Source organism: Photinus pyralis, unplaced genomic scaffold (genome assembly GCF_008802855.1).
Source record: "Photinus pyralis isolate 1611_PpyrPB1 unplaced genomic scaffold, Ppyr1.3 Ppyr1.4_LG2, whole genome shotgun sequence".
NCBI lineage: Eukaryota > Metazoa > Arthropoda > Insecta > Coleoptera > Lampyridae > Photinus > Photinus pyralis.
In genome coordinates this window covers 6,946,191-7,018,279 of record NW_022170403.1, presented here as the reverse complement: position 1 = coordinate 7,018,279, position 72,089 = coordinate 6,946,191, and the positions used below count along the sequence as shown (strand labels likewise).

General features: G+C 35.7%; 5 protein-coding genes across 9 annotated transcripts; 3 read left to right on the top strand and 2 right to left on the bottom strand.

Annotated features, from left to right (window-relative positions):
* Nucleotides 1-2,817: 2,817 nt before the first annotated feature.
* Nucleotides 2,818-3,786, bottom strand: LOC116163166. The gene is made up of 2 exons (XM_031477014.1): nucleotides 3,035-3,786; nucleotides 2,818-2,975 (listed from the first exon to the last, which is right to left on the bottom strand). Exons 1-2 carry the CDS (start codon nucleotides 3,672-3,674, stop codon nucleotides 2,818-2,820), a joined length of 798 nt encoding a protein of 265 aa, XP_031332874.1. The 5' UTR covers nucleotides 3,675-3,786.
* A 16,655-nt stretch (nucleotides 3,787-20,441) lies between these two features.
* On the top strand, nucleotides 20,442-21,983 carry LOC116163416 (sorting nexin-12). The gene is made up of 4 exons (XM_031477327.1): nucleotides 20,442-20,598; nucleotides 20,654-20,832; nucleotides 21,066-21,286; nucleotides 21,837-21,983. Exons 2-4 carry the CDS (start codon nucleotides 20,656-20,658, stop codon nucleotides 21,940-21,942), a joined length of 504 nt encoding a protein of 167 aa, XP_031333187.1. The 5' UTR covers nucleotides 20,442-20,598; nucleotides 20,654-20,655; the 3' UTR covers nucleotides 21,943-21,983.
* A 3,790-nt stretch (nucleotides 21,984-25,773) lies between these two features.
* On the bottom strand, nucleotides 25,774-45,484 carry LOC116163396 (DNA polymerase zeta catalytic subunit). 4 transcript variants are annotated; one of them, XM_031477294.1, is made up of 10 exons: nucleotides 45,241-45,484; nucleotides 44,998-45,184; nucleotides 43,012-43,982; nucleotides 42,062-42,089; nucleotides 35,516-37,128; nucleotides 34,050-35,458; nucleotides 28,689-28,879; nucleotides 28,415-28,642; nucleotides 28,136-28,364; nucleotides 25,774-28,093 (listed from the first exon to the last, which is right to left on the bottom strand). In XM_031477294.1, exons 1-10 carry the CDS (start codon nucleotides 45,377-45,379, stop codon nucleotides 27,941-27,943), a joined length of 5,148 nt encoding a protein of 1,715 aa, XP_031333154.1. In that variant the 5' UTR covers nucleotides 45,380-45,484; the 3' UTR covers nucleotides 25,774-27,940. The 4 variants fall into 4 exon arrangements, with proteins under 4 accessions (XP_031333154.1, XP_031333153.1, XP_031333155.1 ...); XM_031477293.1 differs by having other exon boundaries at nucleotides 34,050-37,128; XM_031477295.1 differs by having other exon boundaries at nucleotides 34,050-37,128; nucleotides 43,885-43,982.
* A 3,734-nt stretch (nucleotides 45,485-49,218) lies between these two features.
* Nucleotides 49,219-51,087, top strand: LOC116163401 (cell division cycle protein 20 homolog). Its single transcript, XM_031477302.1, has 2 exons — nucleotides 49,219-50,593; nucleotides 50,660-51,087. Exons 1-2 carry the CDS (start codon nucleotides 49,322-49,324, stop codon nucleotides 50,951-50,953), a joined length of 1,566 nt encoding a protein of 521 aa, XP_031333162.1. The 5' UTR covers nucleotides 49,219-49,321; the 3' UTR covers nucleotides 50,954-51,087.
* A 4,047-nt stretch (nucleotides 51,088-55,134) lies between these two features.
* LOC116163407 (smad nuclear-interacting protein 1) lies at nucleotides 55,135-63,388 on the top strand. Of its 2 annotated transcripts, none has more exons than XM_031477313.1 (4): nucleotides 55,135-55,524; nucleotides 62,165-62,410; nucleotides 62,460-62,881; nucleotides 63,054-63,388. In XM_031477313.1, exons 1-4 carry the CDS (start codon nucleotides 55,307-55,309, stop codon nucleotides 63,284-63,286), a joined length of 1,119 nt encoding a protein of 372 aa, XP_031333173.1. In that variant the 5' UTR covers nucleotides 55,135-55,306; the 3' UTR covers nucleotides 63,287-63,388. The 2 variants fall into 2 exon arrangements, with proteins under 2 accessions (XP_031333173.1, XP_031333174.1); XM_031477314.1 differs by having other exon boundaries at nucleotides 55,355-55,524; nucleotides 62,137-62,410.
* Nucleotides 63,389-72,089: the final 8,701 nt, after the last annotated feature.

The following is a 72,089-nucleotide window of genomic DNA, read 5'->3' as shown; positions in this document are numbered from 1 at the left end:
GCATGCCTTGTAACTATAGACAGCTGTGGTAGAATACCGATCATGCGCACTGTTGTCTGTCTAATCCGTCTAATCGACATTTTAGTGAGTGATATTTCCGACATTTATATAATATAATAACGTTTATTTACGCCTAGGGCAATTTACAATATAATATACTATAATAATAAATAATCGTAGCTAACAACTACGTGAACCTAAGTAGATGACACGAAATAATTAAATTTAAATATTGATATGATAACACGCAACGTCATTCAGTTAAAAGTATTATAGTATTGCATTTGAAAATCGGGAGAGATACACTAAATAAATCGATTTTATCATTAAAATTGTTCAATAACTCCAACAATCGATTTCGAGGACTGTTACGAAGGTAAAGAGTTCGATTTGGTCTCATGTAAAGAAGCCTCGAAGATCGAACGAATCTTTGTGGAACATTAAAGTAAATGTCAGACAAGATAGTATGACAGTTTATGTGGCCGTTTAATAACTTAAAGCCGAACTGCAGAGTAAGTAGTGTTCTTCGATTTTCTAACCGCATGATATTGAGATATAGTCTTACGTCATTGGTTCTTTCAAACACGATTCCTGCCAAAGAGAGCTTATATTTTAACAATCGAAGAAAATAGGATTGCACTCTTTCCAATCTACCGATATGTGTGGTAAGATAGGGAGACCATATTATACAGCAATAATCAAGATTCGATCGAATAATGAGTAGTATAGGGTGCGTAATGTGCATGGATTAGAAAAACTTTTGCATTGCCTGTTGATAAACCCAATCATTTTGGTAGTTTTAGATACAATGTTATCATAATGCAATCGAAATGTAAGCTTGGAATCCAAGATCACACCTAAATCACGAACAGAATCCACGCTATCAATCAGCTGACCGTACATATAGTAACTTTGCAAAGATGGAGAGTTCCTTCTGGAAAAACAGATCACGTGACACTTTTCAACATTTAATTTCATGTCATTTTCAACCACCCACTTTTCAAGTCGCACTAAATCAGATTGTAGCAAACTCATGTCTCGAAGGTCTGCAATAGGTCTATATATCTTCAGATCGTCCGCAAATAAGACATGTTTAGACACAAACACCGATGATATATCGTTTATAAAAATCAAAAATAGTACTGGACCAAGATGGGATCCTTGAGGAACACCCGAACTCACTTCAATTGGATTGGACCACGTATCACTTATCTTCACCTGTGCTTTCCGATTGCATAAGTAGTTCTGGAGCAGAATCAAAGCAGTTCCGCTAACACCATATTTTTTTAGCTTAAATATTAATAAGTCGTGGTTAACTTTTTCGAAGGCCTTAGCGAAGTCCGTGTAAACCGCGTGAACATCAAGTCCACGGTCCAGTGAGACGAAAATGTCATTGGTGTAGCTGTAGCCGAACAAGTTGGTTTCAGCTGATCTGCCTTTGCTAAATCCGTGTTGGTATTGAGTAATTATAGTCGAAAAAGCATCCGTGGTTTAACATAGATTTTACGGCGTTGTAGATCGCATTTTCGCGAGTCTAATTTATTTTGTCTTGGTAGTTGTACCATCCATGCTCTCGACCCAAATACTCTTAACGTACCTAGATCATTTCTCCCATAGCATCTTCTTGCTGGTGTAGTACCTTTATTTGCTTTAAGCTGAATTTATAGTTCCGTACCCGCAACGCCGTACCGTAACGTTTAGAATAAAACCCTACTTGTTGCGCGTGAACATTTATAGTTCGCGTTAACGTTGCGTTAGAACGGTTACGGTACGTAGGAAATGCCCAGATTTTATATCTTACGGTAAATCGTGCTAACGCGTTTGTCGTCGGCAGTATAGTAGAGTGCTCGTTGCAAAGAAAGTCGTCTAGAAATGACTTCCGTGGGGGTTTTGGTGTCACAAGCTGAAATTCACAAAAAATCAAAGGTTATCATATACTGATTCTAAATGTCAAGGCCGTCCAAAATCGGTCCATGCATTAGGGCACAAAACGCGAAAAACGAGTTAAGCACATGTACGGAAAGAAGAAAAAATAACGAATTTTTTCGTATATAAATCAAAATGTTCTTTGTACAGTGAAAGTAATAAGAAATTATCAAACGGTAACAATTACATTGGGTCTTACGGAAGAATTAAACTTCAAACGCGATTATCTCAGTTCGATATCCCTAAAAATTCGACAAATTGTGAGCAACTTTTGCGTTTACATCGTATTATTTAATAAACGGAAGCCTAAATCAAAAAGTTTTACTCTTAAAAAAAGTTTCGCTCATCGTTTATCTTTACATTGCACTGAGAATTATAATTTTATCTGCAGTAGTAACCAAAATATGTAATTAAAAGTAAAACAACGAACTTTTTACTCACTCACAAGCGACGCGGATTCACGCCGGTGAATACAATCCATCTCTACATTTCCCGTAGCTCCATTTCGCTCTTACATCATCGTAGGTACGCTTATTTGTATCAGCGGTACGCTGTCGGCGCGGGTGTCAAAGTATATAATCGTATATTAATATATTAAAATTAATTAAATAATACAGAAAATTACATAAATGTGAAACTCTAAAACAGATCAAAGTAGGTGGCAGGTGAAAAAAAATTGTAAATACAGAACATCGCTTTAATTTATAAAACGTTATACAACTCCTATAAATATAACTTTTTAATTGTATCATACCAGTAACTAAATGATATGTAACAACAAAGACAACCAAACGCTAAACTAAAACGTAAACTAAAGGAATTTAATTACTTAGGTAGGTGCATTAAAAGAAAAAGGCGCATGGAAAAAATCTGACTCAATTTTTTAATAACCTACTCGTCATCTGAGCATTCAGAATCGCCTTGCTCTGGAAGAAGTATTGATTGGGATGCGGTTAGTGGATTTTTGCATGTTTTTTGGGCCATGCATTTGCAAGAGCCTATGCAACACAATTTGTTCTTCTTACAAGAACACACCTTACTGGCACAATCTATACGAATATACATAAATATATTGTTCAAGCTGAGTGAGTAAAGTAATAGGACTTACCCTTTTTACATCCACAAGAAGTTAGAACAGCCAAATTGGTGGGGAATGGCGGCAATGTGGTAAAAACAGGCAAAAGTTCGCGTTTTGCACTAACATACCATCCGAATTCTGTTGTGGAGGGTAATTTTGGGAGTGGTACTGATGCCTGCAGCCATACTTTAGTTTGAAAACACACCCTTAAACAGTGTTGCCTCAGTGCATCTTCTGTTGGTGGCAACTTATTGATGGGCGTAGCAGCAGCCATAACTCCACGCAGTGTATTAATGGACGTGATATTTGGATTCTTGGAATAGATTTTTAATACGAAATTGTACATGCGGATGAACAATTCTTCTGAGATGTCATCCATGCCCACCCCATTTAAGTAGTGACTGTATGCCAGATATACTTTCCAACAGGTCTTCTTTCCGAATCCTCCAAATTGACTTGTAGTGTCACAACCCGTTAAAGCATGGAATGCTGGTAAATTATTGGAAAGATTTTCAGACATATTGATATCATGAATTGGAATGTACCTTAAGTTTTCCCCTTTGCCAACTTTCATCCAGAGTTCAGGAATAAGCTGCTTTTTGAAGTGCACTAACAGAACTAGCACGTCTGTATCGCTACACTCCACAATACACCGGGTGTACCCAGCCATTTTAGCAGACAACACATGCAAAATAATTCTAGTATCCGCTTCTTCATGATCAGAAGTAAGAAATTTACAAGAATCTCCTAATTCAACATTAGTTTTAAAATCGGTAACATTTTCGAACCCTCCACTTGTAGCAAATTGGATCTGTCTAGTTTTAGAAAGGGTAATTAGTTGTTCTGATAGAAAATTTGTCATTTGCCTTTTATTAAATACAGAGTTAATGAATAAGTGCCATTGTTGAGGTAACGTAGTGTTGGGATTATCGATTATTCTGCGAATACCAACTGTTTGACCTCTTTTCATCCGAGTAACATTTTTTATAGAATTTTCCCTGTAGTTATCAAAAACCACATCGACTCTTTTTGCATTGAATCTGTTAGTAAACACAATTTTGGAAAAAATTTCCGCATATTCTCCGAACGTTTTGCAATTCAATGGTTTGCCCAGGATTTGTACAATTGACATACCATCATATATGTGGCATGTCTTCGTGTTTTCTTTTTCTGGAGGTAGCATTGTACAAGACTGGGTATATTTTTCGAGTATGTTCCCCAATGCACTTTTGTGTGATGGAGTGCCTAGTTGTCCATTCGCCGTTAGAGACATAGGAAAATGTGTCAATTCATGTCGAAATATATCTTCGTAATTTATATTCCTTCCCATTTCTTTTGCAGCCAATATTTTCTGTAAAAACTGTTGCCCCAACAATTTATCTGAATTTGTCGAAGGTTGCTCTTTTCTTTTCACATATGCAGCTGTGCGTATTTTTTTAAGTGGTTTGTAAAAATCTGTGCTATCCATACTTTGAATGAAACTTTCAAGAGCTGCTTCACCTCTTAGTTTAGCACCAAGTGTTGCTGTTTGTAATTCCTCCGAATATATCTCATTTGTAGCAATAGATATCACATTTTCAGTATGCGTAGAAAAAACTCCATATTTAAGAAATTGTTCTTGTAAGGTTAAAACAGTTTGTTCATCGATAAGAATCCTTTGCTTACCTATTTCAATATTTTGGCTACTACTATCGGGATCTAATTTCAAGGATCCCCGAAATGTGTTTATCATGTCACCTATTTCATTAAAACTAAGGTACCACTCATCTAATCTGGTACTGTTTTTAGTTAAACCAATAATTCCTCCAGCATCCTTTGACGTTTTGTTCACGTGCTCTAATGCTTGGTCAACCGAAATATGATTGAATCCTCCCTTAGATTTTTTCACCACAAAATGGCCATTAAGAAATTCTTTATGCACGGCAGGTGCAATAAGGGACAAATTCTTCATATCACACAAGTACACACTACCCCACCTGGCGTAGTGTGTATGGTCATATGCAAAAAACATCGGAAGCATTTTTCTAAAACTTTGCAAATGCAGTTCCCATTTACCAGTTCTTTCACTGTACAAGAATTCTAACAAAGTTTCTACCATATTCAAGTAACTACACCAAAGTTGAAATGTAGGGGACTGGCTATCAATAAAGTCTCTAAATGCATTTTGCAACTCTTCACAACTTTTAATAATGTCAAAAAAATCAGTTAAAGGTTTTTGTTTCTTAATTTTTTTAGAAATTTCGTTAGCCTTTAATCTCGACATGTTTATAGTATGTATGAGATCGCTCTTACATTCGATTAACCATTTTTCAAACATCGGCGTAAAGATTCTCATGAGACTTTCATATGTAACTTTATGTGCGCGTATACCTTTGTTCCATTTTTTTCCTTCCATAATTCCTGAAACAGTCGCATCTCCATATAAATTTGATTCCAACCATACATGGTTAAGTCCCGAACACTCCATATGCTGCCCAATAACTTTCAGAAAATTTAACATTATATGAAATCCACCTAATCTTATTACATAATGCGAACATTCTTCAGATTTCAACCACTGTATCTCTTTCGCTTTAAAATATATAGCTTGATCGAAAGTTATGACCGTATACGGATATTTTAATTTTTTTGCAATTTGATCGCATCGTACCATCGTTGTCCAGACAGTATCGTATTCTGACGCCACATAAGGTAATAAAGGTAGGTAAGCGTATGTTGTAATATGTGTGTCATCGTGATGCAACAGTTTTCCAAATCCAGACCACTGCGGAACTACCACAGCACTGGGACCTTTATGCGTGTCGGTGGCAGCCGTCCTGCACAGTATCCACGCAAAATTATAAGCCTGAATAAAACTGTTTTGTTTTGCTTCTGTGAGGATGCTTTTTTTATTTTCTAGCCGTGGAACAGATTTTTTGCTTTTGTTATAATTTGACTTATGTAACGTGTGAAAACTTTCAGGAATGGTTAATTTTATTTTATAGGGCAGTAGTTTTAGTGGTGAAAGTTGCCTGTGTGGTGGCCCTGCCTGAAAAGCAACGATTTGGGTTCCATGAAAGGTAGGCGCTTTGTCAAGAGATTCCTCCAAAATGTCGATATTGTCTCCAGCGAATTGAACAAAACGTTTTTCAACGAGTTGCGTGGGTATGTAAGAGTTATCATTTTCTACGAATCGTGAAACTTCTTTCTGAGCGATGGTATTTCTGAGTCTTAACACATCTTTGTACGGAATAGAATGCCCGCAGGAGTGCAAGCATTCGATAATTTTTTTTGATCTAGTTTCTTGATGAATCATGATCCCTAGGCCCACGTGCTTGGGTGTTATCTTTTGCCCTTTAAAACAGCTATAAATAATGTCTTGGCAAATACTCATGGTTGAATTAAGTTCCCCGCTATCGCCAGTTATGCACTTTATTATCCAAATTAAACTCTCAGGTATGTATTGTTTGTAACATTCAATAGTAAGATCGTTAAAATCAACAAAATCTGGTATTTTATCAAGTTCAACTCGAATATCACTGCATATTTTGTCCATTTGCGCCAGTTCAGAAGGACCTATGAGTATGGATTGCGAACCAGAAGCATCATCGGCATTATCGATATATTCGTGGAGAGTTTCCGTTTTTCCAAATTTTGGTAGAAGGATAGAGGATTCGTTCACACGTCTCGATTTAACAATTTCTATTTGTTCTCCTAAATTTCTTCTCAACGCCTCAACGAAAACACGTTTTGATTTCAACCCATTTAATTGAACATACTTACTATATATCTCGGATAGAGTAAAAGCCTTCCCCTTTGCGATACCTTCATTTACTTTAGTTAGCACATTATTAAATGGCCTGTCGTCTGTTTGCTTGGCGCTTTTAATGATTAACTGTTCCGAAGAATCAGCGGATGCTTTCCTATATTTTCTTAGATATGTGTTTAAGCAAGTCACGTGATATTTAACTTCCATGGCAATTAAATCATTCGATCCTATTCTCTTTAAAACATCTACATTGACACTTGCTATATGCTTTATTTTTTGGTCAATATTTATGGACATTACCTGTGACAAGCGTTTTTCGGGTAAACGTTTCTGGCAAATTACACACCTATTAATGTTAAATGAACTTATTCCCCGCAAAGATTTGCCTATTGTAGGGGGTGGTGTTAAACCGCTTTCAAGGTATTGGTCTGGTTTGGAAAGTTTTTTACGTAAAGCTTCAATATTTTTCTTGCTTGTGTACGTTAAATAACATGACTTATGCCAATACCATAAACTTATATTTCCAAGCTTGATGTCTTTAATTATTTTGTGAATTTGTGAATCGGAAACTTTGGTTATGCCGTCTCTAATTTTTGTACATTCTATGAAAGTTAGTGCAGTTTTATTAGTAACACTTAAAGATGCACCTTCTCTTTTGCAAATAATACATATTGGACGGAGCTTACCCTTAAATTTTAACAAACATTCAAGATCACTTTCATCACTTGTACCGGTGCTATCTGTACTATCCATATTTGTATTCTGTAACTTTACAACCCCAGTTAAAAAATAATTATAAAATATTAGTGTACCTACAATTAATCAATTTCACTTCTGATTCGTTCACTATTGACCACTCTTAATTTAAAGTTGGTTTTAAAATATACATTTGTAAAAAAAACGCAATACCTACACAAAATAATACACTGGCAAAACTCTGGTATACCCGTGTCGAGAACGTACCTATGGTGTAAGAGCGAAATGGAGCTACGGGAAATGTAGAGATGGATTGTATTCACCGGAGCGAAAGCGCTCCGTTTGTAAGTGAGTAAAAAGTTCGTTGTTTTACTTTTAATTACATATTTTGGTTACTACTGCAGATAAAATTATAATTCTCGGTGCAATGTAAAGATAAACGATGAGCGAAACTTTTTTTAAGAGTAAAACTTTTTGATTTAGGCTTCCGTTTATTAAATAATACGATGTAAACGCAAAAGTTGCTCAAAATTTGTCGAATTTTTAGGGATATCGAACTGAGATAATCGCTTTTGAAGTTTAATTCTTCCGTAAGACCCAATGTAATTCGAAACGTTTGATAATTTATTATTACTTTCACTGTACAAAGAACATTTTGATTTATATACGAAAAAATTCGTTATTTTTTCTTCTTTCCGTACATGTGCTTAACTCGTTTTTCGCGTTTTGTGCCCTAATGCATGGACCGATTTTGGACGGCCTTGACATTTACAATCAGTATATCATGACCTTTGATTTTTTGTGAATTTCAGCTTGTGACACCAAAACCCCCACGGAAGTCATAATTTATGCCACGGAGCACTCTACTAGTAGTCGGATAATTCAAACAGTTGAGTTTATCCGAGGCCTACGATACTTAGGCTGGTCGTCCACTGGAAGCGAAAACAAGCGGCTTCGGGCTTACGCGATACGAGCGTCAACACGCGGCTATAAGATAAGCGATCTTGTGCGACAGGGGTCGTCCATTGCAAGCTGTTTCACTGACAGTAGTAGCGACGCGCGACGTTGAATAGTAATTGTTGCTTTTTGCGATTAAATATTGAAATGGATGTAGAAGACGGGTATTTTTTAGAAACTCCTTACAGAAGGCGGAAAAGAGTTCAAAAAAGAAGATTGTATTGGGTAAACCCTATACTGGAAAAGACGGTGGGTCTCGGCGAAATGCGAATTCAATCATCTCCACCGCGATTTAGAAAACGACCCTCCGAAGTTTTTTGATTACTACCGAATGGGTCCGCAGACCTATTTATAAATCATGAATTTTATAAAAGCAATTATCAGGAAAGAGTCTTCAGAGAAACTATATCACCTGAAGAACGTCTCAGTTTAACACTATGGTAAGAAAAATTCATTTTCATTATATACTCGTATAATTAGGAATTTTATTATTGCAACGTAACAAAAGGGTGCTTTAGTAGATCATCATGACGGTTTGAATCATTGGGCTGACTCTTTCCCGGATCATTCACATTTTGCAAAGTCAGCAAAGATTGTGGTTGTTGGGGCAGGCTGTTCCGGCGGAACGATAGTGGAGTAGCATCTAATGTCTCTTCTGGAGTCCAGCATGAGTAGGATGTTCCATCAGAATAAGGTCTAGTTCTCTGACCTGACATCCAAGACGAATGATATGACGGGTAGGCGTCGTTAGATGGGGATGGATAGGAAACAGATGTATGCTGCATCGAACAAAGACGTTCTTCTTCGTGGATCAGCACTTGTTGAATTTAGTTTCCGTACACTTAGCTGTCGGTTTTCTGGAATCTTTTTCAAATGCGGTAGTAAGCTTATCAAAAACTGATATTTGCTGTCGTTTTTCATCACTATACTCTCAAAATACAACTGCACTTTTTCTCTTTCTATTTCCAAGAATTCTTCATCACAATAATCAGCCGTTCCGCTAGATTTTTTATTAGAAGTTATTCTCTTGCGTTTTCCGCTGGTGGCTGTAGACGATAGAGGCCCCATTTCAACCGGTACAACAGGTGCAGTGTTCGAATATATTTTATCAGCGTCCTTGCTCTTCCCCTGATTTGTTTTTGAGGCATCACCATGATTCCTTGCATTGTTTGACAGATGCGTCAAGCGGCTACGAGCGTAAATCCCATTCTGCTCGGAATTGTAGCACGCGTACGATTACGCTCATAGCCGCCCGCTCAAACTTGCTTGCAGTGGACGAGGTTACATTAAAATACAATATTTAGGATCTGCCGCGCGTAGTCGCGTATTGACGCTCGTGTCGCGTAAGCTCGAAGCCGCTTGTTTTCGCTTCTAGTGGACGACCAGCCTTACTGGCCGGAGCGCTCGAAAAAGTCACTTGACGTTAGGAGTCATATGAAATACATTACGGCTTATGGAAAATCCGTGCGCGGCTCCACTATTTATTTTTTTACTCCGGATCCGTTCAACATAGAGCCACGAAATTTCAATGAGAGCTTGTCAATAGTACACACAATCAAATTATGGTGTTCGTTAATTTTCAATAACACTAAAAATAATTAATTTTTAGGTTTAAAGTATTGAAGATAAAACGATGTTAGTAAATCCGCGTTTTTCTATCTTTACATCATCATATTTCTTTTTCTAGGAACTATATCATTATAATCCTTTCGGTGTCTTAAACTAGAATGATATTCGCCTCCAATTATGCGTATATGATGCCTAATCTAATATTAATATAGTTTTAAAAGGCCCTACAAAATCGCGCATTTATTATCAGCGCAGAGAAAAATGCAACATGCGAGAAACTTTTTTGTTATTGCTATAATTGTATCACATATATTGTTGTGAGACCTAACCTTCACTTCTGGGAATCCCACGATTTACCTCTAGCTAGCTCAGTTGTAAATAAAATGAAAACAAAATTTTTATCCGCATCTCAAGGTCCAGCTGGATTCTGCCACCCTATAGCATTCCAACAATGACATAAATAGGTGGCTTAACCAAATCCTTAAATTCCAATATGAAACTTTACCCCCAGATTTAATAAACTTGAAACAAAGTAAGAGACGCCGACAATTACCTCTCCTTGACTCTAATAAACAAAACCTGGATTGCAATGACTGGTTTAATTTCAAACAAAAAATTGCGTAAATTTCTGTTTTACAAATTGTTACAATTTTTAAACAGATAAATGACACACACAAAAAAAAACAAATTACTCAAACATTACAAAAAAAACAAGACAAAACAAACCACTAACTACTACTTACTTTTAAAATTAGTCCGAAAAACGTATTCCGATAAAAAGAGGTATCCGTACACAATCACGTAAACCAACCACTCAAACACCGACGTCTTCTCTCTTCGGGTACCCACAAATTCAAAACTTCCGTGTTTCCGCAAAATAAAAAAAAAAAACAGGACGACGACAAACTTCTTAAACTTCTCAATAATTCTTCTTAAAACGGCAGACACAAAATTCTAATTAAACCTGGATCCAACTACGCAGGAAAACTTCCACAAAATTCAAAAATAACGTAACCGAAGAAGCGCCGGTTGGCTTTGTAACGACAAAAAAGCCCCGCTCTCATCAAAAATTTTCTATTTAAGCCAAAAGCCCTTCTCCTTTCTTCAACATCCCGTCCGCCAATCACGCGAAGCGTCGATTTTTCAACTTCTTGCTGATCGGCACGTACGCCCGGCAATTCTGCGAAGAACCTTATCTCTACTTCGCGCTATACCTCGTTAACGGCAAATAAAATTTAAAAAGAAATTTACATCGAAAAAAATTCTAGGAATAAAATAAAAACAGAACACTTCTAAGAAATTGAACCAATACTATAACATGAAATTTACGCAATCCTGTGTCTCAAATTATTAATAACCCCCCCGGTTAATTAATTGAACTAAACAAAATTGTCAACATCCAGACGCTCTATAATTTCTTTCAAGTTACAACTAAAACAAAATAACACAACAATATCGAATGAATTGTGACCAAAGGATACAAAAATGTTATTCAGAAGGAATTTTTAAGAAATGGTCTCTTGTTTCCTTTTTTTTAGCAGCTGAAGTAAATAGCGCGATTTCAAGAATAAGTGAACGCGCAAAGGAATTATTATGTTTCAAATAATTGTTAGTAATCGATTTTCAAATATCAAATGATATAGTTCCTAGAAAAAGAAATATGATGATGTAAAGATAGAAACACGGGGATTTACTAACATCGATTTATCTTCAATACTTTAAACTTAAACATTTATTATTTTTAGTGTTATTAAAAATTAACGAACACCATAATTTGATTGTGTGTACTATTGACAAGCTCTCATTGAAATTTCGTGGCTCTATGTTGAACGAATCCGGAGTAAAAAAATAAATAGTGGATCCGCGCACGGATTTTCCATAAGCCGTAATGTATTTCATATGACTCCTAACGTCACGTGACTTTTTCGAGCGCTCCGGCCTGTAAGTATCGTAGGCCTCGGTTTATCCTGACGTTCGTTTCGTTTATTTACAATAATTATTGACACTTTGTTGGTTATTATTATTTTGAAATGCACGTTACTCTTAACTGAAAGATGACATACAATGGCAGATCTCGTTTCGCACTAATGCGCAAGCTCATCTCTTACCACTACGGTAACTATAAATCGTGTAATGTTCGTTAACGTAAGATTTTACGGTTCCGTTCTTACGTTCTTACGGCTACGGAACTATAAATCCGGCTTTAGTTGGACATTTGTTTATTTCATATGCTAAGCATATAATTGCATGGTCCCAAATTTGTTTTGGTAGCATTGTTTTTGCAAATTTCGTTCGAACTTTATCTATTAGTGTTTGATTCATACGCTCTGATGTGCCATCCTGCTGAGGCCAATATGGCAATGAATACCTAGTCTATACTTATGCCTTATGCCAAGTGAAGTGCATTATGTGAGGGTGAGGGAGTGTGTGTGTGTGTTGATCTTCATATTTGTGCTCTGGTTTTGAGCAGTGTCGACGATGCTCAACATGACCTTTGGATAGGGAATTGGCATTACAATGGTTTGGTCCCGCGAGGTGTTCTGCTCCGAAGTCTTGCAGTCTTTCCATCGAACTGACCACTTGGCATTCTGGTCCTGGAATAACAATCGCAATGCGGCATGGTCGGTTCGTATGAGAAACGTCTAGCCATACAAATACCTACTTATACAAATATTCGATGTACTTAATGACGCCTAGCAGTTCCCTTCGAGTGACATAGTAATTGAGTTCCGGTTTAGAGAAGACTTTACCGGAATATCCGATCACTCTCTCGCGCCCATCCTGCATTTGGATGGAGCCCCGAAGCCGTAAATAGTACCACTTTTTACTTGTACGGCGAGAAAACGTAAATATGAGGAAGTTTTCTTTCAGCATAAAACCTGTTATTAGAACTACCTATTTAAGTTTTAAAATCAAATTTTAGTTGCACAAATGCACACAAAGGATTAATATGCTCCAGAGTATAAAACAAACAAGAGCAAAGTGGGTAAAAGTCTATACATAGGTACTTTGGCTACAGCATAACTTCTGAATAAAGGATTATAGCATCAGGTAGCCATAAATAATCGTCCATCTATTAAAAAATGAATTTAGAACAATGTAGATTGTATGTATGTAAACCGTAGAGTTGGGAAATGCGATATTTTTCTCAAGGGCGCAATCGTGTAATCGTATGTAAAAATAACTCCCTAGTTTAGTATCCTTGTGAAATATCAGACCTTCCAACGTTCTGAGCAGAAAAAAATCGAAAATGTACGCACTAAACTTCGGCACACTTGGGACTTGGGATAGTTTTACCGCAAGTATTATCAACTAACTAAGGATTATAATAGAAGGGATGGGATCCTCAAACACCAGGGACATTGGGCTTTAAAATAATTTCTAGTTTCGATTGTTTGCAAATTACGCTTTAAGACTAATCGACGCTAGTTATCAGCTATAAATTTCAAATTAATGCATGATTAATCTATATTGTATTCCAGCTCAATAAGCTTTATGTTTGCCTGTTTGATTTTGATCTGTATTCAGTTTAGTCAATTGATATTAGCATATCGAAGCGAGCAATATAGGAATAGGAATCACATTATGTCAAAGCACTTTACTGGAACTTTACTCAGCTAATCGAATTCGTTTTTTTGGAAAGAAAACGTTCCTGTCGGCACGAATCGTAAATCAAATATTATTTTCGCTCATCTGAGTAAATATTTTGTACACAAATGTGGTATTTTTATACCTTTTCATTGTATGCAAGGGTTTTATTTGAGATTTTGGATAGGCGAGTCAAAATCTAAAATTCCAGGCACGTGCTTGAAATATCTAGTGTATTAACTTTTAAACAAAACCACGTTGTTGAACAATTTTACAGAAAAAATTAGTTCAAATTTCCTGATTTTTACCATACATCATTGTAAAATATATCATTGCATTTAGAATTATTAACAGAAATTCACAGATTTCGCAATTCATGCAACTATCGGCGGCATTGGAAATGTTAACAGTATAACGCAATACTGTGTAAGACACAAATAACTCTAATTCATTGGGTCAGTTGCTATGTGTAAACAAATATAGCAAACGAGCTCCTGAGTATGGCTGTAGCAGGCGCAAAACCAAATGTTACACCGTGTGGTATTTGCTTTTATTCCAAGGGCCTATGTATCCAATTTCATTTAAATGCTTTCATAAATAAGAAAGTTGGCACTGCGCATATGCAAAACCAAATTTTGTAACTGGCATTAGAGTTGCTTTTATTTTAGGTGCATATGTATCAAAGTTCATTTAAATACTCATACCTTCATAAATAAAAAAGTTTGCCATTCGGTTCATAAATGGTCTATATACGAAAAAGGCACTGCGAATTTTGAATCGATTAAACTCAACTTTTGGCAATGCGCATTATATGGCCAGAGCTACGCCGATATTGAATTTCATGCAGTTCGGTTCATAACTAACGGAAATGACAAAAGGGCCTTCCTTATTTTCTGGCCTACATTGCCAATTCACGAACTCCTATCTACAGATTTGATAAAGAATCCACCCGCAAAATTTCATCGTAATCACTTGTTTTCGAGATATCGTGCTAACTGACCGACGGACGGGCGGACAGACTCGCTAGGAGCTCCTAGCCTTTTAATATTCGATCGTTTCATATAAACTTCAAAACTAGCATCCTATAAGTGTTTTCAACACTAAACCCAATGAGCCTGCTTTGAAGTACTTATTGTGTTATCCCCTAGCCGTGATTCTATGAAACACAAAAAATGTATTAATTACAGTTCGGTTGTATCGAAAGCCGTTATGAACATTACGAACATTATAAGCTCACTGGGTATCAAAGAAATTAATGTGTTACTTGGAGTCGTACCCGAGCTCAGAACAGGTGCTAGAGACAAATGACACATAAAGTGCAAAGGCAAAAGTCAACGTTTGTCACGTCAAGCGATACGAATACGGTAGATACTAATCAGCACTTAATAGAAAGCAGTAATTCAAATGACTTTAAATTAGTAAAAGCAAAAATTTGATCGACAGTGAATTGTCCGTACAAACAGCAATTCACAAAACTAATCGTTAACGTTAATTCAAGAAAACTTTGCGCAAGAGATCGTGTTAATGCAGTTGCGTTGCGTACGCGCTCTGGCCACGATCGTAAAGTTTACGTTTGCGACACGAGCAAGCTTGCGAGCGAGTAGAGCAAGATTATTCCGTGTGAAGGGTTATTTATGACTTTATAGGTTATACGGTTATCATTTCCAATGTCTCCGATGGTTGCAAGGATTGCGAAATCTATGAATTTTTTTTAACGGACCGGTAAACTGACGGACCGGTGAAATCACCGGACGAAAACGGATAGCCATTCACACGTTTCCGGTGAATTTGTTTTTAGATCTAGTTGAACAGCAGTAGTAAGCAGCTGGGTGCATCCATAAAGAAGTTTTATGCTTATGTATCAAATTTCATTTAAATTATGAGTTGGAGTGTCTATCTGCTCAAATTAACATACATGAGGAGGTGATCATAAACTACCAATTCAAAGATCTGCAAAGAAATGCGGTTCACTCTACAAATATCAAAAAACATTTATTCTATTTTATATGAATCGTGAATTAACTGCCTAAACCAAGTGCACAACACAACTGAACGACTGCAGCAAATTGCATATAAATTTCCTACCGGAGCAAAGTAATACGGACAAGTGTGAACGAGTCCATAAGCCTTCATGTGTTTCTAATAGACACCCGTTTTTTTCACCGGTCCGATGACGGATCGAGTAGAAACCCATCCGCGGTACCGGACCGATTTTTTAACGGACGTTGATACGTATCCAGTAATTTCATCGGTCCGTCAGTTTACCGGTCCGTTAAAAAAACGGATCGTGTGAAAGGGCTCTTACAACCGTGGAATTAGACAACGAAGAGGCGTCTTGATCAAAGGTGAATTTACATGGCTGCCCATAATATGCGCTTCGGTTTATAAGTCAACTGTTCCCACCGCGCCATTTTTAGCGCATTTCCACAAAAATAAAAAAAAAATGCGCTATTGTGGCCACTTTGTCCGTCCGTCCGCTCGTTTTGCGACGCTACTAGTTCTTTATCTTAAGTGCTATTGTTCTACTTTTTTCGCTATTTGGTTCGTTATGGTGTCGAGTCTTGTACCAAGGAAGGAATTTTTTCTGTACCGCTTACAAAAAAAGTTATTGTAAAAAAAACAAAAACCCGTTTTTTACATGTTCCATAATTTTACACTTTTGCCGTTTATTAACGATCCTAGAGATCGTTTATAATTTTGCATTGCTATCTGTCGTCTGCATGCTGGTCTGTCCGTCTGTTCCTTTGTCTGTCCATCTATCTGTCCGTGTGAACGATAACTTTGTTTAGAAATGTTCGATCGCTTTTACATCTCCGTTAGTTATGAACTGAATTGCATGAAATTCGATATGGGCATAGCTTTAGCCATATAATACGCAATGCCAAAAGTTGAATCGAATCGATTCAAAATTCACAGTGCCCTTTTCGCATCTCGACCATTTATAAACCGAATTGCAAACTTTTTTTCTTATAAAAGTATTTGAATGAAATTTTATACATAGGCACTTGGAATAAAGGAAAATCAAACGCCAATTTCAAAATTTGGTTTTGCGCATGCGCAGTGCCAACTTTTTTATTTGCGGAAGAATTTACACGAAATTTGATACATAGGCACTTGGGATAAAGGAAAATCAAACGCCAATTTCAAAATTTAGTTTTGCGCATGCACTGTGCGCAGTGCCAACTTTTTTATTTATGGAAGAATTTAAACGAAATTTGATATATAGGCACTTGGGATAAAGGAAAATCAAACGCCAGTTTCAAAATTTGGTTTTGCGCATGCGCAATGCCAACTTTTTTATTTATGGAAGAATTTAAATGAAATGTGATACATAGGCACTTGGGATAAAGGAAAATCAAACGCCAGTTCCAAAATTTGGTTTTGCGCATGCGCAGTGCCAACTTTTTTATTTATGGAAGAATTTAAATGAAATGTGATACATAGGCACTTGGAATAAAGGATCATCGAGCGCCAGTCTCAAAATTTTTTTTTTGCGCATGCGCAGTGCCAACTTTTTTATCTACGGCACCATTTAAGTGAAATTTGATACTTAGGGCTTGGAACAAAGGGTAATCTAACATTAGTTTTAAAATTTAGGTTTGCGCATGCGCAGTTCCAACTTTCTTATTTAGAAAAGCATTGAAATGAAATTCTTCTCATAAACTGAAATTGAAGTAACAAGTAAGTGACAATTTTCGTTCTAGCTACGGCCCTGCTCGTGGTTCGCCGTGTAATGCGCCTTTAGAATGCCTGAATGCGCGACCTCAGTAAACCCAAAATCTCGAAAAACTGGTTTCGCGTTCAGACCGTTTTAAAAAAAGCGTCGAATAAGTAACCTGTTAGCACATATGACTAATTTTTTTGAATAGTGTAAGAGAAATCTGAACATTATCATTTTGTATGTACCTATGTACCTAAACGATACATATGCAAATGACATGTTCAGATCCGTCTACGTAATACTACCGAGATCTAACTGTAGGATGCGATTTGATAGAAACGTTTGTGAACTTGCATGAATGAATACGTATCTGTATATTTAAAATGTTGAAAATGCAAAAGGATATTCGATATATTCCAAGCATATATTTTGTATGTATGAGGCATTTCGAGAAGTACCTATTCGAATGTGCAATTCATGCCATTATCCCTACCTGTAAATCAAGCTCGAGTCTTGTATGTACCTAAATATTTACAATTCGTTTGCTAAACGACAAGCGCAATTTCCTAGTTCTCATGCAAAAAAAAATTGTGGCAGCTAACTGCTATGATAGAAGATGCGCACTTTCTTGGATCATAGAACACCCGGGTTGCCAACCTTAACTTTTCCCGATGGTTCAATTTATGAGTGGAATTCTGTACTTCATTAACATATTATATTTTAAAGTCACCCCACTATGAATTCGTCACTGAAAATGACTTCAAAAGGCCGCAGCAACTACATACACGACAGAAAAATTACCGTGAAGTAGAGATATAATAGACGTATAATCTTTGAAAAAATAAACAAAAAAAAACAGAGTTGCATGCATACTTAAAAAATTTACTGTGGCTAGCACAAGTGCCACACCTGCGAGTGCGCCTTTTATGCCCATGAAGATGTATCAAATTTGGTTCTAATCGATTCAGCCGTTTAGCTTGAAATAAGAGTTTGACACACTAGCGCATGCGCGATTTTGCCCAAAAGCTTTTCAGCTCTTCCTTGTATGTATGTTACATACAAGATATATGTACCAAATTTGATTCCGATCGGTTCAGCCATTTAGCCGGAAATGAGAGTACAGACGGACCGACAGACCAACATAATTGAGATTTTGTTTGATTCGGATTCCTGGTGCTTCAAAACGTGTATTTCCGTTAAAAAAGTAAAGGGTGATTTTTTATCGCATAGCAATACCTCCCTTACTAACGTACGGGTGGTAAAACAGTAAAGTGTTCATTCCTATACACCCAAAAAATCGATATTATTTGGACGCGGCCTGATTACATTTTGTAGTGCCCAGAAAAACTTCAAGCCATGATTACAGCGGCATGCAAGAGTTTGACAAGCCAAAAAGGCTAGGCTAAGAGGTTAATTTTGTGCTGCCGAGATTTTGTTTGCCTCAAAAAAAGGATCTGTCAGCCGAACCATATGGTAACACATACATAATTACTTACATAATAAATACGGGAGATACCCAACCTCTCAGCGACATGGTTTGTCATGGAATAACCATCCAGCAGCCCGCCCCTGGTCGTCATCTGTGGTGCTAGTGAAGAAGAACTATGGTACCACGGTTTTGCGTAGAATATAACCAACCGAACAACGTAACAGAAAAAAATAGTTTTCCGTTGAAAACAGCCTTTAGCATAGAGACGGGTTTATGGTAATATACGATCGTATTCTTTGGCTAGTGTAAAGACATTTCAAATGGGATGATGGATGCAAGCCGGCTTTTGAAGATCTTAAAGTTGGTTGGTGACGTGCTCGGTTCGACCGTTATGCGTCATTCCGGATGGTTTAAAAAACTTTTTTTTGTACAAAGAATGTCGATTTTAATTATACACAGCTCAGAAATGCGCAAACGAATCTTAAAAAATATAATTGATAAGAGACAAGAGAATATTAAACTAATTAAAAATTGAATGATGATTCCTGTACCATCGCTTCAGAAAATAAATTTAGGAAGATATTTCAAATACGTTTCAGTGAGGCAGCTGAAGCTCGCCAATCGCACAGATCAATCAAGCAGAATCACGATAAATACTGTAGAGACTAGCGTTAGGATGTCACAAGAGGACTTTTGCATTTGGAACCTTACTTGAATTTTATCAAAATTGAATGAAATAGGTTTGGGGTGCCACAATGTGAATAGTTAAGAGGTAGAACTGTAGAAGTAAAAGAGAAGGAGAGATGCCATATCGCAAACCTAAATTATATTTCAAAGCATTTAGGCAAAACAAGGAACAAAGTTCTGTACCTACATATAAAGTTCGCCAAAAAAGGTTCCACAGATAATTATATCATTATAATCGCGTAATCTTTAGGAGACCGAAGTTCTATTCTATTTATAAGGGAAGCCCACCCAGACACCACTTACAAGAAATGCTCATTGTGCCTATAGGGTATACCCCCTTTCTTTCGCAACTAAGTTCAGAGGCCGTTCCTATCAATAAAGGATAGGACCCTGTTTAGCTTTTCACCTTATTCCCCGGTTCCAGATAATTGTCGCCAAGGAACTGATGTCTATCTCTGATCAAAGCGCCATCCTGGCAGACCACATTTACGGGTATCGCCTTGCAGTTCAAATTCTGGTTTAGTCCGTTTAAAAGAAATCTACCTTCAAAGTACCGAGGTTATAAAGCATATTTGCTACAGGAGCAAAGCCGGTCTTTTTTATATCGTAACAAAAGACCGTCCATACAACATACTACCGTCCTCCGTGTTGCGAAACGCAACGACGCAACGGTTTTAAGAGGGGTGCAGCTGCAGTGTGGAGAATTTTCTAGGAAAATATCAAGGAGCCGTTAAATTTATAAGGATTACTTTTCACTCAACGTAAGGGTTTAGTCATCGGTAAATCGGCGATAAAAAATGGAAGCGGACGTGAGTTGTATCTTGTATCCCCCAATTGAAAACGCGCGAATATTTGAATTGAATACCTACCAAAAAACTTCTTTTTAATCCACAACTGTTAAGTAATGTAGTTAACTTTTTGTCGAAGGTTCCTAAACATTGAGTAGACTATTCGACTTTATCTTCAATCAAACACGAACAGTCTACTCAATGTTTAGGAACCTTCGACAAATTTTTCAAACGCTAATTCAACTTATGTAGTACGTAGTTAGTAGACCAACATCACACACGTGAAACATCTTCAAACGCGCAACGGTTTTTTAAAGTATTTCCACAAGGTACGACACTACAACGCAACGCCCCATACATAGGGAAAACTGACAACAGTGTTGCTGTTGAACTGATCTGTGGTTTATGTCGTGCGATTGACACTGTCCGAGCTGTCATTGAATTGTGTTTGATGTGAATTCAAGTTTTTAGGTATTGCTTTTATGATTCATTTCGTTTTTCATTCATCTAATGAGATCAATTTCAGAAATGATGGCCGAAACTGATACGACGGCGGAAGCAACCCGTAGATTAAATGTTAAGAAACAAACGTTAGATGATGCATACGCGGTACCCGCAAATTTTCTAGAAATTGATGTTGTAAATCCCGTAACGACGATAGGAATTGGAAAAAAACGATTTACGGATTATGAAGTGCGAATGCGTGTACGTAATTTACTTCTAATGCTTCATCCACCTTGTAGGTTATATTTGAATTTATGCAGATTAAAGCTACAAATACGCCCCTTGTAGAGACTAAGCCAATGCATTTTATCAAAATTGATTCCTACTCTATTAAGGTGGAAACTCAATTTCCACCGAATTTGAACAATGATTAGATAACGAATTTCCCAGAATTTCTTAAGTACAATGTCGATCTTAGATTTGTAACTTTTCAGACTAACTTACCCGTTTTCAAAGTAAAGGAATCGAGTGTACGTCGACGGTACAGTGATTTCGAATGGTTGAGGAATGAATTAGAACGAGACAGTAAAATTGTAGTTCCGCCATTACCAGGAAAAGCATGGAAACGACAGTTGCCGTTTCGGGGAGATGATGGAATATTTGAAGAAGAATTTATAGAGGATAGGAGAAAAGGCCTAGAGATATTTATTAATAAGTAAGTAATTGTGTATTTCCTAAAATTACTGCTTAAAAGAGTGTAAATTATTTTTACATGGGTGTACAGGTCTTAACATGTGATTTTGCTTGCAACTTTGCTAATTATTTGACTTGTGATGGTGGGCAAATCTGTCTGAAATGTTATGAATTCTTCCTTGTTCTTTTCGAGTTAAAACAGATCATGAAACATTTTAATCAACATTTTCTGTCTACAGACCCAACTCTGTCAGATAAACAAAAGTAATACAGCAATTAGCTATAAAAAAAAGTGTACTTGATGTTTAAAGAAAAGAATTCGTTTCGAGCTTCTTTCTTTCTTGGCCCCATTTACTCCAAAGATTTTCAGGCATATACCAAAATTTGGTTACTTCTCTGGTATTAAGTATGTTTAGGTTAATGTTCGCTCCTGAGGTTATCAGTTATTTTATTGGTAATGTTCTCAGGTTATCTATTTCATTGATGTTGTGATGAACGTAGTTTTACTTAGTAACTAATTTGACTTCTTTTGTCAAGGAATTTGTGTATAAGAAATTTGTTGTTTTTTTTAGAATTGCCGGGCACCCACTGGCCCAAAATGAACGTTGTCTACATATGTTTTTACAAGAGCAAGCCATTGACAAAAATTATGTTCCTGGGAAAATCCGTAATACGTAAAAATTACTATTGATCTGCTTATTATTATTATGTGTGTGATTGCAAATTAAATTCCATCCTCTAACAATAACCATTTTTGCACATTTTTTTAAGTTGTTCTAAATCTGTTGTATGTTAAATTTAATATTGTGCAAAGTCTTTTATGTTTCATTTAAACACAATTTATTATATGTTACTCTATAAGATATATTCTACATTAATTTAAACTCGATATTCACTGTTTATATGTGACACATTAGCTAGTACATACTTGTGTTATGTAATATTTTGCACGTTTATGAAAATTATACATACTATAATATAGTTCCCAAACTTTTTTTATACATATTCTATGATTCTATTCCAATATGTTTATTTTTCATATTGTTAAGACAACAAATTTAGCATTGATTGAGTTTAATGTATAAGTGTATAAATATGTAGCTAAAATTATAAATAAAAATGTTTGTCTTTAATTTGAAGATTTTCCACACATTTCGTAGCTCTTGCAGAATCTCTTTGAACTGAATAGGAATGTTTGCTTTTTCTAATATAATCCAAATAACATAACCACCATTTCATTTTTAAGATAACGGTCGTAGATATGAAAAGACTACAGGAGACCAAAAACTTTCTAAACCAGAAAATGAATTTCAAATTTTACAATTTATCACTGCCACACCAAGAAAATGTGAAGAGGTAGGAAACAGAACATGATCCCTAAAAAAACAACATCCTGTAGATTCTCGCTACCATCGACATGGCCAATGATGTAAACCCTTGATGATATCATTTCAAATTTGAGCAAAATATCTACAGAAACAAGCAGAAGATAGAAATAAAATTTAAAAATTGGTGAAATACTAACACCCTGTAGATAGGTAAGAAGCGTTTACAAACCTGTTTATATGAACTTTAGTCATAAAATAAGCCAAAGAATTAGCCCCTTTCATATGTACCATCATCGATAAAAGTAACGATAATCGAAAGCTTACTGAAACTTAGGCAACCAACCATACACTATCTAAAAAGCCAACAAAGTGTAAGTTTTCCGGCGGGGATCTGTGTGGAATGGGCTGTATCTTCGTCGCCCTCTTGATATAAACGGAGTAAGTATATGTATATTGCAGAAATTGGGAAAACTGATACCTACTTCTTAGTTACTGATTCAATCCATTGTTTATTAACCTTTACACTCCAATTTACATACCTTAATTTCACTTGGTCAATAATTTTTAATTATTTTGTTGCTTGAGTATGTAATGTACTTAACCCCCAGGCTCTACGCTAACTTCACAAAGAACACGGAAATAAAGTCAACCCGGCAACGTTTAAAAATGGCCACCCGAATGACTATTCCCTCCAAAACTAAACAAGATCCAGCTTAAATTTGAAAAGTGGCCCCCTTACGTTAGTTGGAAAGAACGCTATGACCTGAAGCACAGTAGGGAATGAACGTATTGGGAAATTATTGTATCGCCGTTCATTTATCGCACATAGATTCTAAACTGAAGAGCTTTGATTAGCGTAATCCCGCCCCGCTAGGATAGGTAACCCGCCCCTGATTTCGGGGTTTCGAGCCCACAGTTGAATGTCGAAGACAATCACGGAATTAGGTGTCGTACTTCAAATGGTTACAGTTTTTACCACTCCCGTGACTGACAAAAATTTAAACACCAATCAAATGGGACGTCCGGATTCTCGATGACACGTCTCTCTAAAGTTACGAGGCAACCTACTCTTTCTACTAACGCTAAGTTTGTTATGTTTAAGATTGTTATTACTGATATGTGGGGGTTGTAGTTCGACCTTTGAAGGAAGGCGAAGCCGTATTAGGCTAAACACTTCATATTGTGTGCTAAAAATCATTGTAGCACGGTGTGGCAAACTCCAAAATTATAACAGAAATTGTACAGAAAGGACTTGTAATAAATTTCAGTTCTTACTCATCTGAGAAATAAACCTAATTTCTCATCGGGAGGAATTGATTTCCGCATAACCGTATCTTTTTTTCATAGAAAATTTCCACTCTGCAGCGTTTCAAAAACGCATCGTGAGGAGCTCTTAGAATCTTACATAATATAAAATACAAATGAAAGTGGTGCACAAATCGAAAAATCAAAGCATGCGGTGCGTATGGGTCCGCCAGTGACGTCACTACACGGGGCGAAACAATTCAGTGATCGAGCAATCCTGGATTATATAGCGTTCTTGAGTATAGGGTAAGTCAACGTTTTCACTTTCTCAGTGTCGGCTTGATAGACCCATGGAAATGAAAGACTAAGGAAGGAGGGTTACGTACATACAACCATGCATACAACGTACGCTTGTTGAGATTCAATTAGGCTTCTCAATATGGCCGACGTTGACAATTAATTGACATTTACGGTAAAGTGAAACACAAATGGTTAGCTGTAGCTGTAAATCCTGTAATATAACAAACTCAAAAGCTACAGAAGAAACGAAAATTACATTTCATAGGTCGTAACCATGTTATATTTCTTAAAATGGTCTTAATTTCATTCATTTTGCAAGTTGTGCTACAGATCCATTGGGTAGCAACAGTGGGTAAAACCATGGTACAATAAGACGGTAAAACAACATGTTGAAATAAATCTACTTTTCAGATTTCCTTTAGACAGTGGATGGCGAGATAGATGGATTTCGTTTATAAGAAGTGATGAATCTGTCTGTAGTAAAATGTATATAATTTCAGTACTATCCTCCAAAAAATTAAATAGGTATATTAAATGCATGTGCGCCACTACGTCACATATGTTGTTGACTGGGAAAAATTATTGTGGTATATCTTCTCCACGTCTTCTTTTGGTAACCGATTTAATTTAACAAAATTATGATCAAATAGATCAAAAGAATCCTCATTCCTCCGGGATATAGCGTTCTCTACGTTCCTCTGTCCTTTCGATATTTTGTATTACATTCAATTCCAATAACTCATTATAATTGGCCATTGCGCGAATTATGGGTTTACGTCAAACGAAAACGTCTGGCACTTGGTTATACAGGGTGGGGCAGAGGAACTTGCTGATTTTTATTCGGCGCCTTTGGGCGACGGTTGCTCCGACGAAAGTGGGAATAGGTATATTTGAGAGAAGGGCATATAAAGTTTTTCCGCCGCCTAGTGTAGTCACCATCAGGGGGTGGACGAAGGCGGAACGCCCGTTCGCCGTCGAGGCATAGTTTTCTAACGGTCGCTCAGACATAGCCACCTCAACGTGCATTCCGTACTCATTTTAATATCGCGCCATGTGGACGTGTTCCTGGCCGGCAATCCATTGTTTCATGGATAAACAATTTTAAGGAAACTGGTGATGTGAAGAAAAAAAATTAAAATGAGTGCGGAATGCACGTTGCGTGGCTATGACTGAGCGACCGTTAGAAAAGTATGCCTCGACGGCGAACGGGCGTTCCGCCTTTGTCCACCCCCTGATGGTGACTACACTACGCGGCGGAAAAACTTTATATGCCCTTCTCTCAAATATACCTATTCCCACTTTCGTCGGAGCAACCGTCGCCCAAGGGCCACTGCCCCACCCTGTAGTTTTCGAAAGCGTTTCGCCTGGCGATCACTTTGCTAGGCGACTGTCATCGTTAGGTTACCGAACATCAAAACGGCTGCGATATCCACGTGGTGAACGTAAATTGACGTCATAAACGCTAAGCGTTCAAAAGTGCTTAGCGTTTTCATAGTTACAGAATACGGGCCCTGTACTCTTGAGTTCTTAACTTGACAAGCTAAACATAAACCCACAAATAACGAAAGTGATTTGAAAGACTAGTATATCCTAAACTGCTCTGCTCCTACATTATAAAAAAATAAATACAGAAAAATAAAAGGTTATCATTTATTGAATTCATTATAACAAGCAATTCAAAAAATTCGGCGTCATAGTTGGCAATGGAAAACTCTTGTGAACATGTAACTGACAATTTGCAACTTGAAATAAATTGACATGTCCGTCTGAAAAGTGTACATTCACAATAAACACCTTACCACCACCAACTATAACGCTGAATCTCTTGAATCACTCTTTACTATTTAATAGTAACATCACAGCATTAATGTCCATGTAAAATTTGAAACTACTATATCACAGTACTTTGAAAAAACAATTGAAAATACAATGTCCGTGGCTAACATTGTTTGTATTTTCAACTTTCATTGATCACCGCATAAGCGAATTCATTTATTCATTCATTACAGTAGAAATAGTGATTAAAGATTAATTTACAGTGAAATTGAAGGGCAAAACGAGGGAGTATATCATTACCTAGTTAATGAATAAATAAACGCGCTTATACGTGACGTAATTCTATTGTATTTCCACATATTCATAAGCATAACCATCGCATCCCTATGATATCTAAGACTATAAAATGTATGGTACAAGAAATATGCAGGGTGTTCCTAAATATAATGTAGTACATACACAGGGTTACCCGACATTCGCCGCAGCATACTAAAATGCCGTTAGCTGCGTGCAAATATGAATTACAATACGGCGTACACTTATATAGTAATGCAGGTTTCGACGCAGCATCGGCCGACACGTTAGAAATTCCATGGAAAAGGAAAGTGATCATGCAGGATGAGCACAAGGAAACATAACGAAAGAAAAAAATACAGCCTTAGGTTACATTAAAAAAGAAACAGCCTGCGGTAACACACAAAAAAAGAACAGAGCAGTCTAAGAAAATAAATTGCGTCGCATCTGCCCTTATAGTAAGTGTTCAAATAAGTACCCGCCAGTAGCAATTGTGTAATGCAATCGGTTTTCAAATTCTGCAGTCACAGACATGAGTTGGGTATGAGTGATACCCGTAGAACATTCACGGATGGCATCTTCCAAAGCAACAGTGTTCGGAAACGGTCCACGTGCATAAATGGAATCCAGGTGACCCCAGTAGAAGAAATCGAGAGGGTTCATGCATGGTGAGCGTCAAAATTGTGACAGGAATTATCCGATGAGTAATGACAAGTAGTGACGAATCCTAGTACCATCGCCAACTCGTGGACCAATGCTGCGTCGAAACCTGCATTACTATATAAGTGTACGCCGTATTGTAATTCATATTTGCACGCAGCTAACGGCGTTTTCGTATGCTGCGACGAATGTTGGGTAACCCTGTAGAAGGAGCTAATCCTTGGCTTATTTTATGACTAAAAGACCTAAAAGTTCATATCAACATAGGTCTGCAAACGCTTCATTACCAATCTACAAGGTGTTATACATCTCCTGCAGTTTATGACATATTTAGCTCAAATTTGAAATATAAGTTACATTGAAGAGTTTACATCATTGGTTATATCAAAGGTAGTGAGAAACTACAGGGTGATATTTTTTCAAGGGTCATGGTCCATTTTCTATCCCTGAATTTTCTTCGGTGCACCACTGATAGAAACAGAAATTAAGTTTGTTTTGTTTAAAAACTGTGTGATCTCTTTTATTTGATATTTTTAAAATGACCCAGTAGACCCATGCTTTATTTGAATAATCTTTGATTTTATTAGTTTAATACCTCGATTATGACAGTTTGCATTTGAAATTGTAGCTTGTATAAATGAAAAGGATTAAAATGTACGTACAATGCGCAGTACAAAGAATTAGCCGCTTCGTATGTACATCATATTTAGGAACACCCTGTATACCTATCCATAAATCTTTTGATTTGTTACACACAAATTTGATTTTATGTTGTAGTACACTGTAGTATCAATATCTTTAGCAATGTCTACATCCTAGCAGTTTACGCTCATATGGTTGGCATGTTTAATGTGAAAACTTTAGTATACAATTCTTGATCAGCTACATTATTTACAGCAAGTGCATGCTAAGAAGAATTATCTGATAATACATCATTATTAGTTATCTTTCTTATTTGATAAAATGTTTTGCCACGCAATAAGAAAAGCAGTAAGTATTATTGTTTCAATACCATCTGGTGATCAATCATGACAATCATGTAAACCCTCTACACCAGGCATCATCCTTTCACATTAAAATTCAAGATTTAAACTTTTTGATGCAATTTGAAGCATGTATGGAATTTGCTGAATATCTTGCTGAATTTTCCTAATGTAGTACATGACGGGACAATCCAATGAAACACAAGGTCTTTTATCGGAATGACCATCACATGAAAAACAAATCTAAAAGAATATGTTTCCTCTGTCTACATTTCCATTACTTACCAGACTAGCTTCATTATATGAACGGTCCCATAACCTGACTTTTGTCTGTAATGTTGCCATAGCTTCTTGGGGAGCATTTTGACAATCTACACAAATTCCTTCTTGAGCCTGTTGACTACATATTACACAGTCAGTGGATGTGAAGTAATGTGATATTGCAGTTTTTCTTGTTCTACTGTCAGGAGACGTATATCCGATTTGAACTTGTTTGCGAGGCATACTATTAAACCTGTTAAAAATAATTAAATCTCACAGTAGACGCCAGTTTTGAGTACAAACCATTTGTTAATGTCCACTCCAATCAAAGTAAAGCAACGATTTAAAGGGGGTATAATAACACGAGTAATATAGTAGAACATATTTGGTCGCAAGCTACCATCTGCTAGTAATTCTCTGGGACTCCTTACTAATTTAATTAATGGTACTCCCGGTGGACCACTAACAATTACATATGCTACGCGTTCACCACATCTTGGTTCACTTCTTCGATCAACTGCAAGCCATTTTCTGCAAGCGTAATGATAAGTTTTACCATAATAACATCAAAATTAACCTTGTTAATTCCAGAGCAGGAACACAAGCTCCCGGTCGGTAATTTGCAGCGCCCCTATATTCTTTTGCGAAAATTACATCTTGCAAACAAATTCTGCCAGTTAACATTTTAGTAAATTGCCGAATGACATATTTGCGCACTAATGATACATCGCGTGTATCAAATAATATCTTTAGTGATTTCTCCAACATCTGCAATATGACAAAAATTATAATCGTTGAATAAAACTAATTTCAAGTTTTTGAGGCAAAGTCTTAAGACCATATAGTACACGGACTGCTATTAGCGCTATGCTTTCAATACAAAATAGGTGGTCACGGATAGAGGGCACTGTAGTTGTGGGTATGTGAATCTCAGGGTAAACTAAAGTCGTGTAAACACCATTCAGATAAATCAGATCGCGTAAAGAGTTTTTTTATAGTAACCGCATAATACGGAAAACTTTAAATCCTCTTGATTATCTTCTAAACGTCCACAAATAGTAATAGATTTGCTTTTTCTTGGCATATCTAGGCGATTAATTAATTGACGTTTATATAAATTTATAGGTTGACAGTCTCAAATCGTGTCTAATCGAACAACTTCGGACAGACTCGTTTACTCTGAAACTCACATACCCAAGCGATGTCCTTGACCAAGGTTAATAGAGAAAGTAGGTTGCCTCGTAACTTTCAGCCAATAGAAGTTCAGTATGCAAATACGCGAATGACGTCACCCAGAATCCCATTTTGTCCACATCATAAAAATTAATATTTAACGCAACAACAAAGCAAGTTCAAAAGATGCGAAATGGATGGAAACGGTACTTTACATGAGTGTGCTGAAAAGTTCCTGCATTGCATAGAAAAAAACATGCTGGCGAAAACGCACTTTATTCAAAATAGGTTACATTTCATCTTCATAGTCTTCGGCGGGAAATGCAGACTGCAGAGTCTATTGCATACGGGGTTCAGGTTCCCCTTTCCATTGCACTTTATAAACCATTCTTTTTGTAATACAGGAATTACCTTTTGGAAAAGCAAAAAACTGAATCTGCGCTGCGATCCATTTGCTTTCGATTTGTTGGAGCTGCTATTGATATAACAACGCCACAAATATTTCCATCCGGCATCCTATATTGATACTTAAGTATCCAACAGTAAGTATTCAATCGAATTTATAATAAGTATTTGTAATAGAGTCTTCAGCACTGTCTGACAATTAAGTGCTTACACAGTTCAAATATAACTGTCAAAATCAACGAAAATTTAAACACCAATCAAATGGGACTTCCGTATTCTCGATGACGCGTCTCTCTAAAGTTATGAGGTAACCTACTCTCTCTACCAACCTTGGTCCTTGACCATATTTTAGTTACAATTAGCAATCCATGTACTTAATGGTCTAAGGGCAAAGTTGGCAGTGAACATTTATAAACAACTAGCTGACCCGACGGACGTTGTCCTCTTTCCTAGCTATGCATACCTAATCAATTTGAACTGGAATAAATAATAACAAAAAATTATTTCGAGAAATTCGCTGTGCCTAGAGCAGGTACCACCCGCCCCCCCCTGCGCAATCGCGATTCTGCCCTTTTATGTCTAAGAATATGTGTAGCAAATTTGGTTTAAATCGATTCAACCGTTTAGCCGGAAAAGAGATTTTGACACACTTGCCCCAAAATCTCCCCAAAATAATAAAAAATAAACGCACTCACTTCTACGTTGCTTTTGGCGATTCAGAGCTAGCAACGTACCTTTTTTTTGCTGTGCCAAATGCCGTAATTTGAAAACAATTGTTTTATTTCTGGATATGAGTAAAAAATGTATAGACTCTGACCCATTTCCGGAAACCAAGGAATGTAGTGGCTCTGGTGGCGGTACCAATGGCGTCAATTTCGCTTGGCCACTGGCCCAACATAATTCCGGGGCTTCAGTTTTAAACTTAAAAGCCTTGCAATGTGGACACACAAAGTTCATTGGTCTAATAGCAACGATTTACTGTAAACTGTAATCGATTGTTACGTTGTAATTAAATGCAGCTCGAGAAAGGGTACATTTCTGCGTTGTTCATATCATATCATATCGATTTCGTTAACTTCGTTTCCCGCTTCGCTTTGCTCGTCAGTTTGACTTACTCGTATATACCGGGTGGTGCACGGTAAGTAGGAACATAGGGATTTAACATGGGAAATTAGTTTTATGCAATATGCTGTCCTCCTGTACATTTTACAGAAAAAAGTGTAGAGTTTAAAGTTGTTCAGAATTAAAAGGTGCATACAAAACTGTTTTTACATGTTCTCTTAAGCTTTTGGTATACCCGCAAATTTAAAAATAAATTTCGACATTTCTGTTATTAGAATAGCAATTCATAAAACAACAAAAGTCATGGCTATTGCTCCTAATAACAGAAATGTTGACATTTATTTTTAAATTTGCGAGTACCTATACCAAAAGCTTAATATAAAACATGTAAAAACAGTGTTGTATACACCTTTTAATTTTGAACAACTTTAAACTCTACAGTTTTTTCTGTAAAATGTACAGGAGGGCAGATTATTGCATAAAACTAATTTCCCATGTTAAATCCCTATTCCTACTTACCGTACACCACCCGGTATGTTTGACTTGTAGGATTACGAATTCTGCGACCTAAGTTGGTACCTACCATGTTGGTACGTCTAATTAGTAGCATCGTGAAAAAACTAAAATTCAACTGAAAATAGAAATTAACTCCCTAGTGTTTCTGTATAACTATGTATACCACGTGTTTAGTCTATCAACACTTACCAAAAATGAATATTGGGTAGGTATATCAAACTTTTAATATAAAAGGCGTGAATGCGGTGAAATAGCATCGACATTTCTCAAAAAACTCACTGAAATCTGGATAAACTTTCCGATCGAATTGACAGCACACAAATTTTTTGACGAATATATGCCGATCGATGTAGCTGTTAAAACAATTGCTGCCGCACCGTCAAACGCGCGATGTTTAAATAGTCGTTAAGTTTTCTCCAATTTTCTGCGCGATTTTCGTCTTTCTTGTCGTAAGAACCTTCTACACAGTATTAGAAAACTTTAAAAAAAAAGATGAATGAAATCGGTAAAGTCGTTCTAAAGTTATTGCGTGACCAGAAAAAACAGGGGTTCATTTTTATATACAGGGTGGTGCCTAGCGCGACGCAGCATAGGGATTTCAATGGTAATTTCTTTATAGTCAATTACTAGCTCCCCAAATTATTTTAGAGCAAAAGTCTAAATAGGTTTTTTTTAGAGAAAAAAATACTGCATCTGTTCATACTATTAGTTATAATGTTCCATTTTTCAAAACCGTAGAAATCGACAAAATAAAAAATTACATTTTAATAAATCAGTGATGCTTTGGAACCTTTTAACAAACTACAAGCGCATCCCATCTAAGTTATCATTGTTTAACGTCGAATGATTTTCATATTTAATTCTGTTTCAACTAATCGAGGCAATAAAAGGCATCAGGGTAATGTTTTTTTTAGAGAATGTATGCTGCATCTGTATCAGATACTAGTTGTTTATCATTTTCCGGAATCAGAGTACCTACATAATCGAAGAAAAAAAACTGATTTGGGGAAGAATCGTTCCTGCAGCCAAAACGAATGCGAGGTTGAATGTATTGTCGTTTTCCTGATGGTTTTGACGGACATTTTGAACGTTATTGCACTTGCAGTTCTTTAACTAATTTATAAACAAGTATAAATTTAATATACGTCAAAGGCAAATAATGAAACTTGATCGCTGTTTTTTTAGGTAATTCCAAGGCATATTTGATTTACTGTAAAAAGAACATTTTTATTTTGTCGATTTCTACGGTTTTGAAAAACGGAAAATTATAAGTAATAGTATGAACAGATGCAGTATTTTTTTCTCTAAAAAAAATCTATTTAGACTTTTGCTCTAAAATAATTTGGGGAGCTAGTAATTGACTATAAAGAAATTACCATTGAAATCCCTATGCTGCGTCGCGCTAGGCACCACCCGGTATAGAGATTTCTACTTAAGTACACTGTTCGAGCTATGCAATTAAGGTGGCGTTTACATTGAAAAATTGGGACATTTTTTTCCACAATAACTGCCTTCTGGGTACAAATTTTTGGTTGAAATAGCATTCATTCAAATATGCATATGCATATGCATGAAACAAAAATTATTTAGCTAATTCCTGCACTTTCGCCGTTATTTAGGAAATAAGTTGTTAAAAAACTCCCATATAAAATATATATCTTTCATTTTTATCACCACACTGAAAATAATCTGTTATCAAATTTAACTTCATTCACAAGCTTAACCCTTAGCTACCATCGGTAGTTAACAGAAGTATATTTTTTTACCTCGAAACAAAGTTATTGAGGTAATCGCAAGGCAACTTTTGCGCTTTTTGGAAACACCACCTTAAAGGAATTCTATGAACATTTAATACAAAAAGCTAATACCGCACGGAATATGCTAAACATAATTTCGAAGTTCCTAATTTTACCCGTACAGTATGTAATTAGTAGTTATTTCATTATCGCAGACCTTTTGCGATTGACCTGAAATTCCATGTACCAATGGGCATTACTGGGCTACAGAATTAGAAAATTTCAACCCGGGCATTTGTGTGAGCATAAATATCTGAGGTGTTGCTGAAAACTCGCCTGATTAGATAGGGTCTGGTGTCAAATGAAGCGCGCTTAATGTTTGTGTGCACCCGAGTACGCCGGCCAGCTGGGAAATTAGAAATACGGATATGATTGTCAAACTGATTTTGGAAATGCAACATAACAGTAAAAAATGTTTGTGGAAAGACCCTAGGGAACTCCATACACCCCTCCAAACCATAAATCCCTTCACATCTGTCCATGTATAAATTAGCGACTTCCTAAATAGTATCCTGATGACTACGACACTGGCATAAACCTCCGTAGATCTTTATTCTACGAAATTTTGTACAACGTAATATAAATATTACAAAGTCCGATTGGCATATACAGGGTGTTACATATAGGTATGTAAAAAAATTTGGGTGGTAGAGGGGGTCAAAACAAGCAGTGTCTCCAAATAAACCGAGGGTCCAATGTGTTTCGTTTGGGAGCCACCCCCACAAAAGTGGTAAAATTTGCATGTCTTCTTAAATTTCTTTAATTCCCAGCAACCATCAGAGTTAGGAAGACAGGTGGCACCTCTTTGTATAGGTTTTTGGGTTTGCCCTTTGCAATTTTGCAAAAATGTTTCTAAAATTCCTACCACGAAAGGGCGCACCCCTAAATGGGAGTGCGAAAAGAAATTCTTATTGCAAGAAAATCAGACCATTCAAAATTAATATGTCATAATAAAAGTAGATCTAATAAGTAAAATTCATTCCTACCTTAGAAACTGCAGGGCATCCATCTCTGCGGACAGTTTCTATTCCCTTTGCACAAAATTCCGGTTCTGTCTGGTCGTTTGACTCATACATATACCCGACGTAACGTTTCTTAGTCTGTAAAATGCAAGGTTGGAATATCTTTTCCAGTTTTAGTCGTACAGGACTTGGATTGTCATTTGTGACTTCCTCAGCAATCTCTTCTCCAATTTTGAAAGCAGCATCTCTACTCTTACCGGCTATCAGTACAAAGATGGAGTCAGTATCACCGTAGACCACTTTGGCGCCCCACGTTGTATTACATTCTATTAATTTAATGGCTCTCATTAATGTTTCGCGACCTTTACTAACCACACTATCGGCCAGTTCAACTGCAGGCATGCGACCACTAAAATTCGCAGCTGTATATCCATATGTAACATTAGCGATCAATTTCAAACCCAGTTGGCGTGAATGGAGAACACGTTGCAATACTTTATCTTCCTTACTTAGCTTCATTGATTTCTTTACCATTAATCGTGTATCCAAGATTTCAGATAACATTCTAGGCAAGATACCTTCCCTAACTTTCGGTTTTACATAAGCAACCCCACATGGCGAAAATGTTATAAGATCTCTCTGAAGCAATTTTTTAAGAAGCCTAGGAGATACTTTCAAATGAGTAGCCCCAAATTCGAATGGTGTGTCTAGGCCTAAACTTTCTACTCTACCCAAGCAGGTGGAAAAACAGTAATTGTACGCAATTATCATAGAAGGGTAAAGACTCTGGAAATCAAATACAATCACTGGATCTACGTACATTTGTGAATCGGGTTCCAAAATTAAAGGAAGGTATTCAGGCGCCTTCATTTTTGCCCTCTGTTGAACACTAGGGGAAACCGCAACATAATTGAGGGGCTTTGCTAATCTCAGCATCATTGATTCTACTCGAAATTGCGATCCTCTCGATAACACTTCATAAAACTGTATTCCAAAAAGGCGAGCAAGTTCACTAGTTCTCCCAATTAAATCTAAACGGTCAAATAGCTCCACAATGCCTGTTACACGACGCAAATAATAATTAACAGTTTTGTGGCGATCAATATTATTGCTGTCTTCCCACCAACCAGACAAGTCTTTGAAAGTATACATCGGTATGCGCTTGTGCAACATGTGATATACAATGTTTTCAAAAGAATAACTTTGTAATGCAATTTCGTGTCTCATTAGCCTCCACACATCCAATACGATTCTACCATCTAATTTCAACTCATTTTCTGAATCATCATTGGCAGTGGATGAAAACTTTACTTCTACCCGAGAAAGTTGACGATGTAAATTAATGTGTAAAAACGTACCCCTTTCCAGAAGGTATCCCCATGACAACATCTGTAATTCATAACCTGCAACTACATCTGGATCCAATTTCCTCACTAAACAAACAAATTCTGCAATTAAGTTCAGTTCTGTGTCTACAAATGTTACGTAACTGTTAAAATTATTTTCCTGCACAGATCGTTTAAAGTTCTCGGAATTTCCATCAGGCAAAACAGCAATAACACCAATACTGTCAGCACAATTATCTGGATCATCATTCCGAACTGCATAAACAATCGCCCTTATTGAATCAAATTCTGGATCAGGTTTCAAATCCAATCGAGTTTTAATATGCAATTCCATTACCAAAATTGTTAAATACTGGTGATCAACAACTGCTCTTGCTTTTTGGAGATTTTCTAAAGACGCTTTAAAGCAATGCGTATTATTTGGAGTCGCGCCTGTTATATGAGATGAGTCGACATTATTTCCGGAACTGGTCAGATTATTTAATAACTGAGACTGTGCCAAAGTCTTTCTTAACGATAATTCAGAATCGTTTGTAGTAAATTCTTTCTTCAATTTTCGTCCCCGTTTTGACAAGGTTCTCGAACGTTTCTTTATATTTCTTGACCTTTGAGTGCAGTTTGACGATTTTGGAGTACAGTTTGATGACGTTGGAGTTTTGCTATCATCAACTAGAAATGAATTTGAAATGGGACTACAAGGCGTCATGCTCATTAAAGAGTCATCGCTATCAGCTGCATTGGGATTACATGGAATTAGAATTTTCTGTTTTGCTTTCTTAGTAGCTGCAACTTTTATACCCTCCACATTTTGTTGTTCAATCCACAATCTAACTTCTTGCGCTGTAGGTGGTAATTTAAATGTGGTTAATAGGCATTCGTTAGTATTGCAAAATGACAGTTTGATCGAAGATAGTTGCTTAGGCAAAATTTCAGAGTCAGGATGTAGTTTTTGAATTTTATCTTTCATTAACTGCTGCAAACTAAGAGTAGCTACTGTGTTTTCGAATTCCACCACATCACATAACGTACCAATTTTCAATTTCTTATGTCCTATCTGAAATTCGCTAATCGCATCTTCCGAATTACTACAAAACGGGCGTGTAAAAGTTTCCATAGGAATATCATAATCACTCATTGTCTTAGTAATTACATCTCTAGAAGGTGGATTAAATTTGGGAATCAAAACGTAATAATCTGACATTCCTAACTGACTCCCATTTGTATTAATTAGTGCCTGGGGTTTACTCAAATTTTGTGTGGAAGTAAGTTTGCCTGTATCTTCGTTATTTTCTAGATCAAAACCTGAAGTAAATTTTTCAGACAAATTACTGGAACGCCGTGAATATGGAGTGAACAGATCCGCGTTCTTGACCATGTTATGATTGGGACTATAATGTGCATCTTCTTTTTTTTGGTATACGGATGAATTCTTTAATGATTGACGTAAAAAAGAAGATGATAGGTTAGCATCATCAATAACCGGAGGATGAATTTTTCTATTCCCCTCCCAAATTTCTTGCTGTGATCTGTCAATTGAATTCTGTTTCTCTGACACTTCAATTTTGTCGGGATCCTGATGGTCACGTGTAACCATCAAATTATGGGAGGAACTAGGTGAACTCGGTGCACAACCTTCCATTTCCATAAAATGTAATTTACGTTTAACCTGCTCAGATAAATAACTGTTTTGCAGGTTGACATTATTTTCCATAGGGACAACAGCATCATCCTCATGCGATGAATGAAGATGATTAACCCTGAAACAATACATTAACATTATTAGCAACAATATCCGTTTACATTTAGGCAGTTATATTAACAAATTTATTAAATTATTGCCATTAATTGGGCCCTTATAATTGTAGTGACAGAAGAAAAATATTCTATGCGTAAACTAATATCCTCATTTAATGAAATCCCCTACACCAATCAAAACAACTGTTTTAAGGATAAGATTACGTTAAAGTTGGTCTACCTGCAAAACTAAACTGATGTTAAGGCAACTGTTTATTTCTGAGTTCCAAATTTTAGTTCTTGGTTGCACCTGGTATATGTATAACTTTCACCAGGAAAGATTGCCGGTCACAGCACACCTTGTGTCGATCTGCAATCTATGTTTTTCGTAAGATGCGAGCGACTCCCGGAACAGGATCGTGCCAATGTTGAACCGAAAAGCCTTTTTGTTCAACATTGACACGATACTATCCCGGAACTCGGTCACATCTTTAGAAAAACACAAATTGTATACCGGGATCAAGTGTTCTGTGACCGGCCATCTTTCCTGGCGAGAGGTTTAGGTATTTTACACTTGCTAGGCGCTGACTTGCAATTTTCGATTGCGCAACTGTTTGATCGCGATTGCCTGCAAACCCCGCGCACATGCGCAATTGAAGTCAGTTGTAATGGGCGCGCACTATGCGACGAAACGATTTGAGCTCAAACACAAAACAATTGCAGCAATTGTCAGTTGCAAATCAGCGCGCTCGCATTTAACTCTGTGAAGTCACAAATGCAAGCCAACAGTTGCGCAGTCAGCGCCTAGCCTAACATCTCAAAAGTAAAACAATGCAAAAAAACTGTTGATGAAAAATAAAATAATAGCCTTAAGTGAAGTTACAGTTTATCAATAACCGACATCCCATAAAATGACTCATTGTCTAATCCATAAAATAGGTGTTTCAACAAGAAACAAAAAATTGAAAAAAAAACTAGAGAAAAATTTTTCAAATGAAACCAAATTTGAACTATATGATCTAAGGCAGCGGTACCTTTTTGAGTAATGTACCACAAAATCTTTTTTATAATTTTAAGTACCACCTATACCATTTATCCATGGATGAAAAAATAACTGGATTGCTTGCAAAGTCAAAATTTATGAAGCCAACATCAACAACGCCATCACAAGGCAGTTGTGCGTTTTGTGAAACGAAATTTTACAAGATTTAATTGTAAGTGTTTTATTGTGGTTTTATGCAATTTTGTGTTAGTTGTGTTACTTTTATATAATTAATTAAAAATGGGCGGCTCAAGTTGTATTGTAAAAAATTTTGATGCAGTTTATAATTTTTCCAAATCCATCAAATGAAAATGTCGATAGTTTCTCCGTCCAAGAACAAGTTGAAGCAATATGGATCCCTCACCGTCATACTACCATAGACATATGAGGATACATTATTCTCGAGATTGGTTAGGCGCTGCAATAAATATGTACCTACATTTGTTAAATAAAAACTTATTCCCCGATTAATTGTTATCATTATACAAAAATTATATCTACTTCAAATTTATTTATTGTATAAATTAATTCGACAAGTACCTATAAAGTTATTGGATAAATATTTTGTGTGGATATACTTGTCCTTGAAAATTTCATATTTAGCGCCTCAGATTTAGTTCTTATTTTAGTCATACCCAGTGATGGCGCTGCAGATGTTGGCTTCAAGTTAGATATTATACGACGCCAGCAGTCCACGTTTAAATGGTCGAAGCACTTATGTATCTATGACGATAAAAATAACAAGGCTAAAGGGTATATAGTTTATACAAGATAGTAAATTGCGATAGTACTCCTGAGAGTAACTTGCGCTAGCGTTTACATAAGCAAGTTCTAAAAAGCAATTACTCTCAGCAAGTACTCTCAGACAATTTTAATGCGTTTTGTTTCTTGAGTCTCCCTGTAGATTTTTGATTTGATTTGCCACAACTCCGGAAATTCTTCAAAAGAAGACGTGTCTACCAGTGTTGCCAATGCTCCTGTATTATAGTTTTTTTTATGTATTTATTTATTTATTCGCTTTTTTTGTGTTTTATTTTATGTGGGCTGATTTTAGATCTATTTTGCGTTTTCAATCTGTTTTTGTGTACCACCGCAAATAATATGTACCAGCAATGGTACATGTACCACAGGTTGAGAACCACTGATCTAAGATAACGTACTACTGTTTTTGTATTTGTTTTTATAAACCGAAATGTACTTACAGCCACAATAGTGTGGTACATTAAATAAATAAGATTTCGCTTGTAATTGCTACACTTTACATGAAACAAAAATAAAAGTTTCCTGATCACTGACCATTATCAACAAACAATAACTGTAAATCGACTGATAAGTCATTATTGTATGAGTAACATTCCTCCTAAGGAAGAAAAAGTCCAAAATAGTGAGGAGAAACCCCGTATATGAGAATATTTCAATTTATTAAGTGTAAATCTGAAAGATTATTTACGGAATACGCACAGATTTGGTGTATTTGTCTTTTAATTTATGTCAGTGTTGTTTTTCCTTTTGAAAGTGTTTGTCATTGCATAATTCTTGTTTAAATGTTATCGCTTTTGTAAATTTTTATCTGCATTTGTGTATTTAATTGTTTTAATTAACGCACGTGTTCTTATCCAGGTGTTTCAAAAAATTGCACGTAATTTCGGTGTACGTGGGGACGCGTTCCTTCGAAGCTGGCGTTATCAACTCTAATTGTGATTGGCTGTGTTTTTGAAAATCCTTATTAAGAGATTATTTTATAGTCGAAGTTCCTTTAAAGTACTGGAATCAACGAAAAAACTGGCTGATGCTACTAGTAGTTAGTTTTCGCGACGGTAAAGAGCATGTACCTTTTTTTGACGCTAAATCTCAGTGTGTCCCATTCTTTTTGATGAAGACGCAGTTCGTCGGTTTCGAAATAAAGTGTGCAGAACAAGTTAAGCAATCTTAATAAAAAATTAAGCTATCGTCCACTGAAGTAGTAAAAATTTGTGGAAATTTTTTAAAACGGTTTGTCCGTATGAGAAAAAGTTATTTCGAGTTAGCTTAGTAAAACATTTTTAAAACGTTTGTTTTTCATTAAAAGTTTCTACCGTCCGAGCAGCTACCGAAAATTGTTTTCATCTTATTTATCAAGATCCAGTTTAATAATAACAGAAAAGCGAAGTATCCTGAAGCTCTCAGCCAGTGTTTTTGTCATTTAGGACCAGATCATTTGGATTATTAGAGAAAAAAAACTGCAAGTAATTTAACATTTTTTTTTATTTTTAATTATCGACCGCTTGCGTGCGGGGTATTATGTCCAAACAAGCTTTGTAAGCTTCTCTTTCTTTCAGGGATTTTGTTCTAATTGTTTCATTTGTTTCGGAATAAATGTTTGTCATTGTCATTCAATTATTTGTGTTTATTCGAATCCTTTGTGCGACCCGGGTAGTTTTCATGTCAAATTTTTTTTATAGATTTATTTCAGGCGTTGATCAAAATTTGTGTAATAGATCCTTATCGAAAGTTGATCGAGGTCACCGAGTTGAGAAATTTAAAGTCGGTATTAGGATTTGTCTTATAGCAGATGAGGAATGTATACAAGGAGAGTGACTGCACGCCATTGCACACAACAATTTGGACTTTAATTACCTCCAGACATTGAGCTTTATCTAAGCGGTAACCTGGTGGAACAGAAATGTCTCTTTCATAAAGAACTAAAGTTTTTAGTTTTTCCCACAATTCCGGCGCCTTTTTCTACATTATGCAAGTATATATAGGCCCAACCTACATCAGCCACATAGTGTGAAAGATTTTTAGTATGAAGCGGAACCGCTTTAAATCAGCAGAAATAAACCCAGACCTTGCAAACCCGATCAAGTTACATATTGCTTCTGAACCACTTTAATTTAGGTGAGAAATTAAAATCTTGAATGGGCAACAGTTTCATGACTTCGAATCAGGTGTATATTCCTTTTCAACCTTGATGTCCCTAAACAAATTAAATTAGTAGGGAATCTCGAGTCAAAATTCGAACATGGTATAATATGAACTCAAAGGTATACATTTTAAAAATACATATCTTGTGCAGAATTGGATGGCGATTCTGAATCAAGAGGGCGCGATGATCGAAAGGATTGTAAATAGCCAGAAAGAAATAATTTGTACAAAATTTCTCACTTCCCAAAAATTAGAAATTTTACGATTACATCGCATTTCTGATGTTATTTATGAATATTTTCCAAGAATTTGTGTACCATTCGAAAGTTCATTATATTTGCCCTATCAGTGTGTGTTCGCTCCAAACCATGATTTTAATTTTTCCCCGAATTTCAGCCAATGTTTTAAACATTTTCTGCTTAATTAAGGATCTACAAGCCATGTGGAGCAATGTAATGTAGCGAACATTCCAGAAATCTCGAGAGACATCGAGGCGTCATGAAAGCGGATGTGGCGTTACCTTTTCCAGAAATATGACGTGGTTATGGAAGAACGTTCTAGAATAATCGGAAGCCTTCAGTTCCAATTACGACGCCGAAGTATTAAATATTTTGCGGTGTTATAAATTGTGTATATATATGTGAGTAATAAATAATATTTTATCTGTTATAAATAAATTCGTTTTAAGACTTATAAATTTATTGTTAATTATTTGTAAAGAACGTAATTAAATTTATGTTACAGTAAAGTAACTTTTTCTCCATTTGTAAACAACTTTTTGAGACACACTGTATATTACTAATACAGTAATATGATGCAAACCTCTAAAGGCAAGCCTTTAGTTCGGCAAGCGGCAACAACGTTGGATGCCCTATTAGTAAAGTCAAGAGTTTTCCATGTGAACTCGAGGTCATATTACTGTGACCCTATTATAGTTACCAGATTACCAGCTAAAGCACTAACGTAATTAATTACGCAGTTAACATAATATAGGAATCCGGAAAACGTACCTCTCATCATTGATGATGCAGTGATCACCTGAAAATAAAAATATTGTTGCATATAATGAAAGAAAGTGATGAAGCAATTATTATACCAATAATATACATATATTGAATTCTAATCAAGACCATCATGTCCCTCCTATGTGTATTCAATTCAACGTTATAAATTATAATAATATTTAGGCCTAAAACATCTTTCATTTTTACCACCTGCACATTAGTAAGGGAGGTATTGCATTGGTGTAAAAAATGACCCCCACTTTTTTTCCGGAAATACACATTTTGAAGCACCAGGAATCCGAATCAAACAAAACATCTATAATGTCTGTCTGTCTGTAGTTACATTGTTTTACATAGAAGGAATACAATTAGATTACTTTACTTTATCCAAATTACCTCTTTACTTTAAATTGGTTTGTTTACTAAATTATGACCTGCGTCACATAATCTTAAAGAGAAACAAAAATATTAATGTTACTAAATCCGCTGATTGCGCACCAAAATCGCATCTTACATTTTACAAAGAACTACACCACATGATTTTAGAGCTCAATCCTCTATACATTTAAGTACCATCAATTAAGTTAACATACAGGAAGACACACACATCCCATCCCACACGGGAGGTCAGTATATATAGGGACACAAAAGTAAGGTCATTCATTCGGCCCATACTCGACCTCACACTACTCACTCAATTAGACCACACGATCAACTTAATAAACCATTAAGAAGCTACAATAGTATCTAGAATAGTATATCATATACCAAGGGACTAACGCGTGTGTCAAGAAAGTTTGTGTGTAAATTTTTATAAGCTTATCATTTCCACTTTTCCATATAAGTCTAATTGTTCCTTTAAAAAAAAGAGCCTGTAGACGTTTAGTTGAAACTCTTGGCCTGGACTCCTTCTATGAGAATTACTACTAAATATAAGTCACACACCTAGAGCTTACCTTGGTCCAATGTATCTCCATGAACAGACTCAGCGTTCCACATACCAGGCTGACAGGCACCATCCTCTTCATTTTTAAATGGAGTAGTCACTAATGGCATGACCATATCATTCTCATGGTCTTCATCTTCACTTTCAGGAGATGGTTTAATTGTTTGAGATAATATGCTATCTTCTTCCACACCGTCATCTTTTGCCAAATCGTGTAGTATATTTAATAAATTGTGCGACTGAGTGTCATTAAAGCTATCTAATACTGTACTATCAAAAAAGCTATACTCGTCAGAGCTGTGACTAGGTATCGGCAAAGAGTTTGAGGAATGCAAACCTGAACTACCTGAGTGATGATCTACAAATGATGCGCTAATAATCTTATGCGATTTGGGTGCTTCAATAGGGTAAACAGACAAATCTTGATTAACTTTAGAGTTCACCTCGTTGGAATATAACCGGTGGTTTAAAGCAGTTTTATAAAAATTATGGGAATCGGTAGGAGGAATGTCCATTCTATTTTGTGAAAGGCAAGGAGATAGTTGTGAGCTGTCATTTTGATTTCGTTTCCTTTGCTTCTCATCTTCCCACAATGCTTCGATACCGGGATTCTTACATGTTTTACTTTCTATTATTTCAAGTCTATTGATTATATTTTCTGCCAATCCATCTACTTCCGTATGTGAGGTGCTGCACTTCGCAACATTAGTTGGCAACAACAAATCTTTTGGAATATTAACTTGTGGAAGGTCAGGATTATTACGATATCGCACTTCTGATAGAGATATAAAATTCATTCCATGTAAATTATAATCAATCATGAATTGAAGAATAAAAGGTATGTGAGCCTCATGCAACTGGTATACTTTTTCAAAAACGTTACCGTTTTGCAATAAATTACACGCCTTCCTCATTATTAAAGGGTTATAAAAATATATCTTCAAAAAAAGATGATCTCGAGGATGGTACCCATAAAACGGCCTAAAACAAAATTAATATTCAAGACACTATATCCATAAACTTTTGGAAGGTAAACCCAAAAGCGATTTCAATACCTTTAATCTTCAAAGAGCTAGTGAACCATCCAAGTAACATGTTTAACACAACTATGAAAATGTATGGATTTGTAATTTAATACTATTTCCATCAGAAAATGAGGACCTGGTAGATGTCGCATGGTTGCATCATCCCCTACAGCTTTGAAAATGCCAAAATAGGAGTGCCCAATTTACATATTATCATTGTATTTATAAATACAATGATATTATGTTAAATTGTAAAGTGTGATAGAATACAGAATTATTGTGAGGGGATTAGTAACAAGCTTATGTGTGTATAATAAGAGAATGTGTGACAAACAAAAAGTGTGTCGCTTTTGCGTTTATATTATCTGGTCTGTAGGTATGGCTACTACACAAAGGAAACCTGATTTCACTGTTTTACTGATATTAGAGCAAAATTGCTTCTGGCCCAATAAAAACTAAATTCCATAAATAAAATTCAAAATATGTATTAGGACAGGTTCAGTTGGTAACTGTAACATAAGTACTGAATTCAGTACTGAAATTGGATGCAATGTACTTAGTTTTTTTAATATCTAAAGTTAGCTCTATATACCATCGATAATACAAGAAAAACAGTACTTCTTGTTCTAGCAGCTAGCTTATATTCCAAAAATCAAAAAGTTTGTTACACCTAAAAAGGCTTTAATTTGATACCAACCCCTTACAATCTATTATGAACAGTTATATTTTACTGAGCCTTAAAGTCTTGTGTAGGTACATACTTCTTTTGACGACAGTATTCAGCTTCATCGATGTGAGAACATGTTACTCAAATCGTCCCATAGCTTCCCTACTATTAACTGGCAATGTAAAACCAAGATCCCCCTATTAATATGAGAGTTGCCTATTGTATTACATTAAAATGAATATACAAAGAGTCTCGCAAAGAGTTATAGTCTACTTGTAATTCACTTAAATAACATCCTACTCACCTGCCAGAAACTAATATAATTTTATAAACATGTTGATTGGATGAAGATGAATGCCCTGAGGAAATATTGATTGCTTGATCAATTTTATTAGCTATTTGATACATAACAGAATCCGCATCTTCCGAACCATCAAATGGTACGTAGAGATATGGAAAGACACCATGTATATGCAAACAAGTTTTAATTCCTAAAAAATATGTTACATGGTTTTTTGTGTAATCCAGGTATATCTCAAACGCAAACCTGTTTCTGTAGAACCAAAAATTCTAATAACAGGTACATTGTTGATAGTAGTCCCTCGAAAATCTGAATGCAGAGGATCACATCCTTCAATTGGTGCACTCATATAAAAATCTACACTAAATATTCTTACTAAAAACATTTCTTCAAAATAATAAATAAAAATGATATTAGGTATATTCTAAAATATTTATCACAGGTTCACAGCATTCATCATAAATAGAATTAAGCTTTAAGCAGCGCCAAGTAAACATAACCGCATAAAAATTAAATGCAAAATTTCAAAGTACCAACTGGCAACTCGCAAATTCCCCTACGATGAAATATCATTAAATACAAAGTGCTTCGAATTTACGAAACAATTCTCTTTCAATTATCGTAATCTGTAATAAAGTTCCGAGAGTACCTTGATACCTATCATTACATGTTCCACATCCACATGCATGAACCCGATTCAAATTTATTTTTAAAAAAACTGAAAATTGCTGATACACAATATTAAGTAACTCCATAATTATAAAACTAAGACAAGTTTTTTGCACTCCTTCGCTCTAAATCCCTTTTTCCCAATAAAACACTTTACAATTGATTATCTACTTTCGCGCTCTAGTGCCTAAAAATTCAACGAAATTACCTATTTAGTGCGGATCATAAACTAATAAGTAGTGTGATGGAAGAGTATAAAAGAAAATATAAATACACTTTACATCATTCCCTGTCGTACAAGGGCAAAAATAAGCTTTTTTAAATTTTGAACAATAAATTGGCATTTTAAATTTCTTGATTTCTACTTTATGGGCATAGAGGACTTAAAAAAATTATAATGTCGCAAAAATCTCGCGAAAAGGATTGAATTTATATAAATTCGATTTAACTAATCCGTGCAAAAAATAGAATACATGTTACGTGCGTGAACAGTATTTGCTTGATTCGCGCGACATGCGTCGCTCGTGCGCGTTGCGCACTCGCGCTGCCAAACTTCGCGCTCATCTGCAAAATAACTGTTCCCGCACTATAATGTAAATAACTATTTCATTTCGAGAGATGGCGGTTATACTGACGTAATTGGAATCCGTGCAAGATTTCGCAGTCTTCGGATTCTACTCCACTGCAATGGTTTTAGCTGGTTTTAGGTAGGTGTACTTACTTAAAAAATGCATTTTTTTAGTAAAAAAATTTCTCCATCTGTCAGCCCGTCCGGTTTCACTTCTGCGGTTTTGATCTGCTTTTCTAGAAATTGTCCTACAATCTTGAATTTTTTGCAATAGGTAACCTACTATGCGATCAAAAATGAGTTGCTGTCGAGTCACCTTTGGAATTTTTGTTTACATAGGAAATCGTATTTAAAGTGAACTTCCAAAGGCGACTCGACAGCAACTCATTTTCGATCGCCCGTTATAGCTATAGGTGGGTTTATACAATCATTATCATTAGTTCACTATCAAAAATCATTAGGAAATAGCCAACAGAAACAATGCGCGCGTTAGAACGCACCCAGTGGTGGAGCGCTGAGCGCCCCCCTGCCGTCCGCGCTCTTCCGCCCGGTTCGTTGGGTTTATGTTTATATTATTGATGGTTTGTTGATGGATCGCCAAGGCCGCTAAAGCCCGTTTGTAACGATCCCTTATTTAGTCAATTTTTAAATAATTTTTTAGGACCAAAAAAATTGAACATTTCATACATCAACTTTGATCAATTTTTTGGTATTTTAGGAACTGAAAGTTGTCCTATTTTAGTAATGTTTAGAACCTGTCCTATTTTCCCTCAATTTTTTAGTAACTTTTGACAGATTATAGGGAATTTGTAAAATTAAAATTAAATTTATATTCATTTTTAAAGCTCACTATAATACGTTGACAGTAGATAGAGACCTTAGTTTACAGAAGATAAATATTTAGTCTCCAGATTTAATATAACATAGGTTATGTACAAATGTTTACATTTTACAGGTACAAAAATTGACAATATTATGGAATGTTACATATAGTTTCATCATTTATGAAATTTTTAGGATGGCATTATCTTTATTGAAGAAAAAAAAGACTAAAAATTTGACTAAATAAGTGATCGTTACAAACGGGCTTAACACGTATTTGTTGTCATTTCGTCGTGTAACGTGTAACATATACATTCTACGGTACCTAGCAAAAACTAAAACCTTATTAAATAATGAGCCCTGTAAAAAACATTATTTTGCCCATAATAAATAACGCAAAACACTTAACGTTTTTCGGCATATAACCTCTCATATGTTTATGGACGTATGCATATAGGTACTTACAATCAGTCCTGTGATGTGTCAGAAACATCAAACTTAACGTGCAAAAAAACGTTATTTTGCGTTATTTAATATAGGAAGAATGACGTTTTTGACAGATAACCTGAACAATAAGTTTGACGTTTCTGATACATCACAGGACTGCGATATCTGATTTTTTGTATCAAAGCAGAGCAATTTTTAAAACGAGCGCTTCAGTACCTGAGGAAACGCTATAACTTTTTTAATTTTTTTTTTAATTTTTCTTTCTCCCGACAATTATCTCAAAATCCCGACAAATTAAAAGTTTGTCCAGATAGTCTGATAGTCCGATCTGGCAACCCTATATAGGTCACGTATCGAGTTCGTACTGTCGCTAGATTCTGACTCCTAGATGTGAACAATTCACTCTTCTCCTGCGTGTTTTTGGTCAAGAGTTTTAGAACCAAATGTACACAAATTTGCAGTTGTAAAAGCTTTTAAACGCAATATCTTGATGCCGAAAGAGTACCTACATCACATGCACATTTGGTAATCACGTGCCACATGTATTTTGATCAAAACATGTCAAAATCATTATTTCATGCACCAAAATCGTTACGAAAAAGACGAAAAGCATTATCTCAATGCCCAAGACATGAATTTGATGGATTTTTGTTGACCATATAGTAGAGACGCAAAATCGAAAAACATGAAATTTCATTCACCCCCTCTCCTAAAAAGTAATCACCGGTTTAAATCAATTCCATGATAATGAGTGAGCACTAGGTACTAGGGCGGTCACCACTCAAGTTGCGTGGGGTGTGACGTTACGACGTCATAAAGTTGACGGCATTGCCATTTTATTAAAATTCAATTCTTAAGAAAACCAACCGACGGATTTTGATGAAAAAATGAATTAAAGCAAAGAGCATTATATAAAGGTACTTCGACAATTTGCTATTAAAAAGATTGAATTGAACTTTACAACACTTTATAATTTTTGTGTTATAAGTAAAAAAAACCGCCAAATTTTTGTACCGAATGCGTACTTTTTGCATAGATATTTTGGATCCTGAACAATTTCCATTTCAGAAGTAAATAAAAATTAATTGACTAAAATTATTCTTGATTAAATTGTTGTCATTCTGATATATATGACCCACATTTGAACTAATTTGGACTCATATTAGAACCTGGCATTTAAATCTAATCGAATGTCGTGCAAGCTATACCGTAATCACTGTCATAAACTAAACCCTATTTGGCTATTTCCACATTTTACATACTGATTTTCTACTTTTACGATTACGAATATATTGGTAAGTGCAACGAAGGACGAAGATCAAATGCCCAGAACAAAGTACCGCTGTATTTTCCTGTTTAACCCTGAGCAAGTTGGCTGTTTATGCGGCGTTCAATTCTAATACAAAACATAAGTCTACCCAACACAGTATGCACTACCACCTACTAAATACGATGAGACCAGTGTTGTGCACAGGCCACAGATAACCGCCTGTGTAAATATCTGACGCGCAACAGGGTAAAGGAGGTATGAAATGGCGATCTTCGTCGCGTGCTAGGCTATTTCCCACCTGTGTTATATTCTCTCTTCTTTTTTACTTGTAATGTGAATAATTATACTTATAAATATTTTCGCAAGATGTCGTTACTTTTGATATGCAACAAGAATTTTGGAACAACCTATACATATTACATTTCTACCAACCAAAATCGACATTTTTTTTATAACAGTTTGATTTAAATGTTTAACGGTCATTCTCATTTTCTTCAACCTATTTCATTTGTCAAATCAAATCTGTTAATTATTCCAAGTTGTGATTCATAATGTCCCAGTTTAGATTTGCCAACGAAATGAACAGTTTATTAACTCTTGACGGTCCCCTGACGAAGGGCCCTGTTCCTAGATGGCAGAAAAAAGGTGCCGAAAATTCATCCATCGTTAACTGCTCCTTAAACTCATCCAAACAAAAATCGATTTCATCTTTAAATGCAAGCACTAAAACGCCTAGCAAATGTGGCGATGGGGACGTGTTACGGATAAAAAAAACTCCTGCGAAAACCCCTAAGGCGGGCCGATCAGGTAGTCCAACGCCAAATAAAGCCTCTAAAACACCTGGTGGAGGTGATCGTTTTATTCCCTCACGGAGTGCAACAAATTTTGAACTAGGTAATTTTAAATTATTTCAAACTTCAGAGACGGAAAGTTTAAGCCCTACTAATGAAATTCAACGTGCAATGTATGAAAATTTACACGGAGGTGATATAAATAATCAGCGAATACTCTCATATCAAAACAAAGCCCCAGCCGCACCAGAAGGGTTTCAAAATCCTATGCGTGTTATTTACACACAAACAAGAACACCTGCCTCGTCCAAAAGCAATAATCGTTACATTCCACAAGCGCCAGATCGTATTTTAGATGCTCCAGATATAATAGACGATTATTATTTAAATCTTGTTGATTGGAATGCAAGTAATATGCTTGCTGTAGCCTTAGGACCGTCAATATATTTATGGAATGCTGGTACGGGAAAGATTCATCAACTCTTAGAAATGACGGGTAATGACTATGTTTGTTCTGTCGCTTGGATTCAAGAAGGTGACCATTTGGCTGTGGGAACATGTACGGGTACGGTAGAATTATGGGATTGTTCCCAAATTAAAAGACTGAGAATCATGGATGGTCACTCAGCACGAGTCGGCTCGTTAGCATGGAATTCCTACATCCTCAGCAGTGGATGTCGAAGTGGGCAGATTATACATCATGATGTCCGTCAAAGGGACCATAATGTATTGACCGTTGGTAATCACACACAAGAAATATGTGGATTAAAGTGGTCAACGGATGGAAAATATTTGGCAAGTGGAGGAAATGATAATGTTTTGAATATTTGGTCAACTGCGGGTGGCAATCGTTATTCACAACCACAACCATTGTACACTTTAACAGCCCATCAAGCAGCTGTGAAAGCATTGGCCTGGTGCCCTTGGCAGCCTCACATATTGGCTAGCGGTGGTGGAACTGCAGATAGACACATTCGGTTCTGGAACTGTCAGACGGGAGTCTGTGTGAATTCAATAGATACAAAATCACAGGTAGATATTATAAATTAAACAACATTTTGTGACAAAATTTTTGTCATGAATAATAATTGTTCGTAGGTATGCTCACTTCTGTGGTCAAGTAACTATAAAGAAATTGCATCTGGACATGGATTCGCAAATAACCAAGTTATCATATGGAAATATCCCTCGATGGTAAAAGCAGCCGAATTAACAGGACATACTGCACGAGTATTGCACTTGGCCATTTCTCCCGATGGAAGTACAATACTGTCAGCAGGTGCAGATGAAACTTTAAGACTATGGAAATGTTTTGTAAAAAATCCAGTCAAAAGCAAGGAAGGAGTGCAAGCGAAAGTAAAAACTAGTTTACTGAAACAAAGTATTCGATAGACAATTGACGTAATATTAGTATGACTTGCTTATTAAGTTTTACTTAAATATGAAGTGTGTTTCCTGACGTTGTCATGTACTTTAATTACCTACTGTATTTATTATTAATTAAAAGAATTTGCCAATTTAACCTCTACATGTTCTTTTAATTATGGACACTGTTGGCAAAACTATAGCGTTTTTCACTGATGGATTAGCAGTGCACATTGGTACCGCCCTAATTCTGACCGCACACTTTCTTGGAGCAGTAAAAAAAATTGCACTACTTTGGGGCAGTGGAAAACGAGATACAACCAAAAACTCTTTTGAAACTAATTGTTGTGTCGCCATTTAAGTAATACCTACCCACTTTCACAAATTCAAGGAATCTTTTACCTGATTATTACTATATTGCGAAATTATTCCTAAGTAGGTAGGTAATTCCTAATTTTTGGAATACTATTGTGTTCTGTAATAATTAAACCTAATGCGTCTATTAATTCTTCATCATCAGTATCTGAAGAAGCCGTCAGTATTTCTGATACAACAGTACAAATAACTTCATCCAATGAAAAAAAATGTTATTTTGAAAGAGAAAGTTTTCAGGTTATGTATAGCGCTCTGAAGCCATATATATACTTCTCTTATAATATATGTCTGAAGCCAATGAATAAAGAATCTGAAGCTTTAACACACTTCTATACCAAATGCGAAGTTTCATGGATGGAGCAACCGGACAAGTGGAAAACGCTGCTCTAATATAATGCGAACTGATTTACGTCATTAAAATAAGGTAGTTCCTTATTATAGTAAGGCAGTATTTAATTAAGGTTTGACGTTATAGTATGTGTGCAATAACTCCCTTAAGGCCGTATTAGACGATGCAATTTTTATTGCAATCCTTGCAGCAACTATTGCTGCTATTATTGCAGCAATTATTGCAAAAAGATGCAATGATTACACTATGCAATTTATTTGGCAATTTTTTTATACCCAATTCTAATCATATGTATTGGTGCCAATGAAAGTGGAATTGGCATCACTGGGAAATACTTGAAAGCAACTTCACGTCTGTTGTAGACCAGGAAACGTGTGTTTTGTGACGATTCCTTTGTTGAAGGCCGTGTGCACGCACTTATTCACACTCAGGTTCGTTAAATTCATTGAGCCTGGTCCAAAAACGTCGTCGTCTTCTTTGTTTCTTTTTTTTAAAGAACAACAGCAGACGCAATAACTAAAGATGCGGCAGCAATATCCATTTTTGAATTCCTCGTAAATAGGTTATTTCAGTTTTAACTTTAAATAACAAACCTGTATATAGCATAAGGGGGTAATGTTCTCCAGTGCAATGTTAAGGCCGTATTAGACGATGCAATTTTTATTGCAATCCTTGCAGCTACGCACTTATTCACACTGCAGGTTCGTTAAATTTCATTGAGCGTCTGGTCCAAAAACGTCGTCGTCTTCTTTGTTTCCCTTTGTGAAATCGTTATTGGCAAGCCACTGCCTGGTCCAAAAACGTCGTCGTCTTCTTTGTTTTTTTTTTTTTTAAAAGAGCAACAGCAGACGCAATAACTAAAGATGCGGCAGCAATATCCATTTTTGAATTCCTCGTAAATAGGTTATTTCAGTTTTAACTTTAAATAACAAACCTGTATATAGCATAAGGGGGTAATGTTCTCCAGTGCATACCACTTTATTTTTTTTATAAATTAAATGTTAAGGCCGTATTAGACGATGCAATTTTTATTGCAATCCTTGCAGCAACTATTGCTGCTATTATTGCAGCATTTATGGCAAAAAGATGCAATGATTACACTATGCAATTTATTTGGCAATTTTTTTATACCCAATTCTAATCATGTATTGGTGCCAATGAAAGTGGAATTGGCATCACTGGGAAATGCTTGAAAGCAACTTCACGTCTGTTGTAGACCAGGAAACGTGTGTTTTGTGACGTGTCCTTTGTTGAAGGCCGTGCAATTTATTATTTATATTTGAACGCACTTATTCACACTCAGGCTCGTTAAATTCATTGAGTAGGTTTAGGTTTCCCTTTGTGAAATCGTTATTGGCAAGCCACTGCCTGGTCCAAAAACGTCGTCGTCTTCTTTGTTTCTTTTTTTTTAAAAGAGCAACAGCAGACGCAATAACTAAAGATGCGGCAGCAATATCCATTTTTGAATTCCTCGTAAATAGGTTATTTCAGTTTTAACTTTAAATAACAAACCTGTATATAGCATAAGGAGGTAATGTTCTCCAGTGCATACCACTTTATTTTTTTTATAAATTAAATGTTACTAAAATAGTTACTAAATTGCAAGAAAAATAAAATAGCACAAGTTCTATAACCAGAAAATTGCAGAATGTCTTGCTGCAATATTTGGCGCAAGAAATTGCACGTGCAATTTTAACATACACGGAGCAATTTTTCGTGCAATTTCTTGCGGCAATGAATTGCTGCAAAAATTGCAATAAAAATTGCATCGTCTAATACGGCCTTTACGTGAGTGGAAAACGCTAAAACGTAAAAAAGTCGATCTCCGTTGGACAGAGGGCAGCAAGTGCCTAGTCTAGTCCAGTGGCGGCTCGTAAGCTGCGTAGAAGGTAGTGCCAAATTGTGTCCCCCACCCCATTATTTTAATAGTTACAAATTTTTATTTTCATATTATTCCAGTTATTTAGATTTTGAGTATAATTCTAATATTTATAATGCAAGTGACGGAAACAAATCTAGCCCCTTTAATTTCTTTGGAGACTTGTTTCATAAGTATACCTCAAGTATGCATTCCAGTAATTCATTTTGTGTTGTTTTAGATGAGAATTAGCGGATTTTTTTTGACAAAAAATCGTATGGAAAGTGTTACTTTTTTCACGATTTGTAGGTACTATCCGTTTCCATGGCGTTTAGTCCGATCTATAAACAATAGCAACATTTTATTTGCAGTTTTATTAATGAGGCCGAAGTATCATTTTCAACAATAGTACAAATAACTATTCAAATCTTTATCTAAACAAGTACTGAAATTTATTAATTCTCTGAATACCTACTCCTTTTATTTTCGGATTTATCGCTTGTCGTGTCCTCTTAAAGAAGATTCAGACACATTTCGTTTTATAACAATATTTAAGTCCGGTAACGTAACGGCCTGTTAAAGTCTATCTTCCAGAGAATGCATGGAAAAAGGTTTATTTAGATGATTTTTTAATTTGTGTATTTACGTAACAATTAATCCGGGAAGTATAATCTTACACAGAAGTAAAAAAAATTATTTCACTTATCACGACTGAAACAAGGAAAACGGCGCAAAGCATAGTAATACATGTACACATTATTCAATTGTGCTTATGAGCCAAACTTCTGATGGCTCAAGTTGTACGTATAAAACGCTACTTCGGTTTCGCTCCTCCCACCCCTCTACTCCCCGCGGAAGTCCACACTTGTAGGAAAATACGAGCCAGTTTCAGTTTGGCACGGCTCGACCGTATTTGACGTCCACGGATAAGCACAAATGAATTCTTCTTGGTACCTAATTTATCAAATCATTTATTTTTTTGTTTTAAGTTTTAAAACACAATTATGTACTCTAGTGAGCACAATTAATAATAGTTAATTATATTTTAAGAATTGATAATTAGCAGGTTCCTTGAGGTAGTGCCATGGCTCCTTGGCTCTTTATAAAGAGCCGCCCCTGGTCTAGTCTAAAGTGGTCTTCCACGTGCATTCATTTCATCGAACTTGGAATTAACGCCATGTCTTCGACCTTGGAACAGAATGTTGAATTGAAACACCACTTCCACGTTCGCACATGGCATAAACATGGTTCGTACAAATTTGGCGAACAGGTACGATTGTGCACGCGAAAACAACGATATGCGTTTTCGGTTCCTCATATACTACAATGCGTATATCTATCTCACTTATGTCTTAACTTAACTGGTGAGGAGCGACAACCACATCCACGCACTCGCCCAACATCGCTCCGCGCCAAGAATTTAGGATTGGCAAAACTCTTCGCTCCGCACCAATAACGATGCAAACTTTGCGCGATGACCACTTCCACGTTCGAACTTGATCTGTTTGTAGAAGTGTTAAGTGTACACTCCAAGTTCCATGAAATGAATGTACGTGTAAGGCCTGCTTAAGGTATTCCGTAAATGTGGCAACATTGTATAAGATTTTTAATGGAATATTTGACAAATAGCATTTGACAATGACAACTTGTGTTTTTTAAGAATTTCACGTAGATGGCAAATAAATGTGCAAATTTTATTTATTCGTAAATTACAGTATTGGTACTTGGTATGGTAGTGTCCTTTATTGAAATACGAAACCCTAACCACTTCGGGATAATTAATTAACAGTTACACAAAATGCCAAAACATAAAAAAGAAGAGAGTTCCAGTTCTTCAGATAGTTCTGATGAAAGTTCAAGTTCGAAATCAAGTAGTAATAGCGAGACGACGGAAAGAACAAAGAAACGTGTAACCGCTAAGAAACACAAACATGAACGGTCTCGCGAATCTTCCGTAGAGGAAGACTCGCAAAAGCGAGAGAAAGTTGATGACAGTAAAATATCTAAACGAACAAGGTGAGTGTATTGTCTCCTAAATATAGGTAGATGCAGTATGTATTGTGATAAAGAGACTGTTTTCCATGTGTCAATTAAACTTCTAATAGAAAATCACTCGAAATAGTTATTTATATGTCAGGAAAATGATACATTACTGGCAAGGAAATATTGAAGTACGAGGCCCCTTTGAGTACCTACTTTAATTTCCGAGTTAGGTAATGTCATTTCACTGATGAGTTTTGTATTAAATTTTACCCGAAATCGTATCTTAATATAAAATTTCAATTTTTATGTGAATAATGTCAATCTGTCAGTGATGACAGGAAACTTAGTCTGCTTTGCCTCTGTCAGGAAAATTTTAGGCATGAAAATGAAGGTTTCAGGACGATTTTGGGTAATAGTTATTTACCCTTAGACCATATAGATAGATAGATAGATAGAACTTTATTGCTCTTGAAGTACAAAGTATACTTATATAGTTGACGCCAAATTAAGTTGGATATGACTCATCGCTATGTATTGCAATAATTAGCGTATGGAACGGTGCCTCTCACACAGATTGACGGTTGCTAGAGATGGATAGAAATTCGTAACTTGAGTCTGCTGTACAATTCATATGGGCGGTCTAAAACGTATGTCGCGCATTCCTCAACTTTTCTTCTGTCATTTCGTGTTTACCTTGTTAACATTTATTTTTACGTTTTTACTTCAATACATCAAGAAACAGTTTTTTTAAAAACTACTTTGCACTTGTGGAGAGTTTAATCGGTAAATTGTAACAACTTGCATATGAAATTGTGAAATTAAAAATGTTTGGTTTATAGGTTAAAATGCTGCGAAATAAACATCTTAAGTCTCGGTCGATTTAGATACGACTGACGTTGCTTGAATCTTAATCCGTACAATTTTAAGAATGAGTCATACCCAACTTAATTTGGCGTCAACTATAGCAACTGAGTTAAGTTTTTGCTTATTATACCTAACAAAAAAAAAAACAAAAAAATAATTAGCTTCATTATAAATGCCACAAAATAAATGTAACCTAGCAATTAATTATTAATAATTATTATGATTATACAATTTGAAAAAAGAAAATATCGTGTTTTCTATTAAAGTATACACAAATAATTATGAAATCAATATTTTTGTTTTTAACATAAACAGGTATCCACCAAGGCGACGTATCCAATGTGACGAAGTGTAAACTTTTTTGTAAAAATAACGCGAGGCCACCACTAGCACGGCCCTAGTCGCCTTAGAATATACTGAAATGTAATTTTCACAGAAAAAACTGGGCAGGTCTGCAGCATCATTAGTAAGCCATATAGTACATGGACTGCTAATTGTAACTAAAATATGGTCAAGGACATCGCCTGGGTATGTGAGTTTCAGGGTAAACGAGTCTGTCCGAAGTTGTCCGATGAGACACGATTTGAGACTGTCAACCTATAAATTAACAAACGTCAATTAATTAATCGTTTAGATATGCCTAAAATAGCTAACCTATGAATGAAGAGTATTTAAAGCTTCCTGTACTACGTGGTTACTATAAAAGCTATTCTTTACGCGATCCAAGTGGTGTTCATACGACTTTAGTTTACCCTGAGATTCACATACCCACGACTACAGTGCCCTCTATCCGTGACCACCCATTTTGTATTGAAAGCGTAGGGCTAATAGCACTCCATGTACTATATGGTCTAACTCGTATTTACCCGAAACCGTCAAGAAAATCTAAATTTCTGGGCTATTTTGACATTAGAAAGTTGATCTTTACCTGACTAGTACTGTAATATTTTTGCCTGACTCCCATTACAGTCCTAATACATGCAAAATAACAATTAGATCGTTCATTCAATAAATTATTCAATCAACGATTGGATAATTATAATGCAGACTATGTGGATATTTTTAAATAACACAAAGGATAATGATTCTTTAATTACTAACAATTAATGGAATATGTGTGGAAGTAATTATTCCTTTAGTAGTCATTAAAAGGTTTGTACGCCTTTTCGTACCTCTTTCTTGACTTTGTGGGGAGCGAATATTGCACTACGGCGGCCGCAGCTTCGGCTACATTATAACAACGTCTCGCGTAGCTACTCTTCTTCACTGATACCTGCTTTTGTACCCAGTTATAAAGACTGTATAGTTGAAAAGTACAAAGTATGAACTGCAAACTGCATTAAAATTGAATATGATTGTTTTAATTATTTTGAAATCTCTATGGAAACAATTAAATAAAGTGATTATAGCATGCGTGATTAGGTATCAAAATTTCACACATATGAATAATTTAATTTGGAAAAGTTATCTACATGTTGCGGTTTCAGGTAAAATTTTATACATAATATGTCATGGAAGTGAGTCCATCTGACTTGGAGGCATTAAAGAGATACTTGGACGCTGCGCGTCCTCGTACCTTTTCAATAAGCCTCCGCGTCATTTAAACGACCACTTTCATGACTTATTATATAAATAAATATATTCAGTTTTACTTTTGATACCCAGCTGACCAGTTTATGAATAATAATTTAAATTGTCTGGAATATAACAACCGAATGCAATGTTTATTTGGCAATCTTACTTGATTCATCTGCTTTTATTCTACCTGTAGAGAAGTGCAAATGCAAAAAAACCATTTATGGTCAGTTTCAGTCAATAACATTGCTAAAATGGGGAAAGAGGAATTATAAAAAAAATGATTAATTTGGGCTCGACATCTCCACAATTGGACTGTTGAAGACTGGAAAAAAGTCTTTTGGAGCGAATATAAAACACCATTAATTTAGTATATAGCAATAAACAAGTTGTAAATCGGTATATTATGCATGATTAAAGCGCATTTTTGGTAATACAGAGTATATTATATCAGCGAAGTTTAGACTTATCTATCTCACGAGTAATTTTCGCTGCGTTTTATTTAATTTCAATTGAGGGTACGTCTTTCTTTTGTAAAACAAAACACAAAGTAAATAACTAAGTTTTTATACTGGTAGCGCTATCTAACGGTAAAATTATAGCACCTCCAAAAACCATATCGAAATTATTTTCTTAAATTATCGATCTCACAAGTAATCTAACTCAAAATAGACTAGAGCCTGCACATCTACGCTATAACAGAAATAGTGAAAATTTGAAGTCTCTATCTATTGTAGTTGATGAGATTTAACGCGGACAGCCGGCCGGCCAGCCATAACGAATATAATAGCGTATTTTTTTCAAAAATGCGCTAAAAATTAAATTAGTGGCTGAATACTTTTGAGCGGTAGTGTGGTTATTTTCTAGAAAATTGTAATTCTGCTGTTGGGAAAAACAGCTTACAGCTGGTCTCCGCCAGGATAATAAAGTATTATTATCATTAAAATGTTGCAAATGTACATAAAGGGATGTAAGACTGTCAAAAACGTTTTTTTTTATATCTTGGGTTTTTAGCGCCGTGACGTCATACAATTTTTACATTTTTGTTTTTCAAGTAACAACGTAAAATTTTCATTAAATTATTCGTACAATTTTCTTTTTCTGAGTACAACCAAAACTGTTATTTTGATTTCGGTAAAATTTTGACAGCATACATTAGGCATAAAGGATGTAAGACCGTCAAAAACGTTTTTTTTTAATATCTCAGTTTTTTGCTCCATGACGTCATACAACTTTTTTTTCAAATAGTAACCCACATTTTTTATAGTTATTTTAAAGAGCATGGACAAGAAGTTGCCTACTTACTCGAGTGGAAGTGAGTAAAAAGATTGCTTGAAGGAGAGGACTCATTGAATCGGTTGAAAAGCGACCACCGCTACTCCGTGCAACGTCATACATTTTTTATTCTTGTGCCTTTAATTATAAAGATATTTTCAAACTATACCCCTCGTTGGCTTCGTTCAGTTACCAGCTATAATTTTTATTTAAACTTTTTTTTTAAAATTCTGATTCGTCTAAGAGCAATGGCCTTATAAACGATAAGTGATAAGTGATATTTTGCAAAACACTGTTTAAGCGAATGGCTAATAGTTCAGGCTATATAATATTTTTTTACAAAAAAAAATTAGTTACCGGGCGAAACCGGGGTTTTCAGGCAGTTGAAATGAATAGAAATTGGGAAAAAATAATTAAAACAGCTGAATTTTTCCGCGGGTAAACTCCCGGGGTTGAAAGGGGTGGAAAGTTCTGTTTTGCAATTTGTGGCAAAACTATTAATTTTAGAAGAAAATATGAAATGTAAAAGTTATAGAGATTACAAAAATGAGCAACTTTTGTATCTGCACTATTTTCACATAACCTCCAATTTTCATAGAAAAACCGGAAAAACTGTTTTTTTCGTTTGTTATTCCTATTTTTGCGAAAAAATGTCGTAGGAGTTTGAAATTTGGAGGAAACATAGCGTGTTTTATGATAAAAAAAGAAGATAATTTTTGTACCCATAAAGTTGAACCTTTTCCTCGACCTTTTCCAAGATCTCACGATTTCTGAAAAAAAACCACCTCTTTTTCAAGGGGATGAAAAATCTATTTTTTTTTCATCGTACAGAGGTGCGCGGGGTAGCAAAATTTTCGGGAAGGCTTATATTTTAATAAACAAAAATAAAAAAATATTCCTATGGCAAAAATTCGAGAAAATCGCCAAAAACTGGAAAAACAGTTTTACGGTATACCCGGTTTTTGACATGATAAATCAACATGTTGGATGTTAATAAAGATTTTTTCGAAATCTGTCTTCTTGCTTCTCTTTAATGTTTGCTTAAATATTCTCTTTTGTTAACTAATGTTCAACTGTTTTAGTTAAAACATCTTTATTATTTCTTTTTCTGCATGTTTACCGCAATAAAAGCAATTCGAAACAAAATCGGATTATCTTGCTTCCTAATTCCTGACCAATTTCTTTTTGTTTCACTGACTCTTCTTCCTGCCTGTTTTATGCTGATGCAATTGCGTTGAGCCTGTTGATAAACTCGCAAAATCTGCAATAAGAACGTTAGTTTTACCACCTAAAGCAAATGATTTGAGATGTAAAACCTGGAATAAACTTTATGAGGATTTTATTCATAATTCCTGTAAATTAACGATCAACAGGCCCAGCTTAATCCCATCAGCTGTAAAACAGGCAGGAAGAAGAGGTAGTGAACAAAAACAAATTGTTCAGGAAGCAAAAGAATTCGATTTTACTTCAAATTGCTTTTATTGCGGTAAAAATGCAGAAAAAAGAAATAATAAAGTTGTTTAATTAAGGCATTTGGGCACTAGGAAACAAAAGAAAATATTTTAGCAACATTAAAGATGAGAGAGAAGACAGATTTCAAAAACTTTTTATTAGCGCGGATCCAATACGTTAATTTATTTGCAAAAAAAGCTATTTATCTACTGTCAAAAACGGTATATCTTAAAACTTCCCTCCGTTTTTACCCCTTTTCTTAAAATTTTTCTATTGGAATAATATTTTTTATTTATGATTAATATGTGTCGTTACGAAAATTTTGCTACCCCGCGCACCTCTGTACAATGAAAAAAAATAGCTTTTTCATCCACTTGAAAAAGAGGTGGTTTTTTCAGAAATCGTGAGATCTTGGAAACGGTTCAACTTTACAGTCCCAAAAATATCTTCTTTTTATCATAAAACAAGATATGTTTCCTCCAAAGTTCAAACCCCTACGACATTTTTTCGCAAAAATAAGAATAAAAAATTAAAAAAACAGTTTTTCCCGTTTTTCTAGGAAAATTGGAGGTTATGTGAAAATAGTGCAGATACAAAAGTTGCTCATTTTTGTAATCTCTATAACTTTTACATTTAACATTTTCGTCTAAAATTAATAGTTTTGCTACAATTTGCAGAACACCACTTTCCACCCCTTTCAACCCCCGAGATTTCACCCGCGGAAAAATTCAGCTGTTTTAATTATTTTTTCCCAATTTCTATTCATTTCACTAATTTTTTTTGAAAATACATTATTTTAGAGCTATTTAGCCTGGACTATAACGATTATGTGTGCGTTCTTGCCGTATTTGCAATGTAAAATGCGCGGAGAAAAACCCTTATATTTTCATTACCATTAGGGCTAACAGCAAACAAAACCCACCGTTGTAAAGATAATTAAAAATAGGAACTTTTTGAAAAATTCCATTTTTTTCGTTTATGGGCCGTTTGGACATCGGTATCAGCAGACGAATTTAGGGGGTTAATTAATAGGCCAAACTCTACAGAAAAACATCATTATATGCTTTTTACCTTTAAAAGTTTGACGGGGTGGATTTCTAAATCACTTTTGCGCGCGCGGAAACTACTAAATAAAAAAAATTTGGTAGTTCCATTTAAAAAAATCAAGTTATCTTGATTGAAATCTTGAAAATTGACGGAGTGATCTCTTTTAACACAAAAGAAGTTTAACTTTAGCCGTTCGGCGTATGTTTGTACATTCACCACTGCTTTCGATTCCAAAGTTGAATACGGTTCACAGACCAAATGTATAGTTGCTACAGTTTTGATGTTTACACCAAGTGTTTCTGAGCAGTTCACATGACTTGTATTGAACGTTTTTGATTATTAAATTATGGTCCATGTGTAACCTGAAGATATTTTTTTTTCAATTTTGAATATTCTGTGGTCACCAATATTAATTCATATAATTAATTTCAGAATGTAATGTAATTTTTTTATTGACTAGAAACGATAGCCGAAGTGCATATGAAAATAAGCACAATGATGATAAACGTCGCAAACACAAAGATGTAGACAGAAGAGATAGAAACGATGACAGAGCGCATGATTATAGAAATAAATCCAAAGAGAGAGATAATTACCATCATCAGCGTGACAGAGGTCGCGATTATAGACAAAATAACTATAGAAATAGATACGGAAATAATGAAAACGATGACTATCGAAGAAACAGAAGAGAAGATCAGTATAGGTAATCTTTATTTCATAACGCTGCATTGAGATAATGTGTGTCTTTCTAGTCGAAACAGACGGGGGCGTAGCAGGAGTCGCTCGTTTGATCACGCTAACGCGAAATGGGGGAAAGAAGATAAAGGTCGAGATAAAAGTGGTAAAGACAAAGATAAGGAAGTCAAGAAGGAAAAGGAGAAACCAAACTTTGGCCTATCTGGTAAATTAACAGAGGAGACAAATACCTACAGGGGCGTTGTTATAAAGTATAGTGAACCGCCTGAGGCCAGAAAACCAAAACGGCGATGGCGTCTGTATCCTTTCAAAGGAGATAAAGCGTTACAAACTTTGTACATTCACCGAGAAAGCGCTTACCTGATTGGGAGAGATCGCAAGGTTGTTGATTTACCAGTTGATCATCCATCGTGTTCCAAGCAGCATGCTGCACTACAATATCGACTCGTAACATTCACAAGGGAGGATGGTACAACAGGTATGTAAACATTTTGATTTTACCAAGTTTACTAGTGAAAAAAACAAGGTTGGGCTTATGTGAACAATGAGTCTAATTCAACTGTTCACTAAACTGCCCTTGGTAATAAATTAGATAGTGATTTCTGCTGGTCTCTTGACTTTAGTAATTATATATTGTGATATGATTGTAGGTAAACGAGTGAGACCATACCTAATAGATTTGGAATCTGCTAATGGAACTTTTATCAATAACAAAAAAATTGAAGCTAAGAAATACGTGGAATTATTGGAAAGAGATGTCATTAAATTTGGTTTTAGTTCGAGGGAGTATGTATTGCTACACGAAAATAGCAAAGATGAAGCTCAGGATGATGACGTGAAGATTGAGGAAGAGGTTCCAGTTAAAAAAGAATCAAATGAATAAGTACGTACCTCATTCGAGTTTATTTGTTTAATTTAAATTAAGATTAATTCTTTACCGAGATGATTTCACTCATTTAGTTACAATAAAACTTTTGCAATATTTTATCTTATTTAATTATTTCATTGTGAAGAAGTCACGAAATTTCTTTCAATGTTGACTAATTGCAGAGGATTATTATTGCCAAAGGTGGTCATTTATCAGGGCTCTGTACCAAGACCGTGAGGGTCTATTGTACCCGCTAGGTTTTGGTCTCATTCCCTTAGGATGTCAATTTCTTTCTTCATTTTCCCAAGAAACTTATGTCTTCAGCTCTTATATGGCTCACAGTATTGCAGAGTCTTGTTTTGGCGCCCTCTGCAAAGTGGGTCTACTTTAATTGTCGAGGTCTTTTCATTTAATAGTGACCCGTTACAAGACCCCTCAAAAGATCTACAGTCGAAATGGGATATAACGACATTGAAGGGACCATATAACTGCAGACGCTATTACAAATTGTGGTTATAACCTAAGTAGATATGTACCTACATAATTTGAAAACATAATATGAATGCACATTGTATGTATTTAATTTAAATAAACGTAATGAATTCTCTGTATGCACTGATACGCAAATAAAAGGTTAGAAACCTAAATAATAGTATATTAAGTTTCTCAAGCACACGCAACGAGTTTAAATATTGACAGTGCATTCAAGATCATGACTTCAGTTGAAGAAGATGGCTTGTTGCACAAGCAGACAAAGTTGGTACCTGCAAAATCAATGCAAAAGCCTATTATAATAAAGAAAGTGAATATGTTGGCATGGATGAATAGGAATCATCTTTCATACAAAGTCTTAATAGAGCAAGAGTCCTTGACTGCCAGAAGTTATTTTATAAAAGCTGAAACTTTCTCAGTGCATGTTTCCAACACAGGTAGGCGCGATGGGAGTACTGTGTACTTTGGATCATCATGGCTTTGGCAGGGGGCGGGACACTTCGCTGAATGCCCACAACGCCGACCCGATTTTTGGATGGTCCATATCGCCGACTAGGGACACTACGCCGACAGTGCCCACATCGCCGACAAGTGGACAAGGGACACAACGCCGACCATGCCCACTTCGCCGACGGACACTACGCCGACCGTGCCCACATCGCCGACAAGTGTGCAAGGGACACTAGGCCGAACGTGCCCACAACGCCGACTATTCGGAAAAAAATTACTAGGGACACTACGCCGACAGCGACCACATCGTCGACAATGGAGAAGTTTCCAGTTTTTTGTTATTAATTAATTATGACAATTTAAGTAAAATGAAACAAAAATGTCATAGAATCAATAAAATTCCTCCACAAATGGCAAAGTTACAAGGCTTTAAAGTTGCGATTGGAAAAATAATTTCGAGACGTCACTTCATCTAGTTTGCTAAGAGCATGCCTTGACCATGCGATCAAAAAAGAGTGGAGTCGCCTATGAATCGCCTTTACAAACTTTTGTTTGTATGGGAAATCGTATTTCGTGGAATTACCTAAAATGACGTCACCGACACTGCCGTTCCGCGCTGAATACCTAAACTTAAATAATATATTTCTCAGTCATTTATTGCCGGATTTTGAAATTTCTTTTACTGGTTTATTAGTTTTGATCTATACTTTGATGTCATTAGGCTTAATATAGTAATATCATGTGGTTGAACGGTAAAAGATTAATGAATATCGCGATTCTTAAATTTCACATTTAGTCAAACAAAGCGAACAATAACTAGGGCTGATTGTATAAAGGCTGGTTGAACTTCGCTTGTAGTTAACAACTGGATTAAGGTATAAGAATGGTTAAAATTTGACGTTTTGTCAAACTTCAACCAATTAGGTATCTTAACCCATTGATATAATCCAAACGAGGTTTAATCTGCTTTATACAACCGACCCTTATGCCCGTCAAAAATCAAGACGGGATTCATGAAACTAGATTAGCAAATACGATCTTAAATAAACAACCAGTTATAATCGATCATTTGCGCATGAATCTACCATTATATCAACTATTGGTGACGTTTTCTGTCAATCCCAGAATTAATCTTCGATCTCGGATCAATCTACGAGTTAGTACGGGCATTAGTGTCCGCTTTACTAACAATGACACTTACTAAAAATCTTATATTGCTTGGCCACCTTGGATTATAAGGTACGGTGCAATTCCATTCTGGTGCTAATCAATGATTAACTTTGACCATCGTTTATATAATAAAGATTTATTTTTATTGTTTAATGTGTACAGAATATGCTAAACAAGATTAGTTCATATTTTATGAATTTAATATTAACATAAGCACATATATTTTAACTAATGAATTACTTTTTACTCCGTATTCACATCTTCTCATAGTGGAATACATCCGTTTTTTCTCATAAAATATATTTTTATTTCAATTTGCTACCCCTCTTCAGCTAATTTCTTAAAATGTACTCATTATCTATTCAATATCCATAAGGGTTTTAGAAATTCTAATCCGTTTTTCTTATTTCTTGAGCAATAATGAAATAACCTTTTCTGTAAATGTACGCTCTGCCTAATTTGCGCCTGCTATTTCCTGTCGGTCTCTGTATTCCCATTATACTCTACCATAAATTTACCAAAATGTTGTCTTAAAATCTGCATAGTTGCAGGTTTTTCTTAGAAAAACCCGTAAATACGGAATTGCGGATTAATGTTTAAAGTAGGTGCCGCTCTTAGTAAAATATTGTTTACAGGTAGAGTGAGAATTTTCACCCTTTACTATGGGAACCTTTGCTGTCGGTCTCTGTATTCCCATTATGTATATTCCATCGTGACTTTATCAAAATGTTGTCCCAACATCTGCATAGGTAATTGAAGGTTTTTCTTAGAAAAATCTGTATTAGGGTCATAGGTAAATACAGAATTGCGGATTAATGTTCAAAGAAGGTGCCGCTCTTAGTAAAATATTGTTTACAGGTAGTGAGATTTTTGACCTTTTTCTGTAGATAGGAACTTATACTACAGTAATTACTAACTGCATTTTAAACCATGAAAGAATTTCTTTTAGTACAAACAAGGTAAATGTGTATTACTGTTTGTGGGGGTAGCAAATTATTCATAAGTTATGTACTAATTTACGACCTGCTTTAATTTTGCTATGACATGACGTCAGATAATGTGACGAAACGCCAGTGAAACAAAGTTACACACTTTAGTTTTATACGCACTGAAATAACTTGCATTGGCGAAGAATAAAAATAATGAATTCTACCACCGTGCCACCCTTTGAATTTGTGTTTATCTCGATAAGTGTAAAAATGCTTAAAATATTTACACCTAGGTAGCAAATTGAAATAAAAATATAGTTTATGAGAAAAAACGGATGTATTCCACTATGGGAAGATGTAAATATGGAGTAAAAAGTAATTCATTTGTTAAAATATGTGCTTATGAACATTAAATTCATAAAATATGAACTAATCTTGTTTAGCATATTTTGTACACATTAAACATTAAAAATAAGTCGTTACTCAATTACATAAACGATGATCAAAGTTAATCATTGATTAAAAGTACCAGAATGGGATACACCTTACCTTATAATCCAAGGTGGCCAAGCAATATAAGATTTTTAGTAAGTGTCATTGTTAGTAAAGCGGACATTAATGCCCGTACTAACTCGTAGGTTGATCCGAGATCGAAGATTAATTCTGGGATTGACAGAAAACGTCACCAATAGTTGATATAATGGTAGATTCATGCGCAAATGATCGATTATAACTGGTTGTTTATTTAAGATCGTATTTGCTAATCTAGTTTCATGAATCCCGTCTTGATTCTTGACGGGCATAAGGGTCGGTTGTATAAAGCAGATTAAACCTCGTTTAGATTATATCAATGAGTTCAGATACCTAATTGGTTGAAGTTTGACAAAACGTCAAATTTTAACCATTCTTATACCTTAATCCAGTTGTTAACTACAAGCGAAGTTCAACCAGCCTTTATACAATCAGCCCTAGTTATTGTTCGCTTTGTTTGACTAAAATGTGAAATTTAAGAATCGCGATATTTTACCGTTCAACCAACCTTTTTTTTTTCAAATTAAAAAAAACGCGATAAATTCTTCTATACTACCGGTGTAAAGATTTACGAATTTCAGTTTATCAAAACACAGCAACTATCAAATAGGGACAATTGATATTACTATATTAAGACTAATGACATCAAAATATAGATCAAAACTAATAAACCAGTAAAAGAAATTTCAAAATCCGGAAATATAAATTTATTTATTTATTTATTTATTTATTTATTTATTGCCCCTCTTGTTTTAGGCCCTCAACAGGCTTACGCCCAATTACAGATAGTATATTATATACCGCGGGACTGAAGTAGTACTTTTAATCCCGAAGGTAAAGTTTATGGGAGGGCCATAATTTACCTGAGGGATTAAGACCACTACTTCAGTCGCAAGGTATATACGATATTTTTCGTACTTCCGTAACTGAAACACTAAAATCTGTATGGAGTTAGAGAACGCGTTCTTTCAAAAAATCGCTGCTTAACAAGTTACCATAGGAACGTTGCGTTGGTATGACAATCCCTATGCTATGGTAACAAAAATAATTTGGAAACTGTCATTGCTAGTGTCATAATTTTGGTGGTAGGGTGTATTTGATATTGATAAAAAGCAGCCAAACTAGGTAAAGAATTAATGCCACCGAAATCCAAAATAGTATATTAAGTATGGAGAACGGTAAGGGATTTTTACCGTTTTTACCGTTCGAGGAGGAGCGAAGCGACGACTCCAATTATTGTCTGAGAACGGTAACCCTTAACGTTCGACGTGCTTATAACATTTTTTGCGCGATCGAAATTAAATTTATGCAACCAATATAAATATGCACTAAGAAATTAACGAGCAGAATAAATCGAAATGATCGAAGTGGTATGGTGTATATCACTAGGTAACCAGTTTATTTGTCAAAATTGAAGTTAATAATTTCATAAAAATGTGCATGTGTCTGATGTAGTTTACTAGCTTTGAACTTCCTTTATGACTTTATGAGCGTCTTGCTATAGGAAACAACAGCACAAATTGTACGTTTAATGTACCTAACAATAATTAAAGATTAAATGTAATGTAAGACTGTTGATTTTTAAAAAGGCGTCGGTAAGTATTTTTGCTGTTCTGTTTTTAGATCGGTAACACGATACACTTACAACGGTATGCTCTTGCGCATCTAGCGTGACGTCACGTGCGAACAAAACCACAGAATATAGAGCAAAATTACGATGCTTAGATCGACAAATCACAAGGTTAGTTGACAAATCATACTGATTTGTGTAGAGATCCTCGCGTAAGTTATTTCTGGGATTTCGTGATCGTGTGAAATAAACTCTAACCAAAATTGATCCTAAACATGAAATGCGGCTGTTTCAGTAAAAATTATATAATTAATGCGTTATCAAAAGATCTAATCTCTCCTCCGTGTCCCTTTTATTTTGATTTTCATTATTACGCGGTAGTTTTAAAGTAGGTAAAGCATCAGGTTTCAAACATCCGCTGTTTTTAAAAGTAGGTCTAATTAAGAAGTCGTTCCCTTAGCGGTGCTTCAAAACGGCTGGCTTCAAAATGTTCATAACAAATACAGGATATAGGATTAAACAGCAATGGAAAGACTTAAACACACCATTTAATAATAATGTAACACCATTTTTCAAGGTAATTTTGTCCTTACGACGACTTGCAACAATCCATTTTAGAGAAAAGTCTTCAATTTTCGGAAATCGAAAGTACCTATTTTATTTCCACACACAACCTGGCATTTTGGAATTTTCACTAATGATTACTTAGCTATCAACAAATTAATGCTTAGCTATCAACAAATTAACGCTATAAAACCTTAGACCATATAGTACATGGACTGCTATTCACCCTATGCTTCCAATACAAAATGGATGGTCACGGATAGAGGGCACTGTAGTCGTGGGTATGTGAATCTCAGGGTAAACTAAAGTCGTGTAAACACCACTAGGATCGCTTAAAGAGCAGCTTTATAGTACCCGCGTAGTACGGGAAGCTTTAAATGCTCTTCATTATTTGCTATACGTCCACAAATAAGAATAAGTTTGCTTTTTTTGGGATATCTAGGCGATTAATTAATTGACGTTTCTTAATTTATAGGTTGACAATCTCTAATCGTGTCTCATCGGACAACTTCGGACAGACTCGTTTACCCTGAAACTCACATACCCAGGCGATGTCCTTGACCATATTTTAGTTACAATTAGCAGTCCATGTACTATATGTCTAAGTATAAAACTCGTAAATACAACTGAAAAGGTGCAAACTGTCACGCGTGACATCTGTACTGGATTTTTCCGTGCGTAAACATTTGAATTTTGGCGCCACACGTTCGCAGGTGACGTAATGCGCAGTAGAAAACGCGTTTGAGAAAAATAATGAGCATACCGTGTGTAAGTGTATCGTGATCGGTAAGTAATTTTGACGTCGTCGTAATCATAGCAACTGGTAAATTCTACCTACTGTCATGGAAACACCCATGGTAAATAGTCAGAAATGACCGATCGCGCAAAATAGTTATTTGTGTACCAAGGCCGTAAAAGTGATCTTTTTTGGCCGAAGCTGCTGTTTGTGGCCGAGGCGGTAGCCGAGGCCGCAATTCAGATGAGGCCTAACAAATCACTTTTGGCCAAGGTGCACACAACATTTTTAGGCGATCATCAAAAAAGAATTCAAAAATTTGCTCATGAACATATTTTTTCTGAAAATCATAGTTATCTTAGACAATTAAAAACAAAGCATTTCCTGTCATATGTAATAAATTATAATTAGCATCTTTGCGTGTGTTTTGTGCGTATCACAAGCGACAGTTCAGATGCCTACCCAAAATGAAATTTTGGAAGCTGCAAGCGTTGCGACCCTATGTCATATATGATATAAGAGCAGGCGTTTGAGAGTAAAAGTACAATCGCAACTTCCTCCGCTACACAAGATTTTAATAATGTCAAATGCAATAGGTCCTTCGTAACTGTGGCTTCCAAGACCTTATAGTTAACATGCTGTACAATTATTAGAATCCTGATTACCTACTTTGATGGTAGGTATAGGTAGCTACTTGTGTTTTCGGTTAATTGCTGGTGATTCTTCGTATAATAATGTAAGCAACAACATCTTCCTCATGTTTTGGTTCTACACTTCAAAAGGTCTGCAAGCAGCAAAGATTGAAACGTCAAACTATAATTTTAAATGTGAACATTGTGATTATGCAAAATGGTGTGAAACATTCCTACAAGTCCGAAAATGAAAAAAAACGCACGTGGATGGCCCAATCCTTGATGGGGCGAGACCAGATAGACGCTTTGTATCAAACAGATTACTGTTTCTCACACATCAGTTTCAAATAAGTACAGTTTGACAGATGTGTACAATAAAGTAAAGTTTGACAGAAGCGTACAATAAAGTGAAACTTTATGGCCGCAAAAGCGACCATAAAATCAACGTTTTTGTGATGATAGCCTAAAAAATATATTATTTAAGTTTAGGTATTCAGCGCGGAACGGCAGTGTCGGTGACGTCATTTTACGTAATTCCAGGAAATACGATTTCCCATATAAACAAAAATTTGTAAAGGCGATTCATAGGCGATACCACTCTTTTTTGATCGCATGCTCAAGACATGCTCTTAGCAAACTAGGTGAAGTGACGTCCCGAAATTATTATTCCAATCGCAACTTTAGTCTTGTAACTTTGGGATTTGTGGAGTAATTTTATTGATTCTATCACATTTTTGTTTTATTTTACTTAAATTTTCATAATTAATTTATAACAAAAAGCTGGAAACTTCTCAATTGTCGACGATGTGGTCGCTGTCGGCGTAGTGTCCCTAGTAATTTTTTTTGCGAATAGTCGGCGTTGTGGGCACGTTCGGTCTAGTGTCCCTTATACACTTGTCGGCGATGTGGGCATTGTCGGCGTAGTGTCCATCGGCGTAGTGTCCCTAGTCGGCGATATGGACCATCCAAAAATCGGGTCGGCGATGTGGGCATTCGGCGTAGTGTCCTAGACCCCTTTGGCAGGTAGCAGGTATCAAAGATGAATACATATAAGAAATCAGGTATTCTATTGTCAAACACTTTACACCTTAGCGTTCAAGAAATTGTAACTGTACTTTATAAAATCAGAATTTTATTGTTACTGAGGTAACTATTAAAAGATGTGTTTTCACTTGTCAGACAGTTTTTAATAATAGAATAAAATTCACATTTTATAAAGTACTCTTGAACTTTAAGGGTGTCTTGCAAGGGGTTGCCATGGTGTAAAGTGGTTTGTGCATTGAGTTAGAAAACAAATGGAGGGAATCAAATGCTTGGCCAGACGTAGACCACGGGAACCAAAAGTGGCCTCTAGCTGTGATTAAAGTACCACACCACTTCCGTTATCATTAGCGTCTCACTTCAGTGGCGTAGAGATATAATTTTCTTTCCACTAATAGGAATAATAACAAAAAAACATATAGAAGGAGTAAAATACATGCTCGTGGTAAAGTAAACAAAATAGACAAGGATGGGAAAGTATGCAGATTTAATATAATCATTGATTACAAATCTAAATATACATCGATGTGTTCCAGTAGTATAATTAAGGCCAGTTTACTACAGCCGCTACAACTTGACAACTCCCATTAAATTCACTGTGTTGATCAATAGCTACAATTGACTGGTTGGTCTCAGGTTCATTACAACGGCAGAGAGATTCAATAATAATTTATTGTTTATTGGTCTCAAAATGTATCCGCAC

Coding starts and splice junctions, on each gene's coding strand:
- LOC116163166 (XM_031477014.1), bottom strand. CDS start 3,674: ATGGCTGGGTACACCCGGTGTATTGTGGAGTGTAGCGATACAGACGTG. Junction 2,976..3,034: donor TTCTTGTGGATGTAAAAAGG/GTAAGTCCTATT, acceptor ATATTCGTATAG/ATTGTGCCAGTAAGGTGTGT.
- LOC116163416 (XM_031477327.1), top strand. CDS start 20,656: ATGATGGCCGAAACTGATACGACGGCGGAAGCAACCCGTAGATTAAAT. Junction 20,833..21,065: donor ATTATGAAGTGCGAATGCGT/GTACGTAATTTA, acceptor GTAACTTTTCAG/ACTAACTTACCCGTTTTCAA. Junction 21,287..21,836: donor CTAGAGATATTTATTAATAA/GTAAGTAATTGT, acceptor TGTTTTTTTTAG/AATTGCCGGGCACCCACTGG.
- LOC116163396 (XM_031477293.1), bottom strand. CDS start 45,379: ATGTTTTTAGTAAGAATATTTAGTGTAGATTTTTATATGAGTGCACCA. Junction 28,365..28,414: donor GGAGTGGACATTAACAAATG/GTTTGTACTCAA, acceptor TATTTTTAACAG/GTTTAATAGTATGCCTCGCA. Junction 28,094..28,135: donor CATATAATGAAGCTAGTCTG/GTAAGTAATGGA, acceptor ATATTCTTTTAG/ATTTGTTTTTCATGTGATGG.
- LOC116163401 (XM_031477302.1), top strand. CDS start 49,322: ATGTCCCAGTTTAGATTTGCCAACGAAATGAACAGTTTATTAACTCTT. Junction 50,594..50,659: donor CAATAGATACAAAATCACAG/GTAGATATTATA, acceptor AATTGTTCGTAG/GTATGCTCACTTCTGTGGTC.
- LOC116163407 (XM_031477313.1), top strand. CDS start 55,307: ATGCCAAAACATAAAAAAGAAGAGAGTTCCAGTTCTTCAGATAGTTCT. Junction 55,525..62,164: donor AAAATATCTAAACGAACAAG/GTGAGTGTATTG, acceptor TTTATTGACTAG/AAACGATAGCCGAAGTGCAT. Junction 62,882..63,053: donor AAGGGAGGATGGTACAACAG/GTATGTAAACAT, acceptor ATATGATTGTAG/GTAAACGAGTGAGACCATAC.